General features: G+C 46.4%; 2 protein-coding genes across 3 annotated transcripts in view; both read right to left on the bottom strand.

The window, feature by feature from the left end:
* Positions 1-8,408, bottom strand: part of HEG1 (heart development protein with EGF like domains 1) — a 66,093-nt gene extending 57,685 nt beyond the window's left edge. The window contains exon 1 of the mRNA XM_063428714.1: positions 5,681-8,408. Coding sequence (XP_063284784.1) covers positions 5,681-8,408 — 2,728 coding nt within the window. The remainder of the gene's footprint in view (positions 1-5,680) is intronic.
* Positions 8,409-28,986: 20,578 nt separating this feature from the next.
* On the bottom strand, positions 28,987-68,363 carry SLC12A8 (solute carrier family 12 member 8). 2 transcript variants are annotated; one of them, XM_063429168.1, is made up of 16 exons: positions 68,349-68,363; positions 67,703-67,839; positions 65,948-66,046; positions 61,244-61,426; positions 60,372-60,509; positions 58,343-58,534; positions 57,073-57,304; positions 50,201-50,314; positions 42,981-43,068; positions 39,671-39,758; positions 37,394-37,540; positions 35,710-36,346; positions 35,084-35,181; positions 34,454-34,571; positions 33,201-33,261; positions 28,987-32,575 (listed from the first exon to the last, which is right to left on the bottom strand). In XM_063429168.1, the coding sequence occupies exons 4-16, from the start codon at positions 61,325-61,327 to the stop codon at positions 32,410-32,412; spliced, it is 2,163 nt and encodes a 720-aa protein (XP_063285238.1). In that variant the 5' UTR covers positions 61,328-61,426; positions 65,948-66,046; positions 67,703-67,839; positions 68,349-68,363; the 3' UTR covers positions 28,987-32,409. The 2 variants fall into 2 exon arrangements, with proteins under 2 accessions (XP_063285238.1, XP_063285237.1); XM_063429167.1 differs by lacking the exon at positions 68,349-68,363 and having other exon boundaries at positions 65,956-66,046; positions 67,703-67,841.
* Between the last annotated feature and the right edge of the window lie 3,726 nt (positions 68,364-72,089).

Raw genomic sequence — 72,089 nt, 5'->3', positions numbered from 1 at the left:
GACCTAGCCACCTTCCTAGACCTCACACTAACCTAGCCGCCTTCCTAACCCACACTCTGACCTAGTCGCCTTCCTAGCCCACACTCTGACCTAGCCACCTTCCTAGCCCACACTCTGACCTAGCCACCTTCCTAGCCCACACTCTGACCTAACCGCCTTCCTAGACCTCACTCTGACCTAACCACCTTCCTAGCCCACACTCTAACCTAGCCGCCTTCCTAGCCCACACTCTGACCTAACCGCCTTCCTAGCCCACACTCTGACCTAGCCGCCTTCCTAACCCACACTCTGACCTAGCCGCCTTCCTAGCCCACACTCTAACCTAGCCGCCTTCCTAGCCCACACTAACCTGGCCGCCTTCCTAGCCCACACTCTGACCTAGCCGCCTTCCTAGACCTCACACTAACCTAGCCGCCTTCCTAGCCCACACTGTGACCTAGCCACCTCCCTAGCCCACACTCTGACCTAGCCACCTTCCTAACCCACACTCTGACCTAGCCACCTTCCTAGCCCACACTCTGACCTAACCGCCTTCCTAGCCCACACTGTGACCTAGCCACCTTCCTAGCCCACACTCTGACCTAGCCACCTTCCTAACCCACACTCTGACCTAGCCGCCTTCCTAGACCTCACACTAACCTGGCCGCCTTCCTAGCCCTCACACTAACCTGGCCGCCTTCCTAGCCCACACTGTGACCTAGCCACCTTCCTAGCCCACACTCTGACCTAGCCACCTTCCTAGCCCACACTGTGACCTAGCCACCTTCCTAGCCCACACTGTGACCTAGCCACCTTCCTAGCCCACACTGTGACCTGGCCGCCTTCCTAGCCCACACTCAGACCTGGCCGCCTTCCTAGCCCACACTCTGACCTAGCAGCCTTCCTAGCCCACACTCTGACCTAGCCACCTTCCTAGTCCACACTGTGACCTGGCCGCCTTCCTAGCCCACACTCAGACCCGGCCGCCTTCCTAGCCCACACTCTGACCTAGCCACCTTCCTAGCCCACACTCTGACCTAGCCACCTTCCTAGCCCACACTCTGACTTGGCCGCCTTCCTAGACCTCACACTAACCTGGCCGCCTTCCTAGCCCACACTCTGACCTAGCCGCCTTCCTAGACCTCACACTAACCTAGCCGCCTTCCTAGCCCACACTGTGACCTAGCCACCTTCCTAGCCCACACTCTGACCTAGCCACCTTTCTAATCCACACTCTGACCTAGCCGCCTTCCTAGACCTCACACTAAACTAGCCGCCTTCCTAGCCCACACACTAACCTAGCCGCCTTCCTAGCCCACACTCTGACCTAACCGCCTTCCTAGCCCACACTCTAACCTAGCCGCCTTCCTAGCCCACACTCTGACCTAGTCGCCTTCCTAACCCACACTCTGACCTAGCCGCCTTCCTAGCCCACACTCTGACCTAGCCACCTTCCTAGACCTCACACTAACCTAGCCGCCTTCCTAGCCCACACTCTGACCTAGTCGCCTTCCTAACCCACACTCTGACCTAGCCGCCTTCCTAGCCCACACTCTGACCTAGCCACCTTCCTAGACCTCACACTAACCTAGCCGCCTTCCTAACCCACACTCTGACCTAGTCGCCTTCCTAGCCCACACTCTGACCTAGCCACCTTCCTAGCCCACACTCTGACCTAGCCACCTTCCTAGCCCACACTCTGACCTAACCGCCTTCCTAGACCTCACTCTGACCTAACCACCTTCCTAGCCCACACTCTAACCTAGCCGCCTTCCTAGCCCACACTCTGACCTAACCGCCTTCCTAGCCCACACTCTGACCTAGCCGCCTTCCTAACCCACACTCTGACCTAGCCGCCTTCCTAGCCCACACTCTAACCTAGCCGCCTTCCTAGCCCACACTCTGACCTAGTCGCCTTCCTAACCCACACTCTGACCTAGCCGCCTTCCTAGCCCACACTCTAACCTAGCCGCCTTCCTAGCCCACACTCTGACCTAGTCGCCTTCCTAGCCCACACTCTGACCTAGCCGCCTTCCCAGCCCACACTCTGACCTAGCCACCTTCCTAGCCCACACTCTGACCTAGCCGCCTTCCTAGCCCACACTCTGACCTAGCCGCCTTCCCAGCCCACACTCTGACCTAGCCACCTTCCTAGCCCACACTCTGACCTAACCGCCTTCCTAGCCCACACTCTGACCTAGCCGCCTTCCTAGCCCACACTCTGACCTAGCCGCCTTCCTAACCCACACTCTGACCTAGTCGCCTTCCTAGCCCACACTCTAACCTAGCCGCCTTCCTAGCCCACACTCTGACCTAGCCGCCTTCCTAGCCCACACTCTAACCTAGCCGCCTTCCTAACCCACACTCTGACCTAGCCGCCTTCCTAGCCCACACTCTAACCTAGCCGCCTTCCTAGCCCACACTCTAACCTAGCCGCCTTCCTAACCCACACTCTGACCTAGCCGTCTTCCTAGCCCACACTCTGACCTAGTCGCCTTCCTAGCCCACACTCTGACCTAGCCGCCTTCCTAACCCACACTCTGACCTAACCACCTTCCTAGCCCACACTCTGACCTAGCCGCCTTCCTAGCCCACACTCTAACCTAGCCGCCTTCCTAGCCCACACTCTGACCTAGCCGCCTTCCTAACCCACACTCTGACCTAGTCGCCTTCCTAGCCCACACTCTGACCTAGCCGCCTTCCTAGCCCACACTCTGACCTAACCGCCTTCCTAGCCCACACTCTAACCTAGCCGCCTTCCTAACCCACACTCTGACCTAGCCGCCTTCCTAGCCCACACTCTAACCTAGCCGCCTTCCTAGCCCACACTCTAACCTAGCCGCCTTCCTAACCCACACTCTGACCTAGCCGTCTTCCTAGCCCACACTCTGACCTAGTCGCCTTCCTAGCCCACACTCTGACCTAGCCGCCTTCCTAACCCACACTCTGACCTAACCACCTTCCTAGCCCACACTCTGACCTAGCCGCCTTCCTAGCCCACACTCTAACCTAGCCGCCTTCCTAGCCCACACTCTGACCTAACCGCCTTCCTAGCCCACACTCTGACCTATCCGCCTTCCTAGCCCACACTCTGACCTAACCGCCTTCCTAGCCCACACTCTGACCTAGCCGCCTTCCTAACCCACACTCTGACCTAGTCGCCTTCCTAGCCCACACTCTGACCTAGCCGCCTTCCTAGCCCACACTCTGACCTAACCGCCTTCCTAGCCCACACTCTAACCTAGCCGCCTTCCTAACCCACACTCTGACCTAGCCGCCTTCCTAGCCCACACTCTAACCTAGCCGCCTTCCTGGCCCACACTCTAACCTAGCCGCCTTCCTAACCCACACTCTGACCTAGCCGCCTTCCTAGCCCACACTCTGACCTAGTCGCCTTCCTAGCCCACACTCTGACCTAGCCGCCTTCCTAACCCACACTCTGACCTAACCACCTTCCTAGCCCACACTCTGACCTAGCCGCCTTCCTAGCCCACACTCTAACCTAGCCGCCTTCCTAGCCCACACTCTGACCTAACCGCCTTCCTAGCCCACACTCTGACCTAGTCGCCTTCCTAGCCCACACTCTGACCTAGTCGCCTTCCTAGCCCACACTCTGACCTAGCCACCTTCCTAGCCCACACTCTGACCTAGCCACCTTCCTAGCCCCGCGATTACCCTGTCCATCTTCTTAACACCTTCCTGTAAAGAGTTAAAAAGTCTCAATTCCCGGCTCGTTCTCAGCTCTGTATAAGATCAGATAAATATTGTCTGCAATGTTCCGCTGGGCTCTGTACACATAGTGTTATATTTAGCACGATCCACACACAATAAACCCAGCCTGGCTTTTACCACCCAGACCATTAGACCACGTCCGCCCCTTAATGACAACGATGGGTTAATGTGGAGCAGGAACAGATGTCTGGGTAATGTAAGAGGATTAAACTGGCACCTGCTCCTAAATCCTGATCAAGGGCCCACCATGGACTGGTGGGAGACACCTGCATCTGTATTTTACAGTGTGCATTATACAGAGAGCGGCACTTCAAATCATACATATTATGGAGTCAGTCTGCATGCAATAGTGTTATACAGAGATCGGAGTTACTGTGGGAGTGTTATACAGAGATCGGAGTTACTGTGTGTGTATGAGTGTTATACAGACATGGGAGTTACTGTGTGTGTGTTATACAGAGAATGGAGTCATTGTGTGTGTATGAGTGTTATACAGAGATCGGAGTCACTGTGTGTGTATGAGTGTTATACAGAGATCGGAGTTACTATGTGAGTGTTATACAGAGATCGAAGTTACTGTGTGTGTGTTATACAGAGATCGGAGTCACTGTGTGTGTATGAGTGTTATACAGAGATCGGAGTCACTGTGTGTGTATGAGTGTTATACAGAGATCGGAGTTACTATGTGAGTGTTATACAGAGATCGGAGTCACTGTGTGTGTATGAGTGTTATACAGAGATCGGAGTTACTGTGTGTGTATGAGTGTTATACAGAGATCGGAGTTACTGTGTGTGTATGAGTGTTATACAGAGATCGGAGTTACTGTGTGTGTGTTATACAGAGATCAGAGTTACTGTGTGTGTGTTATACAGAGATCGGAGTTACTGTGTGTGTGTTATACAGAGATCGGAGTTACTGTGTGTGTGTTATACAGAGATCGGAGTTACTGTGTGTGTGTTATACAGACATGGGAGTTACTGTGTGTGTGTTATACAGAGATCGGAGTTACTGTGTGTGTGTTATACAGAGATCAGAGTTACTGTGTGTGTGTTATACAGAGATCGGAGTTACTGTGTGTGTGTTATACAGAGATCGGAGTTACTGTGTGTGTGTTATACAGACATGGGAGTTACTGTGTGTGTGTTATACAGAGATCGGAGTTACTGTGTGTGTATGAGTGTTATACAGACATGGGAGTTACTGTGTGTGTGTTATACAGAGATCTGAGTCTCTGTGTGTGTATGAGTGTTATACAGAGATCGGAGTTACTGTGTGTGTGTTATACAGAGATCGGAGTTACTATGTGAGTGTTATACAGAGATCGAAGTTACTATGTGTGTGTTATACAGAGATCGGAGTTACTATGTGAGTGTTATACAGAGATCGGAGTTACTATGTGAGTGTTATACAGAGATCGGAGTTACTGTGTGTGTGTTATACAGAGATCGGAGTTACTGTGTGTGTGTTATACAGAGATCGGAGTTACTATGTGAGTGTTATACAGAGATCGGAGTTTTTGTGTGTGTGTTATACAGAGATCGGAGTTACTATGTGAGTGTTATACAGAGATCGGAGTTACTATGTGAGTGTTATACAGAGATTATAATGGAATCAGAATAAGCAATATATTCTCAGAAGGGAATCTGAGTGATGGGAGTTGCTGTGAAATGATAATAAGGAAATGTTTGTGTATAAATAGTGTCATGAGTCTCGTGGTGGGTTTCTGTGACTGTAAGCTCTTCGGATCAGGAAGTTCCCATGCCGTTGGCATTACATACAATAAATGTTCCTTTCTCATACAGGCAGATCGAGTCACTAAACCAGGAATTCCCAATCTGGATATATTCTCATACTCCTGCTATTGGAGTAAAATAAGAATTTCCTCTGAAATTTCTGACAATTCACAGTTTAGTGAAAATCTGATATGGCTGAATATAAAATGTTTGGGGTTCTTGGGGGCTCTCTCACCTGAGCTCGTCTCTCTCATTCCTGATAGAGGATCTGATTCTGTTCTTCCTGTTTCTGATCCGGCATGCTCTGTGTCAGCCCTGTGTGTGGCTGTCCTGTTTGGTTCTGTGAGTGAGCGGCTCCCAGTCCTGTTTAGATCAGTTGGTTGAGAGGTCCCAGTCCTGTTTAGATCAGTTGGTTGAGAGGTCCCAGTCCTGTATAGGTCAGTTGGTAGAGGGCTTCCAGTCCTGTTTAGATCAGATGGTAGAGGGCTTCCAGTCCTGTTTAGATCGGTTGGTTGAGAGGTCCCAGTCCTGTTTAGATCAGTTGGTTGAGAGGTCCCAGTCCTGTTTAGATCAGTTGGTTGAGAGGTCCTAGTCCTGTTTAGGTCAGTTCGTGGAATGCTCTCTGTCCTGATTTGGACAGTTGGTAGAGGGCCCCCTGTCCTGTTTAGGTCTGTTGGTGGTGGGCTCCCTAGGTCAGTTGGTGGAGGGCTCCTTGTCCTGTTTATGTCAGTTGGTGGAGGGTTCCCAGTCCTGTTTAGGTCAGTTGGTAGAGGGCTCCCAGCCCTGTTTAGGTCAGTTGATGGAGGGCTCCCTGTCGTGTTTAGGTCAGTTGGTGGAGGGCTCCCTGTCCTGTTTAGGTCAGTTAGTGGAGGGATCCCTGTCCTGTTTAGGTCAGTTGGTGGAGGGCTCCCTGTCCTATTTAGGTCAGTTGGTAGAGGGCTCCCTGTCCTGTTTAGGTCAGTTGGTAGAGGGCTCCTTGTCCTTTTTAGATCAGTTGGTGGAGGGCGCCCTGTCCTGTTTAGGTCAGTTGGTGGAGGGATCCCTGTCCTGTTTAGGTCAGCTGGTAGAGGGCTCCCTGTCCTGTTTAGGTCAGTTGGTAGAGGGCTCCTTGTCCTTTTTAGATCAGTTGGTGGAGGGCTCCCTGTCCTGTTTAGGTCAGTTGGTAGAGGGCTCCTTGTCCTGTTAAGGTCAGTTGGTAGAGGGCTCCTTGTCCTTTTTAGATCATTTGGTGGAGGGCTCCCTGTCCTGTTTAGGTCAGTTGGTAGAGGGCTCCTTGTCCTGTTTAGGTCAGTTGATGAGTATTTAGTCATTTTGTTTAGCTGAGATGAAGGGTATGTGCCAGTCCTGTTTTGTTCTGATGCTGTGTACATGCCCGTCCTGTCTGGTTCTGTGTATGTGTGTTCTGACTGGTTCTTTACGGAAGGTTTGATTGATATTGTTGAGATTTTCATTGAAGGGTCTTTGTCCTCTGAGAGGATGTGGTTCCTAGGACCCTCTGGTTCTGATGAAATTTGTGTCCCAGTCCTGTTTTCTTGCAGAGTGTTCCCTGGCTTGGTAAAGTCATGTTTCTTGGTTCTTGGAGGTTCTGCTGGGATGTAAGCATGTCGGATGGTTCTGGTGGAGTTGAGTTGCGATGGGTTATTGGTCCATGTTAGCTCTGGTTCTGACCATGTGTGAGTTCTCATTTTTCCAGGTTCTGATGGAAACTGCGCTCCTCCATGGCCAGGTTGTTGGGTTGGAGATCGAGTCTGGACTTCTGCTAAATGTGACCCAGATTTTCTCCAACGTACCCCTGGATCTAACAAGATGTTGGCTCCCTGGTCACCAGGTTCTGATTGAATATGGGTCTTAGTGCCTCCTGGTTCTGATGGGATGTACACACTGTGTTCTGATATGATATCAGTCCTAGCTACGTGGGGATTTGGGGGGCTCTCTGTCCTTGCTATGAGTGGATTTGGGGGGCTCTCTGTCAATGCTATGAGTGGATTTGGGGGGCTCTCAGTCCTTGCTCGGTGTGGATTTGGGGGGCTCTCAGTCCTTTCTATGTGTGGATTTGGGGGGCTCTCAGTCCATGCTAGGTGTGAATTTGGGGGGCTCTCATTCCTTGCTAGGTGTGGATTTGGGGGGCTCTCAGTCCTTGCTCGGTGTGGATTTGGGGGGCTCTCAGTCCTTTCTATGTGTGGATTTGGGGGGCTCTCAGTCCATGCTAGGTGTGAATTTGGGGGGCTCTCATTCCTTGCTATGAGTGGATTTGGGGGGCTCTCAGTCCATGCTAGGTGAGGTGCTGGGGGGCTCTCAGTCCTTGCTATGTGGGGGCTCTCTGTCCATGCTAGGTGTGGATTTGGGGGGCTCTCAGTCCATGCTAGGTGGGGGCTCTCAGTCCTTGCTATGAGTGGATTTGGGGGGCTCTCAGTCCTTGCTATGAGTGGATTTGGGGGGCTCTCAGTCCTTGCTATGAGTGGATTTGGGGGGCTCTCAGTCCTTGCTATGAGTGGATTTGGGGGGCTCTCGGTCCTTGCTATGAGTGGATTTGGGGGGCTCTCGGTCCTTGCTATGAGTGGATTTGGGGGGCTCTCAGTCCTTGCTATGAGTGGATTTGGGGGGCTCTCAGTCCTTGCTATGAGTGGATTTGGGGGGTTCTCAGTCCTTGCTATGAGTGGATTTGGGGGGCTCTCAGTCCTTGCTATGAGTGGATTTGGGGGGCTCTCAGTCCTTGCTATGAGTGGATTTGGGGGGCTCTCAGTCCTTGCTATGAGTGGATTTGGGGGGCTCTCAGTCCTTGCTATGAGTGGATTTGGGGGGTTCTCAGTCCTTGCTATGAGTGGATTTGGGGGGCTCTCAGTCCTTGCTAGGTGGGGTGCTGGGGGGCTCTCAGTGCTGGGGCCCCTGCTAGGCAGAGAGCCGGTGCAGGGGGCCCCTCTCAGGAGCTGGAGCAGGAGCAGGAGCCCCGCAGCCCGGATCATCCTGCGGGAGCAGCCGGTTTACAACCCCAGCCTGGACCTGACACATTCACAGCACAGCCCCGCCCACCGGGGGCGTGACTACAGCCAGAATCAACCCACAGAGGAGGAGTTACCGGCGGCTGAGCCGCTGGGTCCTAAACCTCCCCGGATTCATCCGCAACCAGGAGCTGTCCGGGGTCCTGATCCGGCCAAGGAAGGGTTAACCACTGGCCACATTAACCCCTGCGGCTCCATGGCAGACTGTACTGAGCATGTTCCAGTAACCCTGTATGTTCATGGCAAGGACAAAATAATAATAATAATAATTATTATAATAATAATAATAATAATAATAATAATAATAATAATAATTAAAATAATAATAATTATAATAATTATAATAATAATAATAATTATAATAATAATAATTATAATAATAATAGTAATAATAATAATAATTATAATAAAATAATAATTATAATAATAATAATTTTAACCCCTTAAGGACAGAGCTTCGGAAGCTTGTCTTTCACTTAATGACAACGGCATTTTTTGAATTTTTTGCTGTTTGCGTTCAACTGCAATTTGCATTTTACTAATTTATTGCACCGACATATTATATACCGTTTTTTAAAGGACAGAAAGGGCTTTAATTTGATGTAACACATGTATATATAAATGCTTATTTATTATAAAAAAAATACAGAAAAATGCAAAAAAAAAAGAAAAATTTTGATTTTTTTTTTAGTTTTTGCAATAATAATGTGTGCACAATTAGTGCAGTTTAAGGAAAGTAATTAAAAATAAATTCATTTAGTTGTTCTGATTTACAGAATATATAATGTGTCTGGGAATTTAAGTTTTTTTTGGTAGTTACAGGTCACAAATCACAAGGAGTAAAATAAACTTTTAATGTGGAGCGATTTTAGAATTTGGTTTCCTGGCTAATCATGGCAGCATTTAACATATGGGTTTAGCTCCTCCCTCTAACCCTCAGGACAGGAAACACAATCAATCAAACAATTAAGCCTACCTTCCCCTACTATATTAGGTACCCCAGTATCCTCCACACCTCAGTCTTTTCCTGTCCTCCTAGCCCTAGGACAGTTTGTGTATTTTTTTTTTTTTTTTCTCTCAGTTTATCTGAAATATTTTTTTTTTTTTGCTCACCTGACCATGTTTGATATGGTCTTGTCCCTGTGGAGGTCAGCCTCCCTCCTCAGGAAGCCCAGGCACATGTAGCCCAATCTCCATGGAGTTGGGAACCCCTGGGAGCCTGGGTGGTTAGTTCCACAGGCTGTGGGAATCCTCTGGCGTCCTGTGTGTGCTTCAGACCTCGATCAGACGATCAGCATAACGGTAAGACGCTCGCGCATGCGCAATGCGTCCGCCCGGACTCAGAGTGAAATTTGCCCATGTCCAAAATGGCGGTTCCGCGATCTCGCGACCAAGTGCGCATGTGCGATCCTTTAAAGGTGCAGAGCGGGAAATTTGAAATGGCGGTTTTCAGACTTAAAAACGCTCGTTTTCAGTTCCCTTTACAGATACAGTGCTCTAGTAGACTGTTCTTAAGACTCTGCAGGTAAGTGAATTACTTTTCTTTTAAAATCTTCATAATATTGGGCTGGGAATACATTACCTTTTTTTTAATGTTCTTAGCCCTACAGTCAGTATGGATCCATCATCCCCTTCTGCAAAATCAACGAGATCTGCTATAGGTCATAGGTGAGCAATGTTTTTTATGTTTTCTTCAAGTTACAAAAAGAGTGCATAGAGGGTACAGTCTTATGACTTCTGTTTCTTACAGCCCTCGTGACCGGTCCTGTCCCAGATCCCCATCGAGGAGAAGGGAAAAACCGGCAGCCTGCCCGGGATGTGGAGCAAGGCCTATGGATAACTGCAGGCTCTGCAGAAGATGCTTAGCCATGGTCGCAGGTGAATCTGATCGCCAGAAGTCACCGCAAGCCTCTACCTCCTCAGCAAAGGATATTGCGTATTGGATCAAGCAAGCAGTGGTAGAGGGAATTGCTGAATCTCACAAGAATAAGAGATCAAGAGGTGAGACCTTCGGCATGGATTCAGATCAGTCTGAAGACGAATACAGACAACCTTCAGCGTACCAGGATTTAGAGCCAATCTCTTCCAGCGAAGAGGAGTATATGGAACAACCATGCTCCTTGGACTCCAAGGCTATGGAGCATTTGATTATGGCTGTTAGACGTACATTAGATTTGCCGGAAGAGGCCAAAGAATGTTCGGCTTCTGACAGACATTTTGGAGATTTGCATAAGAAAAAACCTTCCTTCCCAGTTCACAGCTCGATTAAAGACCTGATGAGGAACGAGTGGCAAATTCCTAGTAAAAGGATTACTAGTCAGGGAAGGCTTTCAAAGTTATACCCGATCAAAGAGGAGGATTCCAGATTGTGGACTACGGTACCTAAAGTGGATGCTCCTATCATTAAGGTTGCTAAAAGATCTACGCTTCCGATTGATAGCAATGCTTCCCTTAAGGAGCCCATGGATAAAAGGATGGATGCTGATTTATCTAAAGCCTTCATGACAGCAGGTTTGGGTTGCCACCCGGCCGTATCCATCTCTGCTTTGTCTAGAGCCATGCGTTCCTGGTTGCTTGACTTGGAGGATGACATCGATAAAGGTGTTAGTAGACGTCAGATGGCAGAATCCTTAAGGGATATCAAACTCGCCAGTGACTGGCTTTTGGAATCCTCCACTGACCTTATTAGAATTCTTTCGAAGGTTATGGCCCATGCAGTCACCGCTAGACGGGCGCTTTGGCTAAGGTCCTGGGGGGCAGACCTTTCCTCTAAGAATAATCTATGCTCACTTCCCTTTATGGGAGAAGTGCTTTTTGGGAACCCGCTGGATGAAGCTATTAAGAAAGCAGCGGAGGTTAAGCAGGTCATGCTGCCTCAAGATAGACGTCCTAAGAGACCTCATCTGGACCGCAGACCTTTTAGGGATCAAGGCTACTTTAGAGAAAGTAAGACCTACAGACCAGGCAGAGAATTCTCTAGGCATTCCAATTGGAAGAGCGGCCAGAATGTAAAATCCTCTAGGGGCAAGACGCAGACTTCTTCCTTTCGCCCCAACAAGCAGTTCTGAAGGTGGCTTACTCCAGGTTCCTCGAGTGGGAGCACGTCTTTCATTCTTTCAGAGGGCCTGGGAAATCATTCCAGATGCTTGGGTCAGATCCATTATCAGCAGAGGTTATCATCTGGAATTCGAAGATTATCCGCCGCCACCAAGGTTTGTTCGCACAAGACTTCCTGCCAACATCCAAAAAAGAGAGATTCTGAGTCTCTATGTCTACAATCTTCTTATAGAAAAGGCCATCGTACCTGTACCCATAGGAGAAAGATTCCAGGGTTATTATTCTCCCCTGTTTTTGGTCAAGAAACCGGAAGGAAAATGGAGACCTATTCTAGACCTCCACCAGCTCAACCTTTTCCTCAGAGTCAGAAGATTTCGCATGGAATCCATTCGCTCCATCATCCCTGTTGTTCATCACCAAGATTGGATGATATCTGTAGATCTCAGGGATGCCTATTTTCATGTCCCTATCACGATCGCCCATCAAAAGTTTCTCAGGTTTTGTGTCCGGAACGAACATTTTCAATTTCAGGCCCTTCCTTTTGGTGTAAGCACGGCCCCAAGGACCTTCTCGAAGGTTCTGGTCACCATCATTGCCTTGCTCAGAAAAGAAGGTGTAGCGGTGTTTCACTACCTGGACGACATCCTGGTAGTGGCCCCGGACCTGGGAATAATATTTCAACACAGACAACTTGTCCTCGACACTCTATCTCATTTCGGTTGGCTCATCAACTATGAGAAGAGTCACTTGCATCCTTCAAGAGAACTAATATTCCTGGGAGCGAGTTTCAATACAGACACGGCGATTGTATCTCTCGCACACGACAGAAAGATCGTACTTCAAGATCGGATAAGAGACTTCAGACTGAAGACTTCGGCCTCGGCAAGAGAGTTTATGAGACTCCTGGGGACTCTCTCCTCCACGATAGAGCTTGTCAGGTGGGCACAGTGGAACCTTCGCCCTCTTCAACAATTTTTTCTGAGAAATTTCAGGACCAGCTCGAGGGACTGGGAGTCGCTGATTCACATTCCTTCGGCTCTGAAACAGAAGCTCCTTTGGTGGATGTCGTGGGAACACATCTCCCGAGGATTCCCCTTACGAGAAATAGACTGGGTGGTCATTACGACGGATGCCAGTCTGACAGGTTGGGGCGCACATTTAGGCAATCGATTTTTTCAAGAAAAATGGCCACCGAAAACTCAATGCTTGCCTTCCAACATCAGAGAACTAAGAGCTACTTTCCTGGCTCTTCTTCATTTTCAACAGCTCATCAGGCATCGCTGGGTCAAGTTGAGAGTGGACAACAAAGCAGCTGCTGCCTACATAAACCATCAAGGCGGTACAAGGAGTGTAGCCCTGATGAGAGAGATCGTTCCCATTATGACCTGGGCTCAGAATCATGTGGAAGGCCTGTGTGCCACCTATCTTCCCGGGAAGGAGAATGTATTAGCGGATTTCCTCAGCAGACACCTGATAGAAGCTTCAGAATGGCAACTTTCCAAGAGGATCTTCACCCGGTTGGTCCAGAAGTGGGGTCTTCCCCAAGTAGACCTCATGGCAACCTATCGGAATGCGCAAGTTCCATGCTTTGTGTCAAGAAGATACCATCCAATGGCAGTTGCTCAGGATGCTCTATCCATCAGTTGGGTGTTCAATCTAGCTTATGTCTTCCCTCCGATTCCGCTCATACACGCTGTTCTGAGAAAGATCTCCAAAGAACATTGCAAGGTGATAGCTGTTCTTCCCTTCTGGCCTCGTCGTCCTTGGTTTCCCCTGTTGCAGAGACTATCGATGGACCTGCCTTGGGAACTTCCAATATCACATACCTGCTGATTCAGGGTCCAGTGTTTCATCCGGAGCCTCACAAATTCAGGCTCCATGCATGGCTATTGAGAGGAAGTCTCTAGTTGAACATGGCCTTTCGGACCAGGTTATCTCAACACTATTACGTTCCAGGAATCCTTCTACTTCTTCTACTTACCATAAGGTATGGGAAGCCTTTGCACGATGGTGTAATTCCACGGTTCAAGTTTTGAGTTCCCCTTCCGTGGCTCAGGTTCTGGGTTTCCTTCAAGCAGGCCTGGAGAGAGGCCTTCAACTTAACACGCTTAAAGTGCACTGCTCGGCCCTTTCAGCTCTTTCTGGTGTTCGTTGGGCTTTAAATCCTATGGTGATTCGTTTCTTCAAAGCTGTCATTAGGATTAGACCTCCTATCAAGGGATTCTCGGCTCCTTGGAATCTGCCTCTGGTTCTGCAGGCCTTGACGGAACATCCCTTCGAACCTATCGATGAGGTCCCTATGCAGGTTCTTTCTCTGAAGACCCTGTTGTTACTGGCCTTGGTATCTGCTAGGAGAATGTCAGATATCAGAGCACTGTCTTCTGAACAACCGTTCACTACCTTCTTCGATGATAGAGTTGTGCTACGCCCTAGACCTGAGTTCCTTCCTAAGGTTGTTACTTCCTTCCACCTGAATCAAGAGATTGTCCTGCCGGGGTATTTTCAGGATCCATCATCTCCTGAAGAAGAAAGATGCCATACACTAGACCTGAGGAGGTGTCTTTCCACATATATTGGACGTTCAGCTAATTGGAGAAAGTCTCCCCAATTGTTTGTGGTTCCTTGGGGTTCTCGTAAAGGTGAAGCAGCCTCTGTCGCTACCCTTCGTTCCTGGACCGTTCAGGCTATTTCTAGAGCTTACAGGTCGAAACAGGTTCCGGTTCCCAAGGACATCAAAGCTCATTCCACAAGGTCCATTGCTACTTCATGGGCTGCAGAGTCAGGGGTTTCTGCAGAGAGCATTTGTAAAGCTGCCAATTGGTCGTCTTTGAAGACCTTTGTACGTCACTACAGAGTGGATGTCTCTTCTCATTCTGATTCGGAGTTTGGCCTTTCGGTCTTGAACTCTTATAAGCCTTAAGTGGATATTAAACAATTTTTGTAGCATGACTTACCCTCCCTGAGTGATTATTGCTTTGGGAATCCCATATGTTAAATGCTGCCATGATTAGCCAGGAATAGAGAAAATTTATTTATACTTACCGTAATTTTCTTTTCCTGGCTATTATTCATGGCAGCATTTGGTCTCCCGCCCTCTCTTGGTTTATTTGTCTTGTTACTGGACTGAGGTGTGGAGGATACTGGGGTACCTAATATAGTAGGGGAAGGTAGGCTTAATTGTTTGATTGATTGTGTTTCCTGTCCTGAGGGTTAGAGGGAGGAGCTAAACCCATATGTTAAATGCTGCCATGAATAATAGCCAGGAAAAGAAAATTACGGTAAGTATAAATAAATTTTCTCTAATGTTTGTCTTGTAAGCTTAATAACCATAAAAGAAAACAAAATTGCCACACAAAAGTATATATTTATATAAAGTAGACACCACAGGCTATTTACCTAAGGTGGTTTTGACACTTTCTACGTAGCCATTTCACTGCCAACCTCTGCTAAATATTGGAGTAAAATTATATTTTTGGGGGGTTTTGGCACACAAACTTATAACAAAGAACTTCTCATGTGTATTTTGTAAAGTTGGTGCGTGCTATTCCTGTGCAAAGTTTTATTTTGTATTCAGTTACATCTGCTGAGTAAAATGACACCCCCATTGTATGTCTTTGGCACTATTTTGTGAAGCTACAGTGCCATATAGGAGACCTGTCCTTTTCAGTATTCACAGTAGAGTTTTGAGAGACGGATTTAATGAGCCTATGCTTCCATTTGGGTTATTATAACAGTTTGACTGTTCATAAAACCCCCACAAAGGCCTACCATTTGTAAAAGTAGACACTCCAGGGTATCTCATAAGGTGCATATTGTGCCTTAACATGCCCCCATTTTTCCACCAATATATGCCAAAGTATGTGGTAAAAAATTATTTTGGGCATTTTTTTACATACGGATTGCATTTTTGCTGGGCATTTTGTATATTTCAAATGTGCCACTAAGTGAAAGTCAAAACCCCCAAATTATGCTCAGCTAAGTCTTCTGAGTAAAATGACACCCCCAATGAAGAATGTCTTTGGCACTATTTCGTGAAGCTACAGTGCCATATAGGAGACCAAACCATATCAGTTTTTACCGAACTTTGAATTTTGACGCTGGGCCTATGTGCAATTTCCAAGCATCTACGCAGGTTTTAAATTCAAACTACCCCACAAAGGCCTACCATTTCTTAAAGTAGACACCCCAGGGTATTTCAAAAGGCATATTTTGAACCTTAGCGTGGGATCATTTTTCAGCTAGCGTGTACCAAGTGTAGTGGTAATAAGCGTTTTTTTCTGCCTTTTTGACACACAAAGTGAGTTTGCACAGTATATTTTGCAAACCTTATGTGTACTATGACTGTATAATACTTAATATGTTGCTCAGCTATGTCTGCTGAGTACAAAAATCCCCCATATGTACCTTTGCCAGGTATATGTGGACATCGGAGGGGCACATTTGGGACACAGCCATTCCATTTTTTTTCAAACTTTAAATTTTTACGCTGTGCCCATGTACCATTTTAGAGTATTTTACCAGGCTATATAATCCAAATACCCCATGAAGCCATACCATTTCTTAAAGTAGACACCCCAGGGTATTTCAAAAGGCATATTTTGAACCTTAGCGTGGGATCATTTTTCCGCTAGCTTGTACCAGGTGTAGTGGTATTGAGCGTTATTAAATGTATTTTTTAACTTTTTAAAACTTTTATTACTTTTTAAAACTATTTTTTAAACTTTTGTTTTGCTTATTAATTTTTTTAAAGTTTCCTAAACATTCGTAAAACCTTTTTCTACAGATTTAACATTTTTCTAAGCTTTTTTTTTACCGTTAACCCCTAACTAGCAGTAAGCAGCACTAACAGTAAATTCCCCATTTTCCCATAACTCCCACCCACCCCAGCTAGCAAAATATTTAATTATACAATATTTAAATTAGTTAATTAAATAAATTTAACCCCTGAGGGTTAAAAAATAAATAAAAGTTAATCGTCGGGGGTTAAAAAAAATTAGATCACAGTATAATACTGTGATCTGTATTTTGATCACTGTAGGCAGTGATCGACTGGCAGGGAAGGGGTTAATTTTTATTTGGACTGGGTAAAGGGTTTATTTTTTTTTTTTTTTTACTTAAACGTTATTAAAACTTTTTTTAACTTAATTTTGTAACTTTTTAAAGCTTATTTTAAAACTTTTTTTAACGTTAACCCCTAGTTAGCGTAACACTAAATCCCCCAAATTCCCCACTAACTTCCACCCTCCCCAGCTAGCTAAATTTATCATTTTAAAATATTTAAATTAATTAATAAAATAAATTTAACCCCTGAGGGTTAAAAAAAAAAGAATTAACCCTCAGAGTTAAAAAAAAAAAATCAGATCATAGTAAAATCAAAATGTAATCCCTGCCAATTGATCACTGTAGTCAGTGATCAATTGGCAGGGAAGGGGTTAATTTTTTATTAAAATGGGTAAAGGGGGGTGGGATTTTAATTAAACTTTATTTATTTTTTTACAGGGGGCAGGATCACTGATGATCCGTCTCCTTGCACTTCACAGTGAACCCGGAAGTGCAGGGAGGCGGAAGGTAAGTATACACAGCACATGTGCTCGCTCTGACATGCTGTCAGAGCAGGCACATGTGCTGGGGCAGCACTATCGGGTGCTCCCGGTCTGCCTCTAATACAGAGGCAGACCGGAGCACCATTTACCCCGCGATCTGCGGCGATCTGGGGTTAATTTTAATGGGTGACGGACACTCGTCGTTAAAGGGATAATAATAATAATAATAATATAATAATAATAATAATAATACAAATAAATATAGTAATAATAAAATAATAATAATTATTATAATAATAAAATAAAAATAATAATAATTAGAATAATAATAATTAGAATAATAATAATAATATAATAATAACACAAATAAATAAATATAGTAATAGTAAAATAATAATAAAATAATAACATAAATAAATATAGTAATAATAAAATAATATAATAACAATAATAACATAAATAAATATTGTAACAGTAATAATACATTATAAAGATAATACTAAATTATTAAAATAATACAAATAGCATTAATAAAATATAATAGAATAGTAATAATAATTATAATAACATTATTCATGAATTTTGTAACAGTAATAAGAAGTTATAAAGATGATATTAATAAAATATTAAAATAATACTAATAGTATTAATAAAATAACTATAATAACATTAATAAATATTGTAACAGTAATAATAAAATAATAATAGAATAGCAATAATAATTATAAGATTAATACATTTTGTAACAGTAATAATAGTTTAAAGGCCGGCAGGGCCGGCCCGCCATGCTGAGCGGTCGCACGATGGTGCAGCTCCTGCAAACTATCCCAGTTTTACCACAAAAATCCAACTTTATCCTTACTTGACAACGACCGACGGCGGCAACCCAGTGCAAGCATCCACCCTGGTCCCAAGGAGAGGCTTGCTGTAAAGTTTTAGTCCCTTGGAGGGGCACTCTCCGTCATCCACGAAGGAGACCGATCGGGTGGTGAGCGGGATAGACGGCCGCTGCCCAGCTATCCTGCCCGCCAGAGGTGAGAGCGAAGCGCGGTACTAAGGGGGTCCGGCCCTGTTCCCCCCCTCTAGGCTGGCGGGGGTGATCCCGATCCCCACCCTGGGCCTGCCAACATGCAGAAGAACCAGCACACCTGGTTGCGACAGAGCTCCCCTAAAAAGCGGAGACCGCATGGTGAGCCACCCAAACATGAAAGAAGGCGGACACATCTGCCGCGCACTGTCAGCGGGACGGCATGAGAAGCAACGAAATCGGCAAGTACCTGCTAAGATCCACCTGGGGACCAGCTAAGCCGTGGTGGAGAAACCAGAGCCATGATGAACCACAGCAGACAGCATTATGAACAACTGGCGGAGACCGGCTCCTGTGAGCGGCTATTTAAGCACAACCAAGCGCACACACGGAAGATAAACTCACGGTGGGTGACGAAGCCCCGGCGACAAAGTCGTACACGCCGACCCTTTCCGACAGCCGTGCAGAAGCCGACAGCGAGATCACACAGGGAAAACAACATGGCTGCGGAGATCTCTCCCCCACCTGAGGCAGGCATGGGACTGAATCGCTAGAACATTACAGGGAATCACTCTGCCACTCTGCTATCACTCTGCCACTTAGTTAACTGGTAATTGTAACAGCACCCCCAGGCATAAAAGGGTTAAACCGCCATTTAGAAGATCTTCCCCTTCCAGATATACAGGCAGCTACTGTAGACACCAATCCACCGAACCGGAGAACCATATGAATGCCGTAAACAGCTGAACCGGAACCATACGAATGCTGTAAACAGCCGAATAGGAAAAACCATACGAATAGGTTTACACTCCTACCAGTCAAACTGGAACAGCATACCATAAATCCCTCCAAGAACGAGACAAGGCTCAGTTTTGAGGGTCAAGCAGGAACAGACAGAGCTGTGGGTTTATTGTTCTTATATACACATTCGTACCACCCACAGGGTTTTGGAAAACAACCAATAAACACGTACAATACACTCAGACACTCCCACACAAAATCCTCCCCTCTGCCTGTGATATGATTACTGAACACAATGGGTAATATAATTATCACAGGCAGAGAAATACAGTTTTTACTAAATATTAATAACTTCCAAAATATACATGCCATTCACATAAAACTTTTTTTTACAGATTTAAAATTTTTCTAAGCTTTTTTTTTACCGTTAACCCCTAACTAGCAGTAAGCAGCACTAACAGTAAATTCCCCATTTTCCCATAACTCCCACCCACCCCAGCTAGCAAAATATTTAATTATACAATATTTAAATTAGTTAATTAAATAAATTTAACCCCAGAGGGTTAAAAAATAAATAAAAGTTAATCATCAGGGGTTAAAAAAAATTAGATCACAGTATAATACTGTGATCTGTATTTTGATCACTGTAGGCAGTGATCGACTGGCAGGGAAGGGGTTAATTTTTATTTGGACTGGGTAAAGGGTTTATTTTTTTTAATTTTTTACTTAAACGTTATAAAAACTTTTTTTAACTTAATTTTGTAACTTTTTAAAGCTTATTTTAAAACTTTTTTTAACGTTAACCCCTAGTTAGCGTAACACTAAATCCCCCAATTCCCCACTAGGGGACTTACCTGTCAGTCTCTTCATTTACCTGTCAGAGCACTCTGATTGGATGGCTTAAACCCACCAATCAGAGTGCTCTGAGCCTAATTGCAGGGCGGGGCAAGGCTTTATAAGCCTTCCCCCGCCCTGCAGAGCTCAGTCTGCGCAGAGCCCTCCATGGGTGAAGAAGGATTATTTTTTTTTTTTTTTTTTTTAAATTGCCTCGGTTATTATGTTTTTTTATTTGGCCTTTTTTGGGGCTGAAAAAATAAGATTTTAGAAGAGAGAAAAAATCGAATGGTAAGTTTTTTTTTTGTTTTTTTTACAGGTTCTTAGTTAAAGGTCCACCCCCTCATTATTTTTAGGGTGAGGGGGGTAGGTAGGGGTATCATTTTTGGGGGGGGGAGGGGGTGACTAGGGGTTTGGGGACCCCTAGTCACCTGGGGACAGGACGGGACATTTTTTTTAGGGCCCCCACCCGCCGCTCAGGAGTGCGGGCCGGGGCGGAGGACAATAGGTCCCCCCCTATTGGTATTTAGGGCCCCCACCCGCCGCTCAGGGGTGGGGGCAAGGGGGGAGGACATTAGGTCCCCCCCCTTTATTAGTATTTAGGGCCCCCACCCACCGCTCAGGGGTGGGGGCCAGGGGGCAGGACATTAGGTCCCCCCCCTTATTTTACTGTAGGGCCCCCACCCACCGCTCAGGGGTAGGGGCCAGGGGGGAGGACATTAGGTCACCCCCCTTATTAGTATTTAGCGCCCCCACCCATCGCTTAGGGGTGGGGGCCAGGGGGGAGGACATTAGGTCCCCCCCCCTTATTATAATTTAGGGCCCCCACCCACCACTCAGGGGTGGGGGCCAGGGGGAGGACATTAGGTCCCCCCCCATTATTATAATTTAGGGCCCACACTCAGGGGTGGGGGCCGGGAGCAATATATTTTATTTATTTTTTTACAGTGAGCAGCCACAGGCTGCTCACTGTTTAATAGACATGCCCCTACTCGCGGTATAGCGAGTAGGGGCATAATTTACTAATACTAAGTAATCTTTACTTAGTATTAGTAAATTTGGCTGAGAGACCAATTTAGGTCTTTCAGCCTTTTAGTAGATAGCTCCCTAATACCGTGGGAATTAGGGAGTTATCTACTTATTCATTCCTGTCATTACATGACTGGCCAAGTAACTTACATTTTATATGAATGTATGTTACTTGATTGTTGTAAGTGTTGCAATTGATTACAGCTGAATCCTGGCTATGTTTGTATACTTTTTATTTAAAATTGTATACAATGTAACATTTTTCTTCTTTCACTGGGTAAGTTTATTAGTACTTAGGCAATACTGTGCTTCGGAACTTCGGCACTTTGACACTTCAGAACTTCGGCAACTTCGGGACTTCGGAAATTCCGTAATTTCGGAACTTCGGGACCTCGGCAATTCGGCAATTCGGAACTTCAGCAATTCAGACATTCGGAAGTACCCGAATGTCCGAATTGCCCGAAATTCGTCCGAATTCCTATTCGGACTGGAACGAATTGCACATGTCTAGTTGTGATGAACCCATCTGTATAGACTTGTATTGCTGGTTCGTCTGTTTGCCTTGAGTTCGTGGATTTCCTGTCCGTATGCCCTTGTTCGTATGTTTCCCTTAGTACCGATTGAAACTACCGAACCAACGGCCACCCAGGAGAGGAGTGTGCGGCTTGTTAACACCTTGACCACAATTAGAACGTTGTGGTTAACCGCAAACACCTCTCCATTCCATTCGTACGGGTGGTCGTCGTTCGTATGCCGAACACGAGGCGGCGGCCATTTTGGACACGAGGCAAATCAGCGGTGTTCGGTGCAAAACCTATGGATCTAAAAACGGACTCTTTATCTACCGAACACCGCTGGAGACGGCCGCCCCCCTTCTATTTTCCTTGAGGCGTACAAACACCGGTCAGTTCGGGAGTTTCTCTAATTCGTATGGACTTACCCAGGTAGCCGTCCCATGGAGTCATTCGTATACCGAAGGACTTATGAGAGACTTTGACTCCATGGCGATTGGACTATGTACATCGGACCTGAGCGCTATTCGATAGGAATATGCCCTCAGATCCAGGCTATCTGGGGATACGTTGCACGAACACTATACAATCGGTAGTTCTGATTCTATGTATTTTATTGTAGTTTTCGTATTATGCTTTAAAATGGCGATGGTCTCTATCCTCGGAGATAATTAGGTTTCTCCCTAATTATCTCCGGGATAGAACATAATGACTTATGGGTAAAATGGGAAGGGCTTGTATTGAAGCCACTGCGATTGGCTACTGTATAATATATTTTACAGTCTTCCACAAGGTCCCCTAGGGGAGTGTCTACCTTGTGGAGACCTGCATAAATACCGGGCAGGTAGCCCCCATTAAACACATTCCTGTTTGACCTTCAAGATGGAACTTTGTCTCGTTTGTGGAGGGATTTACTATTGGGACAGCGTTTTTGTTTATTTCTAGCTGTCGAAGGATTTCGGATGAATTGCTGATCGGGCGTTGCCGTATTCGTATGCTCCGTTCGGGAGTTTTACAATCGGTTGGACTAAAATTGCATTTCTGGAGAAAGGGGATTCTAGACTAAACGGCGGCTTCATTCCCCTGGCGGTGAGTGTCTTAACAATTGGTGGCAAGCGACGGGATGAATCCCACTGCCCTGAAGGCCAGCTACACACCCCAGATTGGAAATGCAATATGAGGAATTAAGGCGTGCTACCCTGAAAGACATTTTGGAGCGCAGAGGACGATCAGCAAGTAATCTCAAGAAAAGGGAGATTATTTCTATATTGTTGGAGATGGATGCAGCACAGGGAATGGAAAGAGCTAATGTGCCTGGCCTGCTGGATTTAACACCCGAGGAGATATTGTTTAACCGGGCAGTCCAGATAAGGCTGGCACACTTTGGCCCCAACCCTACAGCGGATATTGTGGTGCAAGTACAAGCCGCAGTGACAGCACAACAGGCGCTCCAGAGGAGAGGAGCTGCAGCAGCAGAGGTGCCCTATAATAATAATGGAAAGAAAAAGGTACCATTTGCTGCTTTTAGAAATTTTATTGAGACTGAAGGAGAGATAGACGGGTTCCTGGCGGACTTTGAAAGACAGTGTGCTTTACACCAGGTGCCCGCAGAAGAATGGGTTATGTGACGAAGTGCCCTTCGCCACTTTGTCCTGGAGAGGCCTGCTTGCCTGCCTCCTCCCCTGCGACTATGGTCCTGGACTATATTGCACTGTAAACCCTATATTCGAGCATATGGATTTGTATTAGGCTGTCTCTAACCCTTTAACTATGCTGTAGGTCTGGACTGCTAATATAACCGAACAGCCAGGGGATTTAGGCGAATATATTGCATGGGAATACCATTACTGGAGAATACAGCCGTTCGTATGATTTCATACGAATTCTTTGTGCTCTGAATAGGTGGCCGCCATTTCGGGACTTTTACACGTGTTCGCGGCCATCTTGCGTACGAACAGCGGTGTTTGCCTGTGAACGCATGGAACTGAAATCGGAAGCGCAAACAGGCGAATACCGCTAAGACCTCCAGACATCCAGAACTGCGTACGGAAACTACCGAACGACCGGCCGTTCGGTAGTTATACTTAACTTAGTATGGGGATTCTAGCGATCACAAAGATGCGAATGGATGGCAAGAATTTCGTCTATTTTACCGTGCGAACGGAGACCGACCGCAAGGCCAAAACTCATGGAACTATTTTCGGCTAGTTGGTCTGTGCGGTCGGTCAAAACTTTGGAGCTCTGTATCTCCCGAACCATTCATCCGAATGGGCTGATTTTTGGACAGACTGTTCCCCTGAACAAGGGCTATTTGGGGATACCAGACTTAAAGCTGTACCCCCTGTTTTTGGGGTACATCCAGAACTTGGGTAAAATAATGTACGTTTTAATTGGGTTATGTGTTTATCTGAGGGGAGGAGACGTGGGGGTGTTACCATGCATGTGATTGGTCAATTTCATCCTCCCCCTGGGAGTGTCCTGTATGTACCTTATCCTAATAAAAAGCAGGCTGGGTGTTCCAGTCCTCAGACCTCTTCTGACCCTCAATACGTAGCCTTGTCTCGTTATTGGAGGGAACTGCTATATCGCACTGGGGATTGCTATGCTCTGCATATTCCCCTGAGCTCTTAATCACTTAGCTCTTTTAAGAGCTTGTTCCTGTTACGCTCTCCTGGAGGAGAGGTCTTCCCCACACGGTCCTGGAGGACAGAAGCCGATCCAGGGTGGAAGGAAGACGGCGCGGCTCCAGTTAAGCTACGGCGGTTGTGGAGCCTGCGGTGGTTGTGGTGTCGTCTGCAGTGCTTGGAGTCCTCTGAGAGCGCTAGGAGCATCCATCAACGGAGAGTACTCGGTCGGAGTACACGAGGATCCGTTACAGGTTACTATCCTCTCTGGGAAATTATCCGGCCGGGCCAGTGAGGCTTTTCGGGCCATCCCAGAGGAGGAAATCACTAGCTACCGGGCAGTAAAAGATGCCCTTTTGGCCCGATACGCCGTTACCCCTGAGGTGTACCGGAGGCGATTCCGGGACACTAACAAGCAGGCTGGTGATTCCTATGTGGAATGGGCATGCAGGGTACACCGCACGGCAGCCCACTGGATGGCAGGGTGCCAAGCGTAACTGGGGAAGAGGTGCTGCAAGTATTCCTGCTAGAACACTGCTTTGACCGGTTACCTGCAGGAGTTCGAGAGTGGGTCAGGGACCGCAAACCCGCTACCTTGCCTGAAGCTGCTCGTCTGGCCGACGAATACACTGATGCACGAAAGCTAGACCAGACAGCAGCCACGGTCCCTGCCCGAGTAGAATACAAGCCGGCAGCACCTCCAACCACCAACGTCTATCACCCCCAAGCACAACGTACCCCCACTATCCCGCCAGCGACCAACTATGGGCAGTCAGCCCGAGTCAACGCCCGGGATTACTCCCAACAGATCCGGTGCTATGGATGCAAGCAACTGGGGCATAAAAGACCAGAGTGCCCATTGAACCATGCCAGCCAAGCCCAGTCCTGGAGAAGACCAGCCGGCGGAGCCCAGCAGCCACCTCAGCCTTCTGCTCACTGTCTTGAGCAGGAGGAGTTTTGGGGTATCCTACATGAAGCAGACCCAGTACAAGCAGCTCAGCAGGACAATCGCCAACAGCACAGACAGACCGTTAAGCTGAATGGTAAAGTGGTCACTGGTCTGAGAGACACCGGAGCTACTATGACCCTGCTCCAAAAGAACCTGGTTTCCGAACACCAACATACTGGAAATACTGTGGCAGTGAGGGTAGCAGCAGGCGCCGTGTTCCGTCTGCCTGTTGCCCGGGTTCATTTGGACTGGGGAGTGGGATCCGGACATGTGAATGTGGGAGTTATGAAGGATTTACCTGCTGATGTTTTGCTGGGAAATGATTTGGCCCCTTTGGTTTCTGCATATGCTCCCATGGGACCTGCCGAGGCCAACCCAGTAACTACCCGTGCTCAGACCCGTGCTGCTGGAACCAGCCCACCTGCTGCTGAGACCCAGGTAAGAACCGATTCCCCGACTGACACCCCAGGGCAAACTTTAGTTAGCTGGGATTCCCCAGAGGAGTTCGGGAGGGAAACCCAGACAGATCCATCCCTCCAGAGATATAGGGGCAGAGCAGATACTGGAGAGGAAGGAACAGATGGGGAGCGGTATGAGTGGGTGGGGGACAGGTTATACCGGATCCCTAAGCCGTCCCAGAAGAGTGATGCCCCTCCGCCGAATCGACAGCTGGTAGTGCCCGCAAAATACCGGCAGGAGATTCTGCGGATAGGGCATGATGTTCCGCTAGCTGGACATCTAGGGTCCCGCCGCACAGCTTATAGGATTATGCAGAACTTTTTTTGGCCAGGGTTTAACCAGGCTGTGCGGATATATTGTAGCACGTGTGACACTTGTCAACGGGTAGGTAAGCGGGGGGACCACCCAAGAGCTAGGCTTATGTCAATGCCTATTATTGGGGAGCCCTTTGCCCGCATAGCTGTTGATATTGTGGGTCCACTGGCCAGGGCTAGTCCATCCGGTAAGAAATACATTCTCACCGTGGTGGACTATGCCACTCGCTATCCAGAGGCAGTAGCGCTGTCTAACATAGAGGCAGAGACAGTTGCTGATGCCCTGGTTAGGATTTTTACCAGGGTCGGGTTCCCTAAAGAGATCCTCTCTGACCAGGGAACCCAATTTACCGCTGTGCTCACCCAGCAGCCTGACGGTCTCTAACGGTCTCTGCAAGCGATTTAATGGCACCCTCAAACAGATGCTGAGGACCTTTTCTGACACTTGCAGAGACTGGGAGCGATTCCTGCCTCATCTGTTGTTTTCCTACAGAGAGGTGCCCCAGGAATCTACTGGGTTCTCCCCCTTTGAGCTGCTTTATGGGAGAAGGGTCCGCAGACCCCTAGATCTCATTAGAGGCCACTGGGAGGGGGAGACAGAGCAAGAAGGGACCCCCATAGTACCGTATGTCCTGGAACTCCGGGACCGCATGGAGAAACTGTCTCTGATGGTAAGAGAGAACCTCCAGGCGGCCCAGGGGAGACAGAGGGAATGGTACGATCGGGGTGCCCGGCAGCGAGTCTTCCAGGTTGGGCAGAAGGTGCTAGTGCTCAAACCTGTGAAGGCGAACAAGATGCAGGCATCTTGGCAGGGCCCGTATAAGGTGTTAGCCCAGGTGTGTGATACTACCTACCTTATAGCCAGCTGTTCAGATGACAGGATCCAGCGATCCTTTCATGTGAACATGCTAAAGGAGTATCAGGAACGACCTGAGGATGTAGCTGCAGTATGTGCCCCCGCTGCAGACGATACTGAAAGTTTACCTTTACCCGACTTGTTAGCAAGAGATTCCCAGACGGACATGACTAGCCTCGTACAGCTAGGGGACAGGTTAAGCCCCGCAGAGAAAGGACAGGCAAGACAGCTTCTGTGGGAGAAGCAGGCGACGTTCTCCCAAGAGCCCGGCTACACTACCCTAGCTGTACATAAGGTAGAGACCCCATGGACAGAATCCCCTGCGACAGCCCCCTTACCGTATCCCTGAAGCAGTCCGAGAAGGAATGCGGAAGGAGATACAGGAGATGACCCAGCTTGGGGTCATCGAGCACTCCGATAGCCCTTGGGCCTCCCCTGTAGTCCTGGTGCCTAAGAAGGATGGGACCACCCGGTTCTACAGGAGGCTCAACGAGCAGACCACCACTGACGCCTACCCGATGCCCCGGGTAGACGAATTATTAGATCGCATTGCCAGGGGACGCTATCTGACCACCATAGACCTGTGTAAGGGCTACTGGCAGATTCCCCTGGCCAAGGACGCTATCCCCAAGTTGGCCTTCGTCACCCCATTTGGCTTATACCAATTTAAGGTCATGCCATTTGGGATGAAGAATGCCCCAGCTACCTTCCAACGTATGGTGGACAGGCTCCTTGATGGATTCCAGGAATTTGCTTGTGCATACCTGGATGATATTGCGATCTACAGTGGGTCCTGGGAGGAACACCTGGTGCATGTAGGGGTAGTACTGGACAAAATTTGGGCCGCCGGCCTGACATTGAAGCCAGAGAAGTGTCATCTAGGCATGGCTGAAGTGCAATACCTGGGTCACAGAGTGGGGTGTGGGAGCCAGAGACCAAAGCCAGCTAAGATAGAGGCAGCAGCGAACTGGCCCACACCTATCACTAAGACCCAAGTATTAGCCTTCCTAGGGACAGCAGAGTACTACAGACGCTTTGTCCCCGACTACAGCTCTATCGCTAAGCCCCTGACCGACCTGACTAAGAAAAACCTCCCTAAGCAGGTCCTGTGGTCTCCAGCCTGTGAAGCTGCGTTTCAAGCACTTAAGCAGGCTCTAGTGAATGCCCCTGTCCTGGCTGCCCCAGTTCCTAACAAACGTTTTCTCGTCCATACAGATGCTTCCATGTATGGACTGGGGGCTGTGCTGAGCCAGGTCGGGGAAGATGGAGGAGAGCACCCTGTCGCATATCTCAGTAGAAAGCTGTTACCCCGAGAAGTGAGTTATGCGGCAGTGGAGAAAGAATGCTTAGCCCTGGTCTGGGCATTGAAAAAGTTAAGCCCTTATTTGTATGGACAGGAATTTTCACTTGTGACGGACCACAATCCCCTTGTCTGGCTTAACCGGGTCTCAGGAGACAATGGTAGACTGCTACGGTGGAGTTTAGCCTTGCAACCGTATAACTTCACCATCAGCTACCGACCCAGTAAGCAGAATGGGAATGCAGATGGGTTGTCGCGGCAAACCGACGTTCTTGCTACCTCATAGTCTGGTCATCCCCAAGTTGACCCGTTAAAGGGCCAAGCCGGGTCTGCCGGAGTGTCCCACAAGGGGAGAGCAGTGTGACGAACCCATCTGTATAGACTTGTATTGCTGGTTCGTCTGTTTGCCTTGAGTTCGTGGATTTCCTGTCCGTATGCCCTTGTTCTACCCTTCATGAAGACCTGTTCTACCCTTCATGAAGTCTTGGCGTATGTTTGGGGGATTGGAGAACTACACTCTGGGGATTGATATAATCACTATACTCCCCAGAGTATAATTACTAGCTCTTATAAGAGCTGTTCCTGTTTCACTCTCCGGACTAAGGAGAGGTTCACCCACTGGAAGCTGGAGCCCGGTCTTGGGTCCAGGGTGAGTGGAGTACGGCGAAACCCCTAACCAAGCTGCGGCGGTTCGTGGGGTTTGCGGTGCTGATGGTCCTTGGCGAGCACTAGGAGCATCGTTCAACGGAGGCACCCAGTCGGGGTGGCAGGCGGTCCGTCACAGAAAGGTTAAAGGAACTTAACATGTATAGCTTGGAGGAAAGACGAGACAAGGGGGATATGATAGAAACATTTAAATACATAAAGGGAATCAACACAGTAAAGGAGGAGACTATATTTAAAAGAAGAACAACTACCACAACAAGAGGACATAGTCTTAAATTAGAGGGACAAAGGTTTAAAAATAATATCAGGAAGTATTACTTTACTGAAAGAGTAGTGGATGCATGGAATAGCCTTCCAGCTGAAGTGGTAGAGGTTAACACAGTAAAGGAGTTTAAGCATGCGTGGGATAGGCATAAAGCTGTCCTAGCTATAAGATAAGGCCAGGGACTAATGAAAGTATTTAGAAAATTGGGCAGACTAGATGGGCCGAATGGTTCTTATCTGCCGTCACATTCTATGTTTCTATGTTAATCCATGGGAGATTTGAGCCATAGATGAGGGCACTGAGAGTCAGAGAGACAAATATTAATATAATAAACACAAGGATGTTTATATGGATAGCGATTTTTTTTATTTTGCTTACTGGATTCATGAATAATTTATCCAACATGAAAATAACAAAAAGTTTGTATCTTGTGATACCTTTTTTTTTATTGGGCTAACATAATTTTGTAATGACAAGCTTTCAGGAGTACCTTCCTTTCTCAAGTCTGAAGCATTTCTGAGCAAGACGAAACATAGAATTCAAAGTTGAGTTGTGATACAGGGGTTAATCTAACTTATTACATAAAAAGTATATCCCAGCAATGCAAATTATACAGAGCAAGTGTGTGCGCTGTGAGACATGTTGGTAGCTTATAGCTTTGTTCTCCTTACCTTGTATATTTTCAGGGTTCACTATTGGCTCTGTTTCATACCAGATTGGAGATGTTTACGTCAGCAGAAAACGCTTGCCCTGTATATACAGTCGAGTGTTATAGCCCTCACGCTATTGTGAGCTTGATTCAGCTCTCCTACATGTGAGTGTGCTTCGCTATGGCTTTTGTCACTAAAGAGGGTTTGATTACCATATGAGATGTTTAATATAAAGCCGTTTAACTCTACAAAGATGTCTTACACTGATATCTGTGTATTCTTGGTAATTTATTATAGAGTTTTTTTCACCATTAAGCAAGGCGCTGTTTCACAATTTCCATTTATTTTGTGTTGATGCAAGATTTGTGCGATGCTTGTTCTGCAGTATCGCTGACCATTAGATGTCTATATTATAGTGAGCACTATTCTTTATTTATATAAATTGGTGTACATTTGCCAAATCACTATCTGCAGGTAGCTGCTATGGCGCACAGACGCTGCCCCTTTTCTTTGACAGTATAGATTTTTCTCTCCATGTGACAGCCATTTTAGGCACTTTCACCTCCCTTTTGATTTTGTTAGACATTAAAAATCATTTCACACAGTGTGTCCAATGCTGGAGACTCAGCAAAGAATTCTAGGTATGGTTTACATTTTTTGTTTAAATCTGGCACCGTATCTAATATAAAACATTCAAATTAAACCACAAAATTCTCCAAGCAGTTGTCCAACCACAAGCTTGCTTTGTGGGTACTATGCCCACGCGGATGGACTGGACATAGCAATGAGTGCAGGTCACATTTATGATCACACAGCCACGTACATGTAATGGCACCATGGGCACAGTGGGAATTATGTTAAACAGTCTCTTCCTGACATTCTCATTCTGGGACATTAGCCCAGAGAGGAGCAATTTAACAAAACAATCACACTTCCAATCTGCCGGCCAGGAACGTGTCCAACTTGGGAAGGGGCGACAGGTTTATTCTCCAAGGTAAGCCTTGCCATTACAGATTATGGTTTTGGAACGTACTGCGACTGCTTTTACCGAACCTTAACCAAACTCTGCAATTCAGCCACGGAGAGAACCTTTCAGATATCAGTGGGAATGGAAGAAAATAATGGAATAAAAAGTAATGGCGTCCTGATTATTACAGCTTAGCATTCAATGCAAACTCTAAGGGAGGTATGTACTAAAGGTTGGTATATACACATCATACAAAAACAAAAAAGGAACTGCTTTCAAATCACAAACAGGTTGGCTGATTAACCAGACCCAGCACTAGCCCAGAATATACCAAATGAAAGAGAGATGGTCTAGGCCAGGGGCGCTCAAGAGGTAGATCCCCAGACGTTCCCATGATGCTTTGCATGCTTTTAAAATGACAAAGCATCATGGAAGCTGTAGTTTTAAAGCATTTGGGGATCTACCTTTCGGGCACCCCTGGTCTAAGCTCCCCAATGAAGGAACGGCCGTTCATTGGAACACAGTGAGCTTGACGAAGACCCCTGTGTGGGTCGAAACGTTGCGATGTTCATTTTCTTCCAATAACCTGCCTTTACAGCATTGGAGGGCCTGGCCCATCCCTCGTATGTTTGGTATCTAGATGTTGGTATAGACATAGCTTGGGGATATCCAATAGCGCAGTGAGATTGGGGGGTACAGAGAGCCATCTGGATTTAATTATTGATCAAATGACAGATTGGAGTTCCAGAGTTAGTTAGGGCCAACATACCATGGGAGGAGTTTAGGGAGTCAAAGCAGAGAGAAGGTGATGGAGAGGCCCTTACTGTGCTGTTAATAGATGTATTCCCTCCTCTGAGGAGCTGATATAGACCATCACCATTTACCAGGACTGAATACAAACAGCTAATAAACATCTCACATTATTATTATATTTATAGAGCGCGGTCAAATTCCGCAGCGCTTTACAATGGGTGGACGAACAGACATGTAGTTGTAACCAGACAAGTTGGACACACACACGAACAGAGGGGTTGAGGGCCCTGCTCAGTGAGCTTACATGCTAGAGGGAGTGGGGTAAAATGACACAAAAGGTAAGGATAGTATTAGACTAGTGACAGTTGCAAGAGAGGAATCAGTTGGGAGCCGTTAACAGTTTAATTGAAACGCTTTTATGAAGAAGTGGGTTTTTAACAATTTTTTGAAAGGATGGAGACTGAGTGAGCATCTAACAGAGGAGGGAAGCGAGTTCCACAGGAACGGTGCAGCCCTCGAGAAATCTTGAAGGCGAGCATCAGAGGTGGGAGTACGGACAGAAGATAGACGTAAGTCTTCAGCAGAGCGTAAGGGCCTAGACGGGACATACTTGTGTATAAGGGAGGATAGATAGGTGGGAGCAGCATTATGTAGAGATTTGAAAGCAAGAACCAGAATTTTAAATTGGGCTCTATATTTTATAGGAAGCCAATGTAGGGACTGACAGAAGGGTGAGGCGTGGGAGGTGCGGGCGGACAGGAAGATGAGCCTCGCCGCCACATTTATTATGGACTGTAACGGCGCAAGTTGGGAGCACATAAGACCACTGAGAAGCGGATTACAGTAGTCAAGGCGAGAAAGTACAGTGGAATGGACCAACACCTTAGTCGCATCTGGCGTTAAGTAGGGGCGGATGCGCGCAATGTTTTTGAGATGGAAATGGCAGGATTTGGCGATAGACTGAACATGAGGCTTGAAGGAGAGGTCGGAGTCAAAGAGAACACCTGAAATCATTGATTACTGCATAGGAGACAAAGCACAGTTTGCTGGAGTCTGTCAGCGAGGGGTTAACAGAGTACCTCACAGAGTGCGTGCAGACCTGGTGACCTTGTGCAGACCTCGCAGAGTGCGTGCAGACCTGGTGACCTTGTGCAGACCTGGGGACCTCGCACAGACCAGGGGGCCTCGCAGAGTGCGTGCAATAAATTCCCTATGAACATTTATTTACAATTCCTTTTGCTTTTAACTTAAGTTTCTTGAACATTTTTCTTTTTTTTAACAATAAGGCACATTTAGCTCTCCCACAGCGCTGTTCCGGAAAACCATCTTTTGTCACGGAAGAAAGTTTACAATTAACAATTTAGCAGCCAAGACATGGTGCAGTTTCCATTTAAGATTCACAGGTCTGTCCATGGCTTCCTAATGAAACTGGTTAACAAACTGGCCACTGCTAATGACAGAAGAATGATGGTAGCGACCGCGGGACGCAAAATCTGCGTTCTCTTCTGTCAGCTGTGTGGTCTCCATACCAACAGATGCAAAGGAAGGTGTTACTACAATGCGCTCCCCTGGGGAAGATTTCTTCCTGTGGAGAAAGACATAGGATTGTTATTGATTAACAGTTATAATAGGCAGGACTACACAACAACTGCAGCAGAGGAATGGTACATTTTATAACGCAAACAGAGAATCCACCATTGCACAATCTGGGTGATGACACAGCTTAACATACACTGCATACAATCAATAGAACACACTTAAGGTGGCAGGAAAGGGTTACATTCAAATAAATCCTCTCATCGACTGACTGACTAACTGACTGACTGACATGCGAGTCATGATAACTGTGCGTGTGCGCGTTTACATATATCTTTGTGTGCATATATATGATTTTTTTTGTCATCAATGTTTGTATGCTAAAGTAAGAGTATGAGTGGCTGGACAGTGTGGTGTAGTGGTTATGGTGCCTGTGTTATCCCTTTAAGGATGGCTACAGATAGCGAAGTTTATGGAGATCCCAAGTCTTCCCTGAGACATTTTAATTTGCGACAAATCATAAAAGGATATATATTAAAACCTCACAATTCAGCTCTCCTTTAACACACGGGCGGGAAGGAGAGGGGGGTCAACGAAGTATATAAAAAAACAAACGATTCACAATACTGGGGTTACTTTGGATTTAATCATATAACATACAGAGGAAAACGCACCTGAATACCGTGACGGCCATTAATTGAATCCAAGAGAATAAACTGAAGCTTGCAGCTGCCCCTAAATATAAAAATAAATTGGGAAACCGTGAGACCATTCTAATACAAGAGGATCTGTCTGTAACTAGTGCTGAGAGGGAACGCTGCAAGAGATGGCGCATTGGAGGTGCTGAGAAGGAACGCTACAAGGGATGACGCATTGGATGTGCTGAGAGGGAACGCTGCAAGGGATGACGAATTTGAAGGTCCTGAGAGGGAACGCTGCAAGAGATGGCACATTGGAGGTGCTGAGAAGGAACGCTACAAGGGATGACGCATTGGATGTGCTGAGAGGGAACGCTGCAAGGGATGACGAATTTGAAGGTCCTGAGAGGGAACGCTGCAAGGGATGGCGCATTGGAGGTGCTGAGAGGGAACGCTGCAGGGGATGGCGCATTGGAGGTGCCGAGAGGGAACGCTGCAAGGGATGGCGCATTGGAGGTGCCGAGAGGGAACGCTGCAAGGGATGGCGCATTGGAGGTGCCGAGAGGGAACGCTGCAAGGGATGGTGCATTGGAGGTGCCGAGAGGGAATCCTGCAAGGGATGATGCATTGGAGGTGCTGAGAGGGAACGCGGCAAGGGATGGCGCATTGGAGGTGCCGAGAGGGAATGCTGCAAGGGATGGCGCATTGGAGGTGCTGAGAGGGAACGCTGCAAGGGATGATGCATTGGAGGTGCTGAGAGGGAACGCGGCAAGGGATGATGCATTGGAGGTGCTGAGAGGGAACGCGGCAAGGGATGATGCATTGGAGGTGCCGAGAGGGAACGCTGGAAGGGATGGCGCATTGGAGGTGCTGAGAGGGAACGCTGCAAGGGATGATGCATTGGAGGTGCCGAGAGGGAACGCTGCAAGGGATGGCGCATTGGAGGTGCCGAGAGGGAACGCTGCAAGGGATGGCGCATTGGAGGTGCTGAGAGGGAACGCTGCAAGGGATGGCGCATTGGAGGTGCTGAGAGGGAACGCTGCAAGGGATGACGCATTGGAGGTGCTGAGAGGGAACGCTGCAAGGGATGGCGCATTGGAGGTGCTGAGAGGGGACAACAGAAAGAAATGAAATCTATTGGGTCTCATTTATATTTTATATTTATTTCCAGTAATATGTGAATTAGGGACCGAATTACTCAGTTATTCAGGAATAAAATATCTTTATTATTACAGCGGAAATCAGAACATAGGGGCCTCGTATAATGATATATGCCAACAGGCACCTACCTGGATTAAGCCCAGGGCTCACCCGCCCAATGTAGAAATATAAGAGAACAGCCACCCCGATATTGACCAGAGCGTAGATCCACTGGATTACAAACATGATAACAATGGAAAAGATCGCCTGCAACCAGGAGAGGATTCGTTATGTGCTTAGGGGGAACAGTATTTACTCAATGTGTTAGATTGCTCACCACCACACTGCAATACTACACCCCCCCCCTACAGGCAATACTACCCCCCCCCACACACCACCCCTTCACAGAAATACTACAACCCCCCCTACGGGCAATACTCCATCCCGCCCCCCCCCCCCACAGGCAATACTACAACCCCCCCCCCACTCTCCCCTGTGCAATAATACAACGCCCCCCCCCCCCCCCACATCTCCCCAGGGCAATAATACAACGCCCCCCCCCACATTTCCCCAGGGCAATACTACAAACCCCCCACCCTCCCCAGGGCAATACTACTGACCCCTCCCTAGGGCAATAATACTAATCCTCCACCCCCACCCTGGTATTATTACTTGCTCCTCCCAGAAGGCACAACCATCAACCAGCTAGCCTAGATGGAGAGCATTGCTGGAGCGTAGGGGAGGGGGGTGGTAGGACAGCAAAGGTGGGAGATACTCACCCCTAGGAAGGAGACCCAGTGATTACAGAACTTGGAGTAAAAGGAAGTGGATAAACTCTGAATCTCAAACTCCGGGACTTTGCTTTGAATGTTTAAATCTGTAGAAAAAAATAAATTATAATAAATTCACATCCTCCAAAGCCTAGAGATTACATCCAGCCGCATCCCCTCCCACAGAGCAAAAACAATACTTTACGCTGCACCCGCTGTGAATGGTGAGATATTTTGTGGATCAGTTTTGGTTACCCACAGACACTCCGTGTGCCCCCTTGGGCCATATCTCAATGTGTACGGGCTGAATTGAAAACAGGAAGAGAAAAAAAAAGCTAAATCTATTTTACTCTGTAGCACTTTGCCAGTCCACTGAGATATATCCCATGTCTCCATCTTCCTAATACTTATTAACAGGCTACCAGCTCACACACTTGGCATTAATGTGGTTATAAATTATTTAATTCTAATAAAACATCAATCCTCACTACACCCTCTGCGCTGTGCGTGGCCGCCCTGCATCAGGAGCACAGAGTCGCAACACTATCCATTTATATCGGTAGTCACCTGGAGGCGATTCCAACCGATGGGGCCCAATAAATGCAGCAAAGACTCGTCTCAAAGCAATAAATTACCTTCTTTACCATCTTGTTCTGATTGCTGGATCTCTGTGTACATCTCTTCTACTTCCACCATGCTCCGTGTGGCGTCTCCCTCGGCTTCTTCCATGTTAGATGGACTCCTTTCATCTTGGTCCATGGAGGGAACAATATTCTGAAATTTCTCTTCAGTTGGTTCTGGGATCAGTTCACTCTCCTCCAGCTCCGAAACGTGTGGCAAATCTAACTGGAAGCTGTCCAGCAAGGACTGCTTGGCAGGAATCTTAGCTTTACGAAACGTCATCTTCATTCCCGAGTTTTGCGTTTTTGTGCTCTCAGCTGGCTCCACTTGACCCACTTTGAAGATCTGATCCATGTCCTTTGTGAATTCAAGCAGAGTGCCATTTGCTCCGTAGCTGGACGGTTTATCAAGAATCAGAGGACAAGAGGCGCTCAGTGCTTTGGCGTTGACTCTCATGGTCTTTTTGCCATTATATTGTAAATTGTAACTCATCGTCACAGAGAAGTAGGAATAGTCCACGGCACTGTACGTCAGCATGAAGTTAATGGTTACTATTGGTGCAAGGACATTCACCTGGCCAATAAAGACAAATGCCATGGTGAGAACACCTGTCAAAATAATTGCTGCTACCGGCGTTTTATTTGGTCCTTTCTGAGAAAAAAAAAAAAGTAAAGACGACCGTGTAGATTAATAATCCATTTTCTCACATAACATGTTCACAATGATTTATAGTACGTGATTCAAATAACATTCAATTCTTTGTTAATTAGTGCAGACTGATAATTAGAGCCGAACCCTGCAGGTTGCTGATGGCTTAATGAAGCCTTGAACTTGCATTGCTTTTGGTGAGGATTCACCGGTGAAAACTGAGCCAATATAGGTCAGCAATACCGTCCCAAAAGGTGATAATGCCAACTCCTGCCCTATGACTCAAGCACACAGTATCACGAACATGGTACATCAGATACCGCAGACACAAGCAGCGAGATCTAACGCTTCCCTGAGCTCCCTAAAGCCCAATATAATGTTAACAGTAGACAGTGTCTGAATTTTGGGGGGCAGTGTCTGGGACAGGGTTATTCCATCGTTATCCCCCCCATGCTATGTAATAAGGCCAAAGGGGAAATTCTCCCCAGCAGCTTATCTGCCCAGAGAATTTAGGTCATAATCGGCTGTAATCATCAGAGTTTGTTTCACGCTATATTTATAACGAGGAAGCCGTAATCCTGATAATCAGCAGAATTAATTATAGGACTGAACAAGGATTTATTGCCCCATTAACTCTCCGCTTCCTGGTGGCCTGGAGCGTCTGATCCAAAGACATTTCAATAAATAAATTTCATTACCACCAAAACATTGGCTGCCCAATCTCCTCTCCATAGGCTGTATATTATAAACATCCTAAATGGCACACAGATCTCTTTCTATAGGCTAGTTGAATTAAACCACCCTAGCCCCCACTTTCTGTGAGTTGCCTAACCTAAACGGCACTTAGTCACTTAACCTTCTACTCCTTCTGCTGCCATAGTGTGTTTTAGAATTTAATCCAAATAATAGAGCAATGATTAATAAGGAAGGCAGAGATAGGGAGGGGGGGGGGGGGGGATTGGCATGCCATCTTTTCTTAATTTAGGAGATGTTTGCCCTTTTAACCTTTGTGTTTCCATTTCAGTAAAATCTTAATAAAAAGGAACTGACCCCGTGAGCCAGGAAGGAGAGGGCAGGGATAACCTTTTCCTGTGCGATGCACTGGAGGATTCTGGGAGCGCCGTATAGACCCCCCATGCAGGAGGCAAGGGAAGAGATGTACAAGCCCAGAAGGAAGAGGAATCCCACCAGAGAGACCTGGGAAAAGAGGAATGTGTGGGGTTAACAGACAGCAGGAAATGTTCCAATTTAACGATATAACAAAGATTCCTAACTGGCCTCGTTTAGACTTCCAGGTGGACTGGGTGACAGCTCTGGCACCAAACGCCCAATAACATGCCGTGTGAGGATTAATGGCATCAATCTGTTATTTTTCAAGTTGCGCTAGGAACATTATTTTAAGGGATGCTCTAAAAACAGTATGTGCATGGTTTAATAATATTACATGAATACATGTACAAAGACTTAACAAAGACCCCTCCGCCCCAGTAGCAGTGCTCCAGCCCCCCAGTAAAACGCCACTCAGAACGCTAATTCCCAGGGTAGTAAAGTAGATCACGGATCCCAGGATAACAGGTTTGGCGTTATTGCCCCTTTAATTCTATCCCACTGGGCTGTACGGAGATATCGAACATCTGCAGATATTTAAGGAGGGACCAGTACAATAATCAGATATTAGAACTAGCATTCTGCTAGAAGTCGGTATCAATGGGTTAACACGTTCTGTGTAACAATATCCCAGAAACAGACATTTCTGCCATTTAATCCCAAATAAACAATTCCACTGGAAATAATGAAGTTACAGTTGCAGCGAATGTCTGACATTCATTAAGTGAAGAGCTGAGGATTAGGATAAACAGCTAATATTCTTCACTGAGCAGAGCCACGTGAAACGCATTATGTGTCAGAGCCATTAAAACGGCATGGGAACAAGTCAAACTGAAATAATGCACAACTAGCAACATCCTCTGTTTCATTCAACCCATAAATACACACATTGTAGCCTCCCTGGATGGCAAGCTACTACTAAAGAGACGATGGAGACCTCATTCATATTATAAAGCACAGACACACTTCAGCAGAACTGTGCAATGGCAACAATACCAATTATTAATGAAATATTACTTTCCAGCCAGATACTCCAGTAGAAAACAACCGTCTATGGGTGACGTAAGGGGAGGTATATCCCTCTACGGGTGACGTAAGGGGAGGTATATCCCTCTACGGGTGACGTAAGGGGAGGTATATCCCTCTACGGGTGACGTAACGGGAGGTATATCCCTCTACGGGTGACGTAACGGGAGGTATATCCCTCTACGGGTGACGTAACGGGAGGTATATCCCTCTACGGGTGACGTAACGGGAGGTATATCCCTCTACGGGTGACGTAACGGGAGGTATATCCCTCTACGGGTGACGTAACGGGAGGTATATCCCTCTACGGGTGACGTAACGGGAGGTATATCCCTCTACGGGTGACGTAACGGGAGGTATATCCCTCTACGGGTGACGTAACGGGAGGTATATCCCTCTACGGGTGACGTAACGGGAGGTATATCCCTCTACGGGTGACGTAAGGGGAGGTATATCCCTCTACGGGTGACGTAAGGGGAGGTATATCCCTCTACGGGTGACGTAAGGGGAGGTATGTCCCTCTACGGGTGATTTAAGGGGAGGTATGTCCCTCTACGGGTGATTTAAGGGGAGGTATGTCCCTCTACGGGTGATTTAAGGGGAGGTATATCCTCTATGGATGATGTAACGGGAGGTATATCCTCTATGGATGATGTAACGGGAGGTATATCCCTCTATGGATGATGTAACGGGAGGTAGATCCCTCTACGGATGATGTAACGGGAGGTATATCCCTCTATGGATGATGTAACGGGAGGTATATCCCTCTATGGATGATGTAACGGGAGGTATATCCCTCTATCGGATGATGTAACGGGAGCTATATCCCTCTATGGAGGATGTAACGGGAGCTATATCCCTCTATGGATGATGTAACGGGAGGTATATCCCTCTATGGATGATGTAACGGGAGGTATATCCCTCTATGGATGATGTAACGGGAGGTAGATCCCTCTATGGATGATGTAACGGGAGGTAGATCCCTCTATGGATGATGTAACGGGAGGTAGATCCCTCTATGGATGATGTAACATTAGGTATATCCTCTGAGTTGTATAGTACGGTTACCCTTTTGAGTCACATGATGCTGTATTACCACAATATGCGCTAGTCATTAGCAGTAGCTGGGTTAACAGACAAGTTATCTATAATAACAGTAATCCCTGCCCACTGCATTCCCATCCTTCTCTCTACCTTTTCTGCGATCATGAACTCATAGCGCAGAAATTCTCGCATACAAATGGCACCCAGCAGGAAAACAAACACGATGTATAGGAACCACCTGTGAACAAGCAGAGAATGGGTGAGAGCACAGAAATACACACATAGCGGGAAACCACCCTTAGTGGGGATGACACTAAAGACATCTTAAAGGTGACCGTTAACTGGACATTAATCCAAATAGCACTCACTCACTAAGGGTACCCTGTTAACTATAAAACAATATATCACACGTCCTGGACTTCATTTAACAAAAATCATCACTTCTCTGCTATTAATACTACTGAATAGATCCATTCTATTTAAATGTGTATTATAGATTTAGCAAATGAAATCACAATCCATATTGTAAATGGCTACACTGACTGCAAGGTGTAAAGGGCGGAGCTTAAAACAATGATTGACAGGGAGCTAAGATGGAGGTGGCTCTCTCTATACTTACTGCCAGGTGTAAAGGGCGGAGCTTATAACAATGATTGACAGGGAGCTAAGCTGGAGGAGGCTCTCTCTATACTGACTGCCAGTTGTAAAGGGCGGAGCTTTTAACAATGATTGACAGGGAGCTAAGATGAAGGTGGCTCTCTCTATACTGACTGCCAGGTGTAAAGGGCGGAGCTTATAACAATGATTGACAGGGAGCTAAGATGGAGGTGGCTCTCTCTATACTGACTGCCAGTTGTAAAGGGCGGAGCTTTTAACAATGATTGACAGGGAGCTAAGATGGAGGTGGCTCTCTCTATACTGACTGCCAGTTGTAAAGGGCGGAGCTTATAACAATGATTGACAGGGAGCTAAGATGGAGGTTGCTCTCTCTATACTGACTGCCAGGTGTAATGGGCGAAGCTTATAACAATGATTGACAGGGAGCTAAGATGGAGGTGGCTCTCTCTATACTGACTGCCAGGTGTAAAGGGCGGAGCTTATAACAATGATTGACAGGGAGCTAAGATGGAGGTGGCTCTCTCTATACTGACTGCCAGTTGTAAAGGGCGGAGCTTATAACAATGATTGACAAGGAGCTAAGATGGAGGTGGCTCTCTCTATACTGACTGCCAGGTGTAAGGGGCGGAGCTTATAACAATGACAGGGAGCTAAGATGGAGGTGGCTCTCTCTATACTGACTGCCAGGTGTAAAGGGCGGAGCTTTTAACAATGATTGACAGGGAGCTAAGATGGAGGTGGCTCTCTCTATACTGACTGCCAGGTGTAAGGGGCGGAGCTTATAACAATGACAGGGAGCTAAGATGGAGGTGGCTCTCTCTATACTGACTGCCAGGTGTAAAGGGCGGAGCTTATAACAATGATTGACAGGGAGCTAAGATGGAGGTGGCTCTCTCTATACTGACTGCCAGTTGTAAAGGGCGGAGCTTTTAACAATGATTGACAGGGAGCTAAGATGGAGGTGGCTCTCTCTATACTGACTGCCAGGTGTAATGGGCGGAGCTTATAACAATGACTGACAGGGAGCTAAGATGGAGGTTGCTCTCTCTATACTGACTGCCAGGTGTAATGGGCGAAGCTTATAACAATGATTGACAGGGAGCTAAGATGGAGGTGACTCTCTCTATACTGACTGCCAGGTGTAAAGGGCGGGGCTTATAACAATGATTGACAGGGAGCTAAGATGGAGGTGGCTCTCTCTATGCTGACTGCCAGGTGTAAAGGGCGGAGCTTATAACAATGATTGACAGGGAGCTAAGATGGAGGTGGCTCTCTCTATACTGACTGCCAGGTGTAAAGGGCGGGGCTTATAACAATGATTGACAGGGAGCTAAGATGGAGGTGGCTCTCTCTATACTGACTGCCAGGTGTAAAGGGCGGAGCTTATAACAATGATTGACAGGGAGCTAAGATGGAGGTTGCTCTCTCTATACTGACTGCCAGGTGTAATCGGCGGAGCTTATAACAATGACTGACAGGGAGCTAAGATGGAGGTGGCTCTCTCTATACTGACTGCCAGGTGTAATGGGCGGAGCTTATAACAATGACTGACAGGGAGCTAAGATGGCGGTGGCTCTCTCTATACTGACTGCAAGGTGTAAAGGGCGGAGCTTATAACAATGATTGACAGGGAGCTAAGATGGAGGTTGCTCTCTCTATACTGACTGCCAGGTGTAATCGGCGGAGCTTATAACAATGACTGACAGGGAGCTAAGATGGAGGTGGCTCTCTCTATACTGACTGCCAGGTGTAATGGGCGGAGCTTATAACAATGACTGACAGGGAGCTAAGATGGCGGTGGCTCTCTCTATACTGACTGCAAGGTGTAAAGGGCGGAGCTTATAACAATGATTGACAGGGAGCTAAGATGGCGGTGGCTCTCTATACTGACTGCAAGGTGTAAAGGGCGGAGCTTATAACAATGATTGACAGGGAGCTAAGATGGCGGTGGCTCTCTCTATACTGACTGCAAGGTGTAAAGGGCGGAGCTTATAACAATGATTGACAGGGAGCTAAGATGGAGGTGGCTCTCTCTATACTGACTGCCAGGTGTAAAGGGCGGAGCTTATAACAATGATTGACAGGGAGCTAAGATTGAGGTGGCTCTCTCTATACTGACTGCCAGGTGTAATGGGCGGAGCTTATAACAATGATTGACAGGGAGCTAAGATGGAGGTGGCTCTCTCTATACTGACTGCCAGGTGTAATGGGCGGAGCTTATAACAATGATTGACAGGGAGCTAAGATGGAGGAGGCTCTCTCTATACTGACTGCCAGGTGTAAAGGGCGGAGCTTATAACAATGACTGACAGGGAGCTAAGATGGAGGTGGCTCTCTCTATACTGACTGCCAGGTGTAATGGGCGGAGCTTATAACAATGATTGACAGGGAGCTAAGATGGAGGTGGCTCTCTCTATACTGACTGCCAGGTGTAAAGGGCGGAGCTTATAACAATGATTGACAGGGAGCTAAGATGGAGGTGGCTCTCTCTATACTGACTGCCAGGTGTAAAGGGCGGAGCTTCTAACAATGACTGACAGGGAGCTAAGATGGAGGTGGCTCTCTCTATACTGACTGCCAGGTGTAAAGGGCGGAGCTTCTAACAATGACTGACAGGGAGCTAAGATGGAGGCGCCCAGTTACAGCATAAAGAGATGCAGATTAATAAATTATTTTTTGCACCTTACAAACACATATTTCTTAAAGGTCAGAATAAGTTAACAGAATATAAAAATCCTGAGAAGTGCTCGTTTTCTGTTAATGCTCTCTGTTCCCCATCACCCCTTGATCTCTCTGCCCGGTGAATGCTATGAGATTCGTGACCCAATGGGGTGAAACTTACGATATGGCGATGGCAGCCAGCGATCCCAGTGGTATACTAGTGGCAGGTTTCTTCAGATCTCCACTCATGTTAAAGCCGGCCATTACGCCTAAACATCAAAAGGAAATGCATGTTGGTTAAGCAGATGTTGTAATGGCTGTACATGGTTATCAGTAATAGCAACATATACGGATCTGCTTATTGACTAATAGCTTCCCAGTATTATGGGGTAACCAGAACCTGACCCCCACAGCATTACCTAGAACGAGCATCAAAGTGTGAGTTGTGGCGGAACCAACCTCGCCACTGAGAACTGGAGAAGCCTGGTTGCTAGCCTCCTGCCCTGCGACTATGGCCCTGGGGTGTATTAACCCTTTAAGAAGTGTATTTGGGCACAATGGATTTTTGTATGCTGTTCCTGGCCCTTTAAATACTTGGGAGCAGTGTTCCAACTTTTAAACTGCCATTTGCCACTGGGCATTGGAGAGGACTTATCGCTAGCCTCCTGCCCTGCGGCTATGGCCCTGGAATGTATTGCCCTTTAAGACTTACATTTGGGCATAATGGATTTTTGTATGCTGTTCCTGGCCCTTTAAATGCTTTGGAGCAGAGTTCTTCTTGACCCTCAATACGTAGCCTTGTCTCGTTATTGGAGGGAGCTGCTATATCACACTGGTGATTGCTATGCTCTGCATACTCCCTTGAGCTTTAATCACTTAGCTCTTTTGAGAGCTTGATCCTGTTACGCTCTCCTTGGAGGAGAGGTCTTCCCCACACGGTCCTGAATGCTGGAGGATCATTCCAGGGTGGACGGAAGACGGCGCGGCTCCAGTTAAGCTACGGCGGTTGTGGAGTCTGTGGTGGTTGTGGTGTCGTCTGCAGTGCTGGGAGTCCTCAGGAAGCGCTAGGAGCATCCGTCAACGGAATGTGTCAGTTACATTGGTGGCAGCGGTGGGATGACGTCCTAGTGCGAGGAGAAGCAGCTCAGAGACACTGGTATCGTATGAGAGGTTACTGAGGGCAACGCTAGCCACTGCGCAGCGTCCCTACCTACAGCAGCATGGAGCGAGCATGGATAGAACCCTGTGAAGAGCACCTCAACATGATACGTCGCTATGAGGGCGACGCTTACATTGAGGAGGTAAAGAGGCGGTTGGTCTGCTATGGCCCAGACCTTTCAAACAAGGTCGTCTCCCAAGTAATGCGTCAGTTGAGTGCGGAGAACAGTGCGGCAATGGCCTTTGAGCGAAAACTGTGGAGGTTGGGGATATGGACACCCAGTCTACAGCGGCAGTGCGAGTCCCAGGGAGCCGAAGGTGTCGTCCTTCCTCCCCGGCGGCAGTGTGAATCCCAGGGGGCCGAAGGTGTCGCCCTTCCCCCCCAGCAGCAGTGTGTCCTACAGGGAGCAGAGACAGTTGGTCTCTCTCTCCAGCAGCAGGACAATGTTATGGGAGTGGAGACAGGCGGTCTCCCTCTCCAGCGGCAGCCTGTGTTTCTCCCCAGCGGCAGCTTACCCTAACAAGGGGAGACACCAATCTCCCAGACGGCGCAGATGGGACCGTGGTCTCTGTGCCTGACCTACAGGGATGCTGGACAACCGGTCCAGATTCCCAACTACCCTCACCGGGAAAACAGGAGGAGGGGGTAAGTACGAATTCCCCTCCCCAGCTAACTCCTAACTTGGCCCCAGGGTTAACAGAGGAGATGTTAACCCCCACTGACTCCCATGTTCCCCTGGCTACTGAGCCGGACTATGTTCCCAGCACAACAGCAGAAGAGCTGGCAGCTGGGCAGAGCGCCGCTGGCCTCTGCCCTACCGACTTCCTTGTTACAGGACTGGCCTGCACTTCCTTCACCCCAGCAGAAGCGCTGGCATCAGGGCAGAGCGCCGCTGGCCTCTGCCCCTCAAGTCCCCACAGCGTGTTGCCCCATCACCACAGCGAAATACCCAGGTGCAGTAACTGTTTGTTGTGGGTGGGCTGCTCTTGCACTGGTTTATTGTGGGTTGGTGGATCGACTAACGGAGGCACTGACCGACAGAAGGTCAGGTGCCTGGTTAGTCTTCCCCCCCAAAGGGGAGATATGTGACAAACTGGAATGTATTGCCCTTCAAGACTTACATTTGGGCATAATGGATTTTTGTATGCTGTTCCTGGCCCTTTAAATGCTTTGGAGCAGGGTTACAACGTTTAAACTGGCACTTCGAATGCAGTTGAAGTGCCGAAGCCGTCGAACTGCCGAAGTCGTCGAAGTGGCCGTCATTCGACAAACGAACACGTGGCGGTGGCCGTTTTAACTTGTTCGAACGCGGTCAGCAGTGTGTGCAGCCAAATCTATGGAACTGTTTGCGGCTACCCAAATGCACGAACACCGCTGACCCGGACCTTCTTCGACACCGCGGCTGGAGACTAAGTCCCGTTCGAAGATTCGAACACTTGTTCAAATGGGACTTAGTCGTTTTCACGGTGTAAAATAGACCGACCGCACAGCCCAAATCCATGGAACTGTTTTGGGCATGAAAATGTGCCTGCGGTCAGTCAAAAGTGACTTATACCTATCTCCCGAACGGCTAGACGGATTCGTATGATTTTTGGGTATGTTTGTATTTGGAATGTGCTGATTAATAATATGTAACTGCTATTAATATTGGATGTATGGTTTTAGAGTTATGAAAGTTGGGTAAAAAGTATGTTTAAACTGTAGGTATAATTGGGTTACCTCTCAGGCTAAGGGGAGGGAATCTGTGGGATGTAACCATTGTGTGATTGGGTAATCTATAATTGTATGTGGGCGTCTCCCTTGCAGGGGAGAATCGCATAAAAGCAGAGTGTATGTCATTAAACCTCAGTTCTACTTTACCCTCAATTTGTAGTGCCGTCTCTTATTGGGGGAATTTGCTACAAGGGATTGCTATGCTTGTCATATTCCCTTGCTGAATCACTGCTAAGCTCTTGCCCTGCTTGTTCCTGGTCTGCTCTCTGGAGGAGTCTACGGTGGTTATGGTGTCTGCTGCAGTGCTTGGAGTCCTCAGGAAACGCTAGGAGCATCCTTCAACGGAGGTACCCAGTCGGGATGCCAGGCGATCCGTTACATGAGTTAATATGAATTTTATGATAGACCGATTTCTTTTAACCCATTCAGTGCCGATTGGATCATGTACGTACAATACGTACTAAAGTTGGGTGCTGTATAAGCCACACAAGTAAAGAATGACCAAAAGGGATGGTCTAGCACTCTCCAAATAGAATGTGTTATCATTTTATTTAATGTAAAGCAATAAGCACGCACAGCGACGTTTCAGCTCGAAAAAGGATCCAGTGTGCCATTGTGTGCTCCCGGCTGTGCACTAAGTAAACCAATAGTAGGTTATTTTTGGAGAGCGCAGCACCATTCTAGAATAAGGTAATGAAGATATGTAATTATTCTCAGGGCCGTCTTTAGCGCGGGGCAAACGGGGCAGCTGCCCCGGGCCCAGTTGCTCCTGGGGGGCCCCAGAGCAGCTGCCCCGTGGGCCCCGCGATTTGAGCAGCCCCCATGTACCCAGCGGTGCGGCTGCACAGAGCCGCACCGGCCCGCCAACTAAGGAGGCCCTCCGGGTGGCCCATGCACTAAGGGCCACCAGGTAAGCATGTTTGAGCAGGGGCCCGGTCGGGCGCTGTGACGCTTAAACAGCGCGACCGGGCCCCTTCCTGTACCGGCTGGGAGGAAGTGAGTGCCGCGCGTCACTTCCTCCCACCGGAGAGCACAGCCGCGCGGGAGGAGAATGGCCAGAGGAGAACTCCCATCTGCCTCAGCCTGCCACTGGACCCCAGGGAAACCACCCTCCAGGAAAAGGTAAGAACCTGGAGGGTGGCTAAATGTGTGTGTGTGTCAGTATGTTTGTATGTCAGTATGTCTGTGTGTGTGTATGTCTGTGTGTGTATGTCAGTATGTCTGTGTGTGTGTGTGTATGTCTGTGTGTGTGTGTATGTCAGTGTCTATGTGTGTGTGTGTATGTTAGTATGTTTGTGTGTGTGTCAGTATGTCTGTGTGTGTCAGTATGTCTGTGTGTGTGTGTGTCAGTATGTCTGTGTATGTCAGTGTCTGTGTGTGTATGTCAGTATGTCAGTATGTCTGTGTATGTCAGTGTCTGTGTGTGTATGTCAGTATGTCTGTGTGTGTGTGTGTCAGTATGTCTGTGTATGTCAGTGTCTGTGTGTGTATGTCAGTATGTCTGTGTGTGCGTGTGTCATTATGTCTGTGTATGTCAGTGTCTGTGTGTGTATGTCAGTATGTCTGTGTGTGTGTGTCAGTATATTTGTGTGTGTGTGTGTGTGTATGTCAGTGTGCGTGTGTGTCAGCATGCTTGTCGGTGTGTATGTTGTTATGCCTGTGTGTGTCAGTATCCCTGTGTGTGTGTCAGAATGTCTGTGTGTGTCAATACATCTGTCAGTGTATGTGTCTGTGTGTGTTTCAGTATATCTGTCAGTGTATGTGTCTGTGTGTGTTTGTATGTATGTGTGTGTGTCAGTATGTCTGAATGTATATAAGTATATATTTGTGTGTCAGTGTATGTGAGTCAGTATGTATCTGCGAATGTTTTAATATATCTTTCTGTGTGTGTATGTGTCAGAAGGTCTGTCAGTGTGATTGGGGGTTGGGCGTAATTGGGGCGGGCGGAAGGGGCAGGGCCTAGGGGGCCCAAGAAAATGCTTTGCCCAGGGTCCTATTCCTATTATAGACGGCCCTGATTATTCTAGTTCCTTCTGGTTTCTCGGTTAAAACTGTTTTATGGTGAAATGACAGAGGTTTATATTCTGTATTCCTTTAACAGCGGGCTAAATTGGCATTTTCCTTGCATAGATGGCATCAAACAGCCTCTCATTCCCAGCTTTCAGCCACTTGCTGGGCACTAATCCTTTTTACTAATCCAAAGATTTTTCACCATGGTAACGGGTGTAATCAGCTTTAATTTCAAGCCAGTGGCCATATGATGCAGATTATCACACGGAGTATTGACAGGTCTACAATCGATTCAGTCTGCAGCATACTGTAACACGTCAAGTGGTCCTTGATGGGTCCTAAACAATGCATAAAAATTAGGACCACACAGCTACCGCCATAAGGGAGTCACTGACGGGTCCTGACCCATGGATAGCTTAGGTCACACTTCTTCCAAGTCACAGTCTTTGTCTGGCCCCATAAGTCAGGTGTATGGAGAGGGTCTGTGTCCTGACCCAGAGATCACATTTACGGACAGGGTCATTGTCTGTCTGAGACAGTCCCTCTGCTAGCGCTGTGTATTAATACTGAGACGGTCCCTCTGCTAGCGCTGTGTATTAATACTGAGACGGTCCCTCTGCTAGCGCTGTGTATTAATACTGAGACGGTCACTCTGCTAGCGCTGTGTATTAATACTGAGACAGTCCCTCTGCTAGCGCTGTGTATTAATACTGAGACAGTCCCTCTGCTAGCGCTGTGTATTAATACTGAGACAGTCCCTCTGCTAGCGCTGTGTATTAATACTGAGACAGTCACTGTGCTAGCGCTGTGTATTAATACTGAGACAGTCCCTCTGCTAGCGCTGTGTATTAATACTGAGAAAGTCCTTCTGCTAGCGCTGTGTATTAATACTGAGACAGTCCCTCTGCTAGCGCTGTGTATTAATACGGAGACAGTCACTTTGCTAGCGCTGTGTATTAATACTGAGACAGTCACTGTGCTAGCGCTGTGTATTAATACTGAGACGGTCCCTCTGCTAGCGCTGTGTATTAATACTGAGACAGTCCCTCTGCTAGCGCTGTGTATTAATACTGAGACAGTCACTGTGCTAGCGCTGTGTATTAATACTGAGACAGTCACTCTGCTAGCGCTGTGTATTAATACTGAGACGGTCACTCTGCTAGCGCTGTGTATTAATACTGAGACAGTCACTGTGCTAGCGCTGTGTATTAATACTGAGACGGTCCCTCTGCTAGCGCGGTGTATTAATACTGAGACAGTCACTGTGCTAGCGCTGTGTATTAATACTGAGACAGTCACTCTGCTAGCGCTGTGTATTAATACTGAGACGGTCCCTCTGCTAGCGCTGTATATTAATACTGAGACAGTCCCTGTGCTAGCGCTGTGTATTAATACTGAGACAGTCACTGTGCTAGCGCTGTGTATTAATACTGAGACGGTCCCTCTGCTAGCGCTGTGTATTAATACTGAGACAGTCACTGTGCTAGCACTGTGTATTAATACTGAGACGGTCCCTCTGCTAGCGCTGTGTATTAATACTGAGACAGTCCTTCTGCTAGCGCTGTGTATTAATACTGAGACGGTCCCTCTGCTAGCGCTGTGTATTAATACTGAGACGGTCACTCTGCTAGCGCTGTGTATTAATACTGAGACGGTCACTGTGCTAAAGCTGTGTATTAATACTGAGACAGTCCCTCTGCTAGCGCTGTGTATTAATACTGAGACAGTCCCTCTGCTAGCGCTGTGTATTAATACTGAGACGGTCCCTCTGCTAGCGCTGTGTATTAATACTGAGACGGTCCCTGTGCTAGCGCTGTGTATTAATACTGAGACAGTCCCTGTGCTAGCGCTGTGTATTAATACTGAGACAGTCCCTCTGCTAGCGCTGTGTATTAATACTGAGACAGTCACCGTGCTAGCGCTGTGTATTAATACTGAGACAGTCACTCTGCTAGCGCTGTGTATTAATACTGAGACGGTCACTCTGCTAGCGCTGTGTATTAATACTGAGACGGTCCCTCTGCTAGCGCTGTGTATTAATACTGAGACGGTCCCTCTGCTAGCGCTGTGTATTAATACTGAGACGGTCACTCTGCTAGCGCTGTGTATTAATACTGAGACAGTCACTCTGCTAGCGCTGTGTATTAATACTGAGACGGTCACTCTGCTAGCGCTGTGTATTAATACTGAGACGGTCACTCTGCTGTATTATCCTACGACCCGCTGCCTGTCTTTGTGTGACAGCATGGCTTCCTAAACATAGAAACCAGACCAGCATGAAACTCGTCAGACAGCACTAAGAACAAAGAGGGAGGCAATTCAAACTATGAAGTGTGAATGTGTGTTAGAATTTCTATTTGTGTCTGCTTGTGAGTCTCTGTATCTATACACATAGGCTGTTGTGTAGTTTTGTGTAATATCTTCTCGCCCAGGGTCCCCAGTCACTGGCACGGCCGCTCACCATGGCTAAACAGGTCTTCACGGACTGGGATCCCAAGGAGCGGGGCTGAATTCCTTACCTGTGGCAGCTGGAAAGAAGACCCCAAATACAGTGAAGAAGCTTTCTCCGGGGGTGTAATCCGGGAATGTATTGTTAGACAGTAAATCCTCAGAATATCCAACGAAGCCATGTTCTGCGAGAGACAATACACTTATAAACGTCATTCAATGATTCAAACATTGCGCGTACCCCAATATCGCTAGCAGGTGCCGGTTGTAGTTATTATCTGCCGCAATATAAAGGAGCCTGCAGGGTATGAGGGGAGGTACGCTGATTATGTTTACACTGGGACAGCAAGCTGCAACCTGACTGATTATGATGGACATTCAGCTCTAATATAAATAATTAACAAGATTTTTTTTATTTATGGCAGATTAAGCTTTAGTGGACTATGTGAGTATCCGCTCACTGCTCAAGGTTTATACGGCAGGCGCAGAATGCAGCCAGACCTCGCCAGCGTGCGTCACCCACACTTTCCCCAAACACAGAATGCAATTCCTGTTTATTTAACAAAACGCCAAACGTGGAATGATAAACCCCCTCCCCCAAGCTCTGCCAAGGGCCACTGTCTGCCTCGTACAATGGGCTGGCTGGCAGGATGACAAACAAACGGGATTCTGGATGTCAAACTCGCCAACAATAAGGGGAGTCAACGGTTCTTATCTGAATAACAACAAAAATAACGGCCACCCCCACCCTCCGGGTCTATATGCGGACACAGAGCTGGGTGGAAGCTGATTAAAAGGATATATGGAAGGGGGGGGGATTAACCCATCCAGTGCCAAAAGCTGTTGTAAGACACCAGGTGGTTCGGTTTGCAATTAGGGGAAGGCTGGATATCAGACTTTTTCTTTAGATCTGGCCTTAGAAACTTTGCAGAGAACCCCAGATTATGGGAAACATACAGAACACGGCTGCATTAAAAAGTTTATATGAAGTTTGATGAAAGACATTTAATAATTCAATATTTACACAATCATTTTTGTTTAAACCGTCACTTCCCAGGACTCAATATTATGTTTACCGATCTCTGTATTTAACAAATATACATTTGCAGAGTTTGGGAAATAAAATTAACTGTAGAAATCCACTGCACTTTATCCTGTAACTGGGCGTCTCCATCTTAGCTCCCTGTCAGTCATTGTTATAAGCTCCGCCCTTTACACCTGGCAGTCAGTATAGAGAGAGCCACCTCCATCTTAGTTCCCTGTCAGTCATTGTTATAAGCTCCGCCCTTTACACCTGGCAGTCAGTATAGAGAGAGCCACCTCCATCTTAGCTCCCTGTCAATCATTGTTATAAGCCCCGCCCTTTACACCTGGCAGTCAGTATAGAGAGAGCCTCCTCCATCTTAGCTCCCAGTCAATCCTTGTTATAAGCTCTGCCCTTTACACCTGGCAGTCAATATAGAGAGAGCCACCTCCATCTTAGCTCCCTGTCAATCATTGTTATAAGCTCCGCCCTTTACACCTGGCAGTCAGTATAGAGAGAGCCACCTCCATCTTAGCTCCCTGTCAGTCATTGTTATAAGCTCCGCCCTTTACACCTGGCAGTCAGTATAGAGAGAGCCACCTCCATCTTAGCTCCCTGTCAATCATTGTTATAAGCCCCGCCCTTTACACCTGGCAGTCAGTATAGAGAGAGCCTCCTCCATCTTAGCTCCCAGTCAATCCTTGTTATAAGCTCTGCCCTTTACACCTGGCAGTCAGTATAGAGAGAGCAACCTCCATCTTAGCTCCCTGTCAGTCATTGTTATAAGCTCCGCCCTTTACACCTGGCAGTCAGTATAGAGAGAGCCACCTCCATCTTAGCTCCCTGTCAATCATTGTTAGAAGCTCCGCCCTTTACACCTGGCAGTCAGTATAGAGAGAGCCACCTCCATCTTAGCTCCCTGTCAGTCATTGTTATAAGCTCCGCCCTTTACACCTGGCAGTCAGTATAGAGAGCCACCTCCATCTTAGCTCCCTGTCAATCATTGTTATAAGCTCCGCCCTTTACACCTGGCAGTCAGTATAGAGAGAGCCACCTCCATCTTAGCTCCCTGTCAGTCATTGTTATAAGCTCCGCCTTTTACACCTGGCAGTCAGTATATAGAGAGCCACCTCCATCTTAGCTCCCTGTCAATCATTGTTATAAGCCCCGCCCTTTACACCTGGCAGTATAGAGAGAGCCACCTCCATCTTAGCTCCCTGTCAGTCATTGTTATAAGCTCTGCCCTTTACACCTGGCAGTCAGCATAGAGAGAGCCACCTCCATCTTAGCTCCCTGTCAATCATTGTTATAAGCTCCACCCTTTACACCTGGCAGTCAGTATAGAGAGAGCCACCTCCATCTTAGCTCCCTGTCAATCATTGTTATAAGCTCCGCCCTTTACACCTGGCAGTCAGTATAGAGAGAGCCACCTCCATCTTAGCTCCTTGTCAATCATTGTTATAAGCTCCGCCCTTTACACCTGGCAGTCAGTATAGAGAGAGCCTCCTCCATCTTAGCTCCCTGTCAGTCATTGTTATAAGCTCCGCTCTTTACACCTGGCAGTCAGTATAGTGAGAGCCGCCTCCATCTTAGCTCCCTGTCAATCATTGTTAAAAAGCTCCGCCCTTTACACCTGTCAGTCAGTATAGAGAGAGCCTCCTCCATCTTAGCTCCCTGTCAATCATTGTTATAAGCTCCGCCCTTTACACCTTGCAGTCAGTATAGAGAGAGCCACCTCCATCTTAGCTCCCTGTCAGTCATTGTTATAAGCTCCGCCCTTTACACCTGGCAGTCAGTATAGAGAGAGCCTCCTCCATCTTAGCTCCCTGTCAGTCATTGTTATAAGCTCCGCTCTTTACACCTGGCAGTCAGTATAGTGAGAGCCGCCTCCATCTTAGCTCCCTGTCAATCATTGTTAAAAAGCTCCGCCCTTTACACCTGTCAGTCAGTATAGAGAGAGCCTCCTCCATCTTAGCTCCCTGTCAATCATTGTTATAAGCTCCGCCCTTTACACCTTGCAGTCAGTATAGAGAGAGCCACCTCCATCTTAGCTCCCTGTCAGTCATTGTTATAAGCTCCGCCCTTTACACCTGGCAGTCAGTATAGAGAGAGCCGCCTCCATCGTAGCTCCCTGTCAATCATTGTTATAAGCTCCGCCCTTTACACCTGGCAGTCAGTATAGAGAGAGCCACCTCCATCTTAGCTCCCTGTCATTGTTATAAGCTCCGCCCCTTACACCTGGCAGTCAGTATAGAGAGAGCCACCTCCATCTTAGCTCCTTGTCAATCATTGTTATAAGCTCCGCCCTTTACACCTGGCAGTCAGTATAGAGAGAGCCACCTCCATCTTAGCTCCCTGTCAATCATTGTTATAAGCTCCGCCCTTTACACCTGGCAGTCAGTATAGAGAGAGCCGCCTCCATCTTAGCTCCCTGTCAATCATTGTTATAAGCTCCGCCCTTTACACCTGGCAGTCAGTATAGAGCCTCCTCCATTTTAGCTCCCTGTCAATCATTCTTATAAGCTCCGCCCTTTACACCTGGCAAGGGGGCAAGAAAAAATGAGGGCAACGCTATCAGTTGTAAATGTGCACACCAAGTGCTACATACAAGTTTATTAAAGGACAGAAAATACTAAAGTTTTGGGTTCTTCCTATAACCATGCCTCAGGCTAGTAAAGTGAAGGGGCCAGTATATCCCTCCTGGACGCCCCCTTCCATACGGACTGGGCAGCAGAGGGCACACTCTACCACTGATTACAGTCAATGTTTGTGCACTATTGACGGAGGTGAAGATTCTGGCAGGAGTTTAGAACGCGAGTTTGCACCCAGTCTTTATTGACATTTTACAGCCCAGACATGGTATTAAATAGATGCTGCTGCTGAATACCCTCCCATATCCCACAGGCCTGGCAGGGGCCCAGTTGGCGGCAGCGCCGGGCACTGTGAACCAATGATGTCATGCTGTGTGCTGTAATTCGAAAGAGCTGTATAAACGGCGTCTTGGCTCGCACGCCCGCTAGTCCGGCTAACATACAGTAGTGACTGTGGGAGGGTTTTACGGTCTCATATCCAGCCGGGACAGGAAGGATCCCGGGGCTGGGGACTAGTGACAAGCACATCCTTCCTCAGTTTGCTAAACAGGGCACACCCTACAGCGTAACCCCCGCAGTGCCAGACTGTTCCCAATATTCAGTTAACCCTTGTGGTGCAAGACTGCTTCCAATAGTCACACTGTAAACATTCAATCAGTTAACCCTCAACAGGAGAGAAAAAAGTTTACGATCCTGTTTACATGAAAAATGCAAGAAAATCTGATCTAACGTTGCTTAATATATTCACGTGCGGAGTCACGCACAGCGAGTGCGGAGTCAGGCAGAGCACAGCACAGAGAGTGCAGAGCACAGCACAGAGCCAGGCAGAGCACAGCACAGAGAGTGCAGAGCACAGCACAGAGCCAGGCAGAGCACAGCACAGAGAGTGCGGAGCCACGCACAGAGAGTGCGGAGCCACGCACAGAGAGTGCGGAGCCAGGCAGAGCACAGCACAGAGAGTGCGGAGCCAGGCAGAGCACAGCACAGAGAGTGCGGAGCCAGGCAGAGCACAGCACAGAGAGTGCGGAGCCAGGCAGAGCACAGCACAGAGAGTGCGGAGCCAGGCAGAGCACAGCACAGAGAGTGCGGAGCCAGGCAGAGCACAGCACAGAGAGTGCGGAGCCATGCAGAGCACAGTAAATTCAGAGCCATGCAGAGCACAGCAATCAGCTTGCGGGCCATGCAAAGCACAGACCATAGCAAAAAAGCAAAGCACAGAGAGTGCAAAGCAGAGTCATGCACAGAGGTTGCAGAGCGGAGCGCAGGAGATGCAGAGCACAGTGAGGGTATGCAGAGCCTAGTGCAGGGGCTGCAGCGCACAATTCGTGTATGCAGAGAGGAGCGCAGGATGTGCATAGGACAGAGAGAGCATGCAGAGCATAGCGCAGGAGATGCAGAGCACAGTGAGGGCATGCAGAGCATAGCACAGAATGTGCAGAGCACAGTGAGGGCATGCAGAGCATGGCGCAGGATGTGCAGAGAACAGTGAGGGCATGCAGAGCATAGCGCAGGATGTGCAGAGAACAGTGAGGGCATGCAGAGCATAGCGCAGTATGTGCAGAACACAGAGAGGGCATGCAGAGCATAGTGCAGAACACAGAGGGGGCTTGCAGAGCATAGCGCAGGATGTGCAGAGCACAGAGAGGGCATGCAGAGTATAGTGCAGGATGTGCAGAGCACAGAGAGGGCATGCAGAGTATAGTGCAGGATGTGCAGAGCACAGTGAGGGCATGCAGAGCATAGCGCAGAAGATGCAGAGCACAGTGAGGGCATGCAGAGCCTAGCGCAGGCTGTGCAGAGCCTAGTGCAGGCTGTGCAGTGACACAGTGAGGGCATGCAGAGCACAGCGCAGGAGATTCAGAGCACAGTGAGGGCATGCAGAGCACAGCGCAGAATGTGCAGAGCACAGTGAGGGCATGCAGAGCACAGCGCAGAATGTGCAGAGCACAGTGAGGGCATGCAGAGCACAGCGCAGGATGTGCAGAGCACAGTGAGGGCATGCAGAGCCTAGTGCAGGCTGTGCAGTGACAGTGAGGGCATGCAGAGCACAGCGCAGGAGATTCAGAGCACAGTGAGGGCATGCAGAGCACAGCGCAGAATGTGCAGAGCACAGTGAGGGCATGCAGAGCACAGCGCAGGAGATGCAGAGCACAGCGAGGGCATGCAGAGCACAGCGCAGGAGATGCAGAGCACAGCGAGGGCATGCAGAGCACAGCGCAGAATGTGCAGAGCACAGTGAGGGCATGCAGAGCACAGCGCAGGATGTGCAGAGCACAGTGAGGGCATGCAGGGCACAGCGCAGGATGTGCAGAGCACAGTGAGGGCATGCAGAGCACAGCGCAGGATGTGCAGAGCACAGTGAGGGCATGCAGAGCACAGTGAGGGCATGCAGAGCACAGGGCAGGATGTGCAGAGCAAAGTGAGGGCATGCAGAGCACAGTGAGGGCATGCAGAGCACAGCGCAGGATGTGCAGAGCACAGCGCAGGATGTGCAGAGCACAGCGAGGGCGTGCAGAGCACAGCGAGGGCATGCAGAGCACAGCGCAGGATGTGCAGAGCCCAGCGCAGGATGTGCAGAGCCCAGCGCAGGATGTGCAGAGCCCAGCGCAGGATGTGCAGAGCACAGTGAGAGCATGCAGAGCACAGTGAGAGCATGCAGAGCACAGCGCAGGATGTGCAGAGCACAGTGAGAGCATGCAGAGCACAGCGAGGGCATGTAGAGCACAGCGCAGGATGTGCAGAGCACAGTGAGAGCATGCAGAGCACAGTGAGAGCATGCAGAGCACAGTGAGAGCATGCAGAGCACAGTGAGAGCATGCAGAGCACAGTGAGAGCATGCAGAGCACAGCGCAGGATGTGCAGAGCAAGGTTCAGGGTACACACAGAGGTTGGAGATCAGATTTGTAGAAAGTATAAATAAATTCTCCTAATTTCTAATGATTTGTTTTTAATGTCAACAGGAAAGTGACACGTGGAGCCGCTCTTCCTGCTTTCACAAAGAATGTACAATCAACAGTGAAATAAAGGAAGAAATTCAGTCGAGGATTCATTACAGGACAGCGCTGCCATCGTGTGGCTGTGTTTAAAAAGCCAGATGGGGACCAACAAACTGCTGGGAAAAGGGGTTTGTGTGTCAGAATTTATAGTCTGCCAGGGTCCCCAGTAACTGCACTCTGGGTGGAATCTTGTCCAACAATTAGAAAATAAATCAAAACACCAGCAACATGAGATTCTAGCTCTAATGCCGCAATCTTCCCTTCCATCCCCTGCACTGTATCTGGTCTGAAAGCTGCGTGACCACCTGGGCAGGCGGATAGACCAACCTTACCTGGATCCAGGTGCGTAAATGAACCAATTACAAAATCCAAGGTGGACACAGCAAGCAGGAAAAGGAGCAGAAGCTGCAGGCGAATTATCCATTTGACTCCCGCTAGATTGATTCCCAGTAATCCCACAAGCACCGCCAGCGAGATCCCCCGCACTGCCCAGATATTATGCAGATGGAGCAGGTCCGAGATGGATTCGGCAAAACCGGTGATGTACATAGCGCCTGCAACACACTGAGAGGACATCATCGTTAGCAGCAGAGAAAAACCATGGAGGCCAGGGGAGATACAGGGACAAAGGTGAGACATATAGAGCGCACAGCCTGGGAGAGAGACAAGAGAGACGCAACACATACATGGTCCATGGAGAGAGAGAGAGCACACGCACACACACACGGTGCATGGAGAGGGAGCGATAGAGAGAGAGAGAGAGAGACACACACACACATGGTCCATGGAGAGAGAGAGAGAGAGAGAGAGAGTCAAGAGAGAGACACACACACGGTCCATAGAGAGAGAGAGAGAGAGAGAGAGAGACGAGAGAGACACACACGGTCCATAGAGAGAGAGAGTCAAGAGAGACACACACACACGGTCCATGGAGAGAGAGAGAGAGAGAGAGTCAAGAGAGAGACACACACGGTCCATAGAGAGAGAGTCGAGCGAAAGACACAAAAACACATGGTCCATGGAGAGAGGGAGAGAGAGCCGAGACAGACACACACAGTCCATGGAGAGAGAGACAGACAGACATAGATGGGCCACAGAGGATACAAGGAGATAGCCAGAGGGGCCAGGTAGTGAAGAGGTAAATTATTAAAAACATTTTATGAAATTATTCTACCAGTTAATAAATACAGAGAATGAATAGTGAGTAACTAATTCTATTGGTTATTAAAGGCCTTTCAATAGCTTTCTCCCCATAGATCCACAGATTGAGAGCCAGCAGGAGCTATGAATTCCCCTCTGGAAGGGGAGTCCAGGAGAGCACACTCAAGCTTAACCACAAAGCGTACACTCCAAGTTGGCTTTCACCAGGTGAGTGAATGGCCGCTAACACTGGGACGATGGGAGTCAATGCTGCTGAACCACTCATTGACAACGGTTTTGGCCCAAATTAGGCAAATTCTATTTTTCAAACGAGTGTGTGCAGCCCAAATATCTGTTCTGCATTGCTTTTTCAAAATACACCATCATTTAACCCTCCGAGAACCGCAGCTGTTTTCAACCTGTGTAGGGAATTCCTGAAAATGGAGACAGGATGTCACTTACCTGCCCAAATATATAGAGCAGACCAACCGTGCCCCCGACCTTGCCCCCCAGGACAGTGGAAATCATGGAGTAAACGCCACCATTACCGATGCTGCATCTCTCGCACACCCCAATGCCGGACAGCACGGTAACCAGTGCTACTAAAATAACGAAGGATACAAGGACCATTCCCAGGAGAACTCCAGTGTTACCCTAAAAGGGGGAAAATTCAAATGAAAGGTCCGTTACTGATAATGCCATATGCTGTCAGAGGATACTCTGAACCACTTGGTAGTCACCAGACAATGTCTGCCAGTGCTGTGAATAGGGTCTGCGGACATAGAGATCCATTCGTAGAGCTCGAGACCCTGAGAGAGTACAGCAAGCTCCCATGTTGGTATTTTAATTAATAGATATAAACACTTCATTTACCAAGCAGAATGTCAGCTTTTGAGACAAGACACATTAGATTAGGTCTTCTGTGGTTTAGACAAGATGTAAAATATTCTCACTGTAAATTAGAAAAGGCTACTCTGAGCATTGTAACCACACGGCGGGAGTATCAAACACGTAAACATCACATCCCATTCAATAAAATCAGAGGCTCCTGATTGGTGGAGTCTCTTCCTGGTTTCAGGAGAGTGGGGCTGCCTGCTGAGTGTCTGTGAGTGAGCAGTCACAGGTGTGATGACCCTTTACCAGCATAGAACAATCCGTTTACCGGATGAATAGGCATTTCATTCCTCCTTAAATTGCTATGACAGCACAGACGTCTTTATCCTTAAGACAAGCATTTCAATTATTTTACAGCAGGTCATGCATTACAATTGGGCTCACTAGCATCCTGGAGTGGCCCTTAAAATAAAAATCATGTAAGCTACATAAATCGACTGATTTCCTAATTAGAAGTAAAGAGACCCTGGTACAGCGCTGCAGGTGAAAGGCGCTGACAGTAAGGTATGTGGCTCGGATGGAATTTTTCTAACACATTCCTTACATGTAGTATTGTTTAGTTCAATGTAGATTCTTATTTTAGGAGTGTCCTTTTAAAATACAACTAAATAAATGATGGGTTGTAGCTGCATGCAAATAAACTGCTTCAGACTATTCTATGGGCCTGTAAAACTGCTATGTATCGCTGAAGGTAAGAATGCGTGCAGAGATCCATAGCCACCGCACAGAACATCCAAATTAACCTTTAACACCATTTTAAAAAAAAAGAAATAAAACCCAAGAGACAGACTCTGTATCATTGTACAGCGCGGCAGCATTCGCTAGCACTATGGAAACTAGAATGCTAGAATCCAGGACAGAAATGCAGCGTTACTGGCTGTTGTCTATAGCAGGGTGTTGCACACGGATTGTCCCCTATTATTTGAATTTCCAGGATTTTAGACACCCACCAATCCTGGTACATAGGTGGTACAGGGAACTAAACGGTCACCATCTGGGCGGATGGATGGATGGATGGATTGCTCTGCCTAGGAGTTGGAGCAGGGAGAGCTGGCATTGTTGTACTGGGTGGCGGGTGATGACCAGGTATGATGTTTACAAGTGATGCCAACATTTATCTATTGCCCGGATTTTGTTTTAAAGAAAATTGTTACAATGTTTCTGAAAATAGTTTAAAAACAGTAAACAGTTTGCGTCTCGCCCCATAGTGTTTTTGTACTTTTTTTTGTTGTTGTTTTTTTACTCTCCTGATTTTGTCATAAAAAAAAAAAGAAAAAAAGGAAAATAAGTGCTGTGTGGATAATATGTTGAAACAGAAAACTAATATTGAAGGAACATTCGATGCAATGAGACAGAATGGAAGTACACTGGCTGAGTCCGCATGGGAGGAAATATTTAATTAATTCTATTCTGATAAATAATAGAGCGTCCTTTCTATTAAATATCTGCAAATACTGTGCTCCACACGTTACATAGGAAGATGAATCATTGCTTCAGTAAATTACAATGTAAGAAATATATTCTGGATTATATCTAGATTTTTCTTTCTTCTTAGTGGTTTTGTAGCCAACACCGTAACATGACATCTAGTACTTACCACGAGCCATCCTGTCCGTAGAAATAAAACCACGCCAAATATATTAATCATACACGATGTAAAGACGCCATCCCAGGTACCGAACAGAACGGGCTCCCAAACAAACAGCTGGATCTTCCACCACGGCTGGGCCTGCGACTGGAGGACAGGAGGACAGAATGACACCGGGCACAGGAAAAAAAAATAAGACTGACAGCGAGAGGGACCAGGCAGCAAGAAAGACTAGCCGGGCAGAGAGAGGGAGAGAGAGACAGACTTACCAGGCAGCAAGAAAGACTGGCCGGGCAGAGAGAGGGAGAGAGAGACAGACTGACCAGGCAGCAAGAAAGAGTGGCCGGGCAGCGAGAGGGCGAGAGAGATACAGTCTGACCGGGCAGCAAGAGGGAGAGAGAGAGAGAGAGAGAGAGAGAGAGAGACAGTCTGACCGGGCAGCAAGAGGGAGAGAGACAGTCTGACCAGGCAGCGAGAGAGAGAGAGAGAGAGAGACAGTCTGACCGGCCAGCGAGAGGGAGAGAGAGACAGACTGACCAGGCAGCGAGAGGGAGAGAGAGACAGACTGACCAGGCAGCGAGAGGGAGAGAGAGACAGACTGACCAGGCAGCGAGAGGGAGAGAGAGACAGACTGACCAGGCAGCGAGAGGGAGAGAGACCATCTGTGGCGGTCTGCCAACGTATCACCGCCACGGATACCCTTTTGCCCAATACAGGAACCCAAATAATCCACAAGGTAAAATAGCACCAAGCTGTGAATGTAGATAGATTTTACATAGGAAACTGCACTTGAGCAACAAACCAGGGCAAATGTGAAAGACACAGCAATATTTATAGATAACCCCTGTATGTGGTACGCAATGCGTGGTCTAGCTCTTTACCTGTGCATCCTCGTGAAATAAATCTTTCATGCTTTCAGTGCCCGACACGCTCCCATTGGTTGACATGAAGTTGTCCTTCCCCATCAGATCTCCCAGAGGGCAGCCAGACAGAGAGTCACCCTTTACTGAGTCCTTACATACACAGGTCCATGTGGAACAGCAAGCCTCCTCTGTGTCATATCTCTGAAACAAAGTAACAAGCAGTGAATGAGCCACGTAGTTATGGTGCAGCCAGTCCACGTACTTGGACTTAAAGGGATTCTCTATGAATACCTACCACTCCAAGCACCAAATTGACTATCGTGCATTGTTGTGGTTGTGGTTCCAGGAGGGCACTGTGGTGGTTCCAGGAGGGCACTGTTGTGTTTGTGGTACCAGGCGTGCACAGGTGCCATCCTAGTGTCACCTGGCGTACACAGCTATAAACCCCATTTCCAGTCTTCTCCTGCAGGAGAATCTGATTGGCTCTACAGAGCCATGATGTACTGAGCTGATTGGCCGAACGTGTCAGCGGTGCACGAAAACCAATGAGCACAGTCTTGGATCGCCATGCTTTTACAGTGACATCCAGCTTTTCTTTCTTCAAGACTAGAACCAGTGTGGGCACCAAGGGGACCCATTACAAAAACTGACACTCCTGGCACCATAACAACTACAGCAGTATGTAATGTATCATGTAGTTCATTTTTTACTACAAACATGGATGTTGGGGAAAGTGCAGAAAACAAAGTGGTAAACCGCGCCACACGATAAAAAACAGTATAAACAAAATTGTACATACATACAAGTAGTCCCAGTATTGAGGTAGTAAATGTAAACCTTAAAGGATAAAAATAGAAATAATAGTGCAATATGCCAATGTAAAGTGATACAATAGTGCTATAATATAAAGAACCAGTAGAAGGACCAACTCACACTTTACAGAGCTGCTAAGAGCTCTGCTGATTAGCGCCTGGACGGTATGATCCCCGTCTAAGGATATGGTGGTGGTAACTGGTATCCAAGGCTCCACAGACGTGTATAAAATAGAAACACAGAGAAAATCCAATAGTGTAATATGTATAAATATTGGAATATAAAACAAGGGGTAAATACCCTACTTACAATTTCCAGAGCACTAAACCTGCTCTGGTGGTGAGTGCTTGTGGTGGTATAATCCCCACCAAGGGATATAAGCAGGATCCAAAGTGCACAGGAATGAGAGGTAGATCAGAAAGCTGGAAACAAACTGCAACTTTATTGTAAAATAAAATAAAAAACCTTTGTATATAAAATCTTCAGTAAAAATATAATGTCCAAAATTCAAAGTCCAGACTTCTTGATCCACTTTACGCGTTTCGCCCGAATAGGGGCTTCTTCAGAAGTGTAGATAGTGGGGAATGGCAGTTCCGTCCTTATATAGGGCATCTGTCTTGTAATCCCAGTGTGTGCACTCTTCCTGTTTCCGGCCGGTCGCATGCGCCAACCGGAAGTGACGTAACGCAATCTGCAGGGGCTGATGGGACGTGTAGTCCTAATGTTGTTGCTAATGCCGGTAGTCGCGTGCGTCGCCCGGAAATGACGTCACGCGACTAGCGGTGCATTGTGGGGGGAGTAGTTTTAAACACTACCCTTAACAGCATCCTCAAACAAATGAGAAAAAGAGCAATTACATATATATTAAAGTTTACAGAGAGCTGTTCAATCTTAATTTGTTTACATGACTGCATATATAGTGAAGTATATAAGTTGATCATATAGTGGTCAGGGAATTCTGAATGAACGGGTATTTAAAGGGCCAGTAAATATTGTCACAGAAATATACACTTATACATATAGTGATCTGGATTATATAGATATATAGCAGATTATTAGAGGGCCAATGTATGAGGCCATAGAGGTATACACTTAAACATATAGTAATCAGGATATCATACATGCATAGCAGATTCTTAAAGGGCCAGTATATATGGCCATAGAGGTATATATTAAAAACTGTGAACAGTGGAAAATTTTTTAATTTTTAATATATACCTCTATGGCCATATATACTGGCCCTTTAAGAATCTGCTATGCATGTATGATATCCTGATTACTATATGTTTAAGTGTATACCTCTATGGCCTCATACATTGGCCCTCTAATAATCTGCTATATATCTATATAATCCAGATCACTATATGTATAAGTGTATATTTCTGTGACAATATTTACTGGCCCTTTAAATACCCGTTCATTCAGAATTCCCTGACCACTATATGATCAACTTATATACTTCACTATATATGCAGTCATGTAAACAAATTAAGATTGAACAGCTCTCTGTAAACTTTAATATATATGTAATTGCTCTTTTTCTCATTTGTTTGAGGATGCTGTTAAGGGTAGTGTTTAAAACTACTCCCCCCACAATGCACCGCTAGTCGCGTGACGTCATTTCCGGGCGACGCACGCGACTACCGGCATTAGCAACAACATTAGGACTACACGTCCCATCAGCCCCTGCAGATTGCGTTACGTCACTTCCGGTTGGCGCATGCGACCGGCCGGAAACAGGAAGAGTGCACACACTGGGATTACAAGACAGATGCCCTATATAAGGACGGAACTGCCATTCCCCACTATCTACACTTCTGAAGAAGCCCCTATTCGGGCGAAACGCGTAAAGTGGATCAAGAAGTCTGGACTTTGAATTTTGGACATTATATTTTTACTGAAGATTTTATATACAAAGGTTTTTTATTTTATTTTACAATAAAGTTGCAGTTTGTTTCCAGCTTTCTGATCTACCTCTCATTCCTGTGCACTTTGGATCCTGCTTATATCCCTTGGTGGGGATTATACCACCACAAGCACTCACCACCAGAGCAGGTTTAGTGCTCTGGAAATTGTAAGTAGGGTATTTACCCCTTGTTTTATATTCCAATATTTTTACATATTACACTATTGGATTTTCTCTGTGTTTCTATTTTATACACGTCTGTGGAGCCTTGGATACCAGTTACCACCACCATATCCTTAGACGGGGATCATACCGTCCAGGCGCTAATCAGCAGAGCTCTTAGCAGCTCTGTAAAGTGTGAGTTGGTCCTTCTACTGGTTCTTTATATTATAGCACTATTGTATCACTTTACATTGGCATATTGCACTATTATTTCTATTTTTATCCTTTAAGGTTTACATTTACTACCTCAATACTGGGACTACTTGTATGTATGTACAATTTTGTTTATACTGTTTTTTATCGTGTGGCGCGGTTTACCACTTTGTTTTCTGCACTTTCTGGGTAATAGCAGGTATTGGGAAGTCCTGCTGGTTTACTGCTGCCGTCCATCCATACATTCTAGAGAGCGCCTACACCTGTGTTGTTTCTATGGATGTTGGGGAGACTAGTTTTGCCAACTAGTGTCCATAGACTACATCTGATGTGGCCTCCTGTTCTACATGGCGTGGCTCACTTCCTCCACGTTAATCACGTTTATAAAACATCACAAATCCCGTGTCAGAGTCGGAGACACACAATACAGGATTATCTCTAATCCCAGCATTTCTAAGCCGTGCTCTAATAATGGTATCATTTTACAGCATTAATTTATTACTCCCAATTATCAGGGATTTATCTGTCCTGCAGGCACTGCCCGCTTAGCAAATGGGATTTACGCAATATTTACCCTCCTCATCTTACCAGCCCTGGGAGCCTCAGCAGCTGCATCGAGTATACAAGTTATCCACCGACGTGGGACTTGCTGGGAACTCAAAGTGGTTTTCAAGTTTTAGACCAAAATAATCAAACTGGGAAAATTCTCCAAGTTGGCTAAACTTAAAGTTCATCTATTTTGTCTATAATTTTGTAATTCACTTTGAGTTCCTAACAATTCAGGCTTTGATTAAAGGAACCCTTCAAATACCATAATCACCACGGCCCTCAGTAGTGGCTATGGTGACAGGTGTGCCCTGGTTGCGTCTTGTTTTAGAACGTTCTGACAAATTACCTGGGTCCCTCGGTCATTCATGCTACGTCTAGTCTACTCATGCAGAAGAGCTAAGCGCAGCCGATCACGGACTGCTCTCGTTGGAGGACATTGCTTCGCTGACGCTCTCTGCCAATGAATGCGGTCTCAGAGTCCTGTCACCAGTGGTGAGACCCAGGTGATTTGTCAATCCATATTAAATCAATTTGACAAATTATGCAGTGACGATACCAGGGCACTATTGACACCATAACCACAACAGCAAGCTGTTTAAGGAATAATCCAGCTATGAGGCTAAAGTGGGAAATGGCAAATGACAAGTGAGGATTTTAGGGAGATAAAATATTTATAAAATTTGACTATTTTTGTAATAAAAGCCTAGATTTAATATTTTTGGATAAACTTTTACAATGTTAAAAAGTATTTTAAAATATGTTTATATATGAAATATATGAAATATATGAAATTTTGAGAAAAAAAAACACAACAACAACTCATTTTAAAAGCTTATCCAAAAATATTAAAATTAAGATCCACGTTGAGTACCTGGAATTCCGGGTGTGCAGACAGTAATGGCAGCCAGTTTGGTTTATCTGCGTTATTCTCCGTACGATTTTACTGGTTACACAGGTCGAACCTCGCAGGAAAAGTGTAGAATCCCAGCAGATGGGAGATCTCACCAGTTAGTCACACTTGCCGCAGTGCCTAAATTGAAAGCATACAGAATAGACGTGGCAGACTGATTTTATTTCACCTACTTACAATATCTTTACTCCTTCAAGTCAGCTCCCTACACACCCTTTGAGTGCCTGGTCTATTCTTTATGTCTGTAAGTCCAGGTAGGTACCAACATCTGTAAGTATGAAACATTAATATACGCCATTAGGGCACAAATACAATGAAAAGCTCTGTAAAGGGAGACATTATATTATCTCTGACATGACACTGTCCCTTTAAATACACTAATAACATCATATGACACACTGTCCCTTTAAATACACTAATAACATCATATGACACACTGTCCCTTTAAATACACTAATAACATCATATGACATGGATTACCGAACTTTAAAAGAAAATAAGAAAGTTCACTAAAACTGGGATTATGAACAATCCCTTATAGAAACACCCCAAAATTAAACTCTCTGCTGTGTAGCTCAGATTCTGTTGCAGTATACAATTCTCCCCCCTCTATAGGTGACCCCAATTAATCCACGGGGACCATGAGGTAACCCCCAATTAATCCACGGGGACCATGAGGTAACCCCCAATTAATCCACGGGGACCATGAGGTAACCCCCAATTAATCCACGGGGACCATGAGGTAACCCCCAATTAATCCACGGGGACCATGAGGTAACCCCCAATTAATCCACGGGGACCATGAGGTAACCCCCAATTAATCCACGGGGACCATGAGGTAACCCCCAATTAATCCACGGGGACCATGAGGTAACCCCCAATTAATCCACGGGGACCATGAGGTAACCCCCAATTAATCCACGGGGACCATGAGGTAACCCCCAATTAATCCACGGGGACCATGAGGTAACCCCCAATTAATCCACGGGGACCATGAGGTAACCCCCAATTAATCCACGGGGACCATGAGGTAACCCCCAATTAATCCACGGGGACCATGAGGTAACCTCCAATTAATCCACAGGGACCATTAGGTAACCCCCAATTAATCCACGAGGTCCATGAGGTAACCCCCAATTAATCCACGGGGACCATGAGGTAACCCCCAATTAATCCACGGGGACCATGAGGTAACCCCCAATTAATCCACGGGGACCATGAGGTAACCCCCAATTAATCCACGGGGACCATGAGGTAACCCCCAATTAATCCACGAGGTCCATGAGGTAACCCCCAATTAATCCACGGGGACCATGAGGTAACCCCCAATTAATCCACGGGGACCATGAGGTAACCCCCAATTAATCCACGGGGACCATGAGGTAACCCCCAATTAATCCACGGGGACCATGAGGTAACCCCCAATTAATCCACGGGGACCATGAGGTAACCCCCAATTAATCCACAGGTACCATGAGGTAACCCCCAATTAATCCACGGGGACCATGAGGTAACCCCCAATTAATCCACGGGGACCATGAGGTAACCCCCAATTAATCCACGGGGACCATGAGGTAACCCCCAATTAATCCACGGGGACCATGAGGTGACCCCAATTAATCCACGAGGTCCATGAGGTAACCCCCAATTAATCCACGGGGACCATGAGGTAACCCCCAATTAATCCACGAGGTCCATGAGGTAACCCCCAATTAATCCAAGGGGACCATGAGGTAACCCCCACTTAATCCACGAGGTAACCCCCAATTAATCCACGGGGACCATGAGGTAACCCCCACTTAATCCACGAGGTCCATGAGGTAACCCCAATAAAACCACAGGCACCATGAGGTGACCACAATTAAAACATGCTATTCTGTAAGTGGTGCTGTAGATATGGACCCTGGATCCGTTCAGTACCTACCTCTAGTTAGAGCCAGTGTCAGAGACAGGTGCACAGTCTGCAAATGGCAAAATCCCAAGTCTTTCTTGTTTTAACGCCACGTCCATTCCTCGGAAGGAAACCTGTATTTCACTCCTGTGAACGCTTCGCTATTAACCCTGTACAGAACAGAGGCTGCAAGTTAGTTGGAAATACCAGAAAAACCGGTCGGACGGCCTTAGTGTGTGACATATTGAGGAAAAACAAATATTGAGTCTGGAGGACATGTAAATATCGTAAGGGAATACGCAAAGATTGGGAGCTTTCAGGATCTCCTGACACCTGGCCTGGAAATCACTGGATCTCCCCTGAAAACCTGCGCTACTGCCGCAGCCATAGCTTCAGGGTCACACTCCTCAGCTGGAATACTTATTACTGACATTTATAAAGCGCCAACATATTCCGCAGCGCTGACTACAAGATATAATTTCAAAAATCCTGGAACTTTGACAAACACCAACATGCAGGATAATAATAATAATAATATAATATAATAATAATATAATATAATAATTATAATATAATAATAAGATGTGTATTCCAGACACAGCACGGTGTGAGCTGAGCCTGGGGGGAGCAATGCTATATAGAGAGCTAGCTCTGTGGCCAAGCTCCTGCTGGAGCTCACCTCGGGCAGCAGGTGACATTCCCGGCACGGTAAGAGTTATGGCCGGGTCACGTGATGCAGCTGCCGCCCAGCCGGTGCTTCCTGTGTTCCCGGATCTGCCCTCACCCTGGCAGCCATCACTGACTGCAACTCCCATCATCCCCAGCAGGGAGTGTGCAGGGCGGCCTCCTCGGGCCCCGGGGCTGTCAGACTGCATTCCTGCCTGAGCCCACTCATTACTCCCACTCAGAGTTAATTACAGTCTGTCAGCAATCAGGATAAACCAGACCCAAAAACCTGTAAATCTACCCCATTCCAGGCTCAGCCACCAGACCCAAAAACCTGTAAATCTACCCCATTCCAGGCTCAGCCACCTGGGGCTCATTCACTAAACTGCGAAATGGCGACATTCAGTCTTATCCGGCACGCTAATCGGAGCAGTAATAAATCAATATGGGACGCTGTAATAAATCAATATGGGATGCAGTAATAAATCAATATGATACGCTGTAATAAATCAATATGATACGCTGTAATAAATCAATATGGGACGCAGTAATAAATCAATATGGGACGCTGTAATAAATCAATATGATACGCTGTAATAAATCAATATGATACGCTGTAATAAATCAATATGGGACTCAGTAATAAATCAATATGATACGCAGTAATAAATCAATATGGGACTCAGTAATAAATCAATATGATACGCTGTAATAAATCAATATGGGACGCTGTAATAAATCAATATGGGACGCAGTAATAAATCAATATGATACGCTGTAATAAATCAATATGGGACGCTGTAATAAATCAATATGATACGCTGTAATAAATCAATATGGGACGCAGTAATAAATCAATATGGGACGCTGTAATAAATCAATATGATACGCTGTAATAAATCAATATGGGGCGCTGTAATAAATCAATATAGGACGCTGTAATAAATCAATATGATACGCTATAATAAATCAATATGGGATGCTGTAATAAATCAATATGATACGCTGTAATAAATCAATATGGGACTCAGTAATAAATCAATATGATACGCTGTAATAAATCAATATGATACGCTGTAATAAATCAATATGGGACGCTGTAATAAATCAATATGATACGCTGTAATAAATCAATATGGGACGCAGTAATAAATCAATATGATACGCTGTAATAAATCAATATGGGACGCTGTAATAAATCAATATGATACGCTGTAATAAATCAATATGGGACGCTGTAATAAATCAATATGGGACGCTGTAATAAAGCAATATGATACGCTGTAATAAATCAATATGGGTCGCAGTAATAAATCAATATGGGACGCAGTAATAAAATCAATATGATATGCTGTAATAAATCAATATGGGGCGTTGTAATAAATCAATATAGGACGCTGTAATAAATCAATATGATACGCTGTAATAAATCAATATGGGATGCTGTAATAAATCAATATGATACGCTGTAATAAATCAATATGGGACTCAGTAATAAATCAATATGATACGCTGTAATAAATCAATATGGGACGCTGTAATAAATCAATATGATACGCTGTAATAAATCAATATGGGACGCTGTAATAAATCAATATGGGACGCAGTAATAAATCAATATGATACGCTGTAATAAATCAATATGGGACGCAGTAATAAATCAATATGATACACTGTAATAAATCAATATGGGACGCTGTAATAAATCAATATGGGATGCTGTAATAAATCAATATGGGACGCAGTAATAAATCAATATGATACGCTGTAATCAATATGGGACGCTGTAATTAATCAATATGATACGCTGTAATAAATCAATATGGGACGCAGTAATAAATCAATATGGGACGCTGTAATAAATCAATATGATACGCTGTAATAAATCAATATGGGACGCTGTAATAAATCAATATGGGACGTAGTAATAAATCAATATGATACGCTGTAATAAATCAATATGGGACGCAGTAATAAATCAATATGATACGCTGTAATAAATCAATATGGGACGCTGTAATAAATCAATATGGGATGCTGTAATAAATCAATATGGGACGCAGTAATAAATCAATATGATACGCTGTAATCAATATGGGACGCTGTAATAAATCAATATGATACGCTGTAATAAATCAATATGGGACGCAGTAATAAATCAATATGGGACGCTGTAATAAATCAATATGATACGCTGTAATAAATCAATATGGGGCGCTGTAATAAATCAATATAGGACGCTGTAATAAATCAATATGATACGCTGTAATAAATCAATATGGGATGCTGTAATAAATCAATATGATACGCTGTAATAAATCAATATGATACGCTGTAATAAATCAATATGGGACGCTGTAATAAATCAATATGATACGCTGTAATAAATCAATATGGGACGCTGTAATAAATCAATATGATACGCTGTAATAAATCAATATGGGACGCTGTAATAAATCAATATGGGACGCAGTAATAAATCAATATGATACGCTGTAATAAATCAATATGGGGCGTAGTAATAAATCAATATGATACGCTGTAATAAATCAATATGGGATGCAGTAATAAATCAATATGGGACGCAGTATTAAATCAATATGATACGCTGTAATAAATCAATATGGGGCGTTGTAATAAATCAATATAGGACGCTGTAATAAATCAATATGATACGCTGTAATAAATCAATATGGGATTCAGTAATAAATCAATATGATACGCTGTAATAAATCAATATGGGACACAGTAATAAATCAATATGGGACGCTGTAGTAAATCAATATGGGATTCAGTAATAAATCAATATAATACCCAGTAATAAATCAATATTGTACGCTGTAATAAATCAATATGGGATTCAGTAATAAATCAATATGATACGCTGTAGTAAATCAATATGATACGCTGTAATAAATCAATATGGGACGCTGTAATAAATCAATATGGTACGTTGTAATAAATCAATATGATACGCAGTAATAAATCAATATGGGACACGGTAATAAATCAATATGGGACTCAGTAATAAATCAATATGATACGCTGTAGTAAATCAATATGATACGCTGTAATAAATCAATATGGGACGCTGTAATAAATCAATATGGTACGTTGTAATAAATCAATATGATACGCAGTAATAAATCAATATGATACGCTGTAATAAATCAATATGATACGCTGTAATAAATCAATATGGGACGCTGTAATAAATCAATATGGGACACGGTAATAAATCAATATGGGATTCAGTAATAAATCAATATGATACCCAGTAATAAATCAATATTGTACGCTGTAATAAATCAATATGGGATTCAGTAATAAATCAATATGATACGCTGTAGTAAATCAATATGGGACTCAGTAATAAATCAATATGATACGCTGTAGTAAATCAATATGATACGCTGTAATAAATCAATATGGGACGCTGTAATAAATCAATATGGTACGTTGTAATAAAACAATATGATACGCAGTAATAAATCAATATGATACGCAGTAATAAATCAATATGGGACGCTGTAATAAATCAATATGATACGCTGTAATAAATCAATATGGGACGCAGTAATAAATCAATATGATACGCTGTAATAAATCAATATGGGACGCTGTAATAAATCAATATGATACGCTGTAATAAATCAATATGGGACGCTGTAATAAATCAATATGGGACGCAGTAATAAATCAATATGATACGCTGTAATAAATCAATATGGGACACGGTAATAAATCAATATGG

The sequence above is a fragment of the Pelobates fuscus genome, chromosome 8 (assembly GCF_036172605.1).
Source record: "Pelobates fuscus isolate aPelFus1 chromosome 8, aPelFus1.pri, whole genome shotgun sequence".
Classification (NCBI taxonomy): domain Eukaryota; kingdom Metazoa; phylum Chordata; class Amphibia; order Anura; family Pelobatidae; genus Pelobates; species Pelobates fuscus.
The sequence above is the reverse complement of the archived record's forward strand: the minus strand, read 5'-3'. Positions and strand labels throughout refer to the sequence as shown.

Excerpts from the sequence above, each read along its gene's own strand:
- SLC12A8 (XM_063429168.1), bottom strand. The coding sequence starts at position 61,327 with ATGGGGAAGGACAACTTCATGTCAACCAATGGGAGCGTGTCGGGCACT. Across the intron at positions 50,315-57,072 it reads ATTTACGCACCTGGATCCAG|AACATGGCTTCGTTGGATAT; the intron begins GTAAGGTTGGTC and ends TGTCTCTCGCAG. Across the intron at positions 36,347-37,393 it reads TCTCCTTCCTGGCTCACGGG|AAAGGACCAAATAAAACGCC; the intron begins GTCAGTTCCTTT and ends TTTTTTTCTCAG.